Here is a 70,723-nt window from a genome sequence, read left to right on the forward strand (position 1 = left end):
TAAATTTTATGTTTATTGATCATATTGTTCATTTTCTTTGTGAGTGCCTCTTCACATCCTTGGCCTATATTTGTTGTTTGGGTGACATCTGTTTTCTTGTTAATCTGTAAGAGCTCTTTACATACTGGGGCGTGTGTCTTGTAAGGTGTTAGCCTTGGCTGCGAGTTCAAACCCCAGGCTAAAAGGTGGCCCTCAGGCTTCCTAAAGCCAGACCTAGGTTCTTCGCGCGTCCGTGAAAAACACGACGGAGCTGGAGTAGAGCGGGAGGTGTGCGAGATCCTTCGCGCAAAGCCCCACCGGGGCCCAGGAGGTCCACTCCTCAGGTCCCGGGCGTCGCCCGCTCGGCGCCAACTGACGGCCGTAGTGCGCAGGAACGGAAGCTGGGCCGCCCTTCCCCCACCTGCTTCCGGCCGCGGCTCAGTTCTCGCGCCTCCGCCTCCGCCGCTGCTCGTGGTCGTCCCGCCATGGCACTGTTGCGGGGACTGCCTCGGGAGCTGGCCGAGGCCGTGGCCGGGGGCCGGGTGCTGGTGGTGGGTGCGGGCGGCATCGGCTGCGAGCTCCTCAAGAACCTCGTGCTCACCGGCTTCTCCCACATCGACCTGGTGAGGGCCAGGCGTGCGCGCGGGCTGAATGGCGGGCCGTCTTGCCGGGGCCGGGGGCTCGGGCTCCGGAGGTCGGGACCAGAGTTGAGGGGGCGGGGGTGGCGGCAACAGGCCGGGAAGCCCTGGGGTCGTGGCTGCCTGCGGAGAGGGCGCTCCTCGGCGGGGCCTGAGCCGGCCTCGCTGCACGCCCGGTCCGCTCCGGACGCCAGAGAGGCCGCGGGGCTGGGGTCTTCCGGGCGTCGCGCCGCGCGGCCGCCCCCTGCCTCCCTGGCAGCGCCAATTTGTGGCGGCTCTGGGCTGTGGAAGCGGCCTCGTGTGTTTTCGCTTCAGAGCAGTTCCGCAGCTGTAGTAGAAGGCAGGACGTGATTGTTTGAGTCTCGTGGATGTTGTGACTTCATTTCGGCGGTCTGCCTTAACTCAGAAATACTGGTCCAGAGCAGAGGGTGGCGGTAATAGGAGCCAATACGTCGTGAGCGCTTGTCCCGAGCCCGGCGCAGTTCTGAGCGGTTAACTTGCGTTAACGCCGCTAATCTTCGCTACCTCTTTAAGGTTGCAAACGCCATTTTCATCCCACTTTTTTTTTAACAGACGAGAAGAAAAGTGAGGTTTAGAGGGGTTTTAGTAACTTATTTGGGTCACGAAGCAAGTGGCAGGACTCCTTTGAGACTCGAGCTCCTCTGTTGTGGGTACGATCTGCGTGACTGTCATTGTTATCTCCATAGACACCGTCACTCATGTCGTTAAAGATGTCGGTGAGGATTTTAACTTTTGCACTCACGTACAGTGGCTGTAATTTAAAATAATTTCTGTTAAACTTAGAGATTGGGGATGTTTGGAATTTGGATGTGAGTTTAAATTGTCTTAGAGCATAGTGGAAGCACCGAATGGAAGAAAGTGGAAGTGGCAGACTGAGCTAATAAATGAGTGACTGAGGAGGGGGGAGAATTCACACTTTTTTTTTTTTTTGGACTGTTAAAAGGTTAGTCTTCCCATCCAGGTCTGTACTGCAGATCAAGATGTGATTGTGCCTTAGCTGGTAACTACTGCCGCATGTTTAAAAGAACAGTTTTGTAATAGACAAGACAGTGGATTGGGCACCTGAAAAATAAATGCTGACTCTTTTTTATTTGATTCAAATCAGTTTTTGTAATACATGTGGAAAGTACAAATAGAAAATGTTTAGGTGGTTATATAATATTTTCCAGAATTATAATCAAAACTGTTAAGATGTTTCACAATTAGAATGTTCGATTACTCGTCATATAAATTTATTGAAATGGAATGAAAGTCATTATTATTTTCTTCCCTTATGTTTATTTTAAAGCAACAATTAGATAAAACTTAAAATGTGACACTTTTTAAACTTCATGTAGACATTTCCTTTAATAGCCCTTAGGTAATAATAATTGTAAATGGAGTTGTATGTAGATGAAGACTTGAACTAAAGCAGCAAAAATTCAATAACTCTGCCAGGTATCATTTAAGAAAAACAAGTCACAGTTGAATCTAATGTAACGGACTTGAAAGAATAATTAGATTGGTAGATAAATGAATTATGTATTTATTTTCAACAGACACATAATTTTATGCCATCTAAGGAATTTCCAGACATACTTCTCAGGATGATTAAACAACAACAAAAAATGGGTCCCTCCTTAAAAAAAATTTTTTTTAAGATTTTATTTATTTATTTGACAGAGAGATCATAAGTAGGCAGAGAGAGGGGGAAGTAGGCTCCCCGCGGAGCAGAGAACCCAATGCGGGGGCTCGATCCCAGGACCCTGAGATCATGACCTGAGCCGAAGGCAGAGGCTTAACCCACTGAGCCACCCAGGCGCCCCCTTTCTAAAATATTTTTGAGAAAGTAATCTCTGAAATTAAATCCCAAGTTTTTAAAAATATGTGTTAAATTATTTTTATCAGCTTAATAATTTTGGTATTACTGGTTGAAAATGAAAAACGTTTTTTTCTGCTAATGTAACAAATAGCAAAAGTTTTGGGTTATGGATACTGAGGATAGTGATATTGTCAAACATACCAGAAAACTTGTGGTTTATCTGGAGTTTATGCACTTGTAGATTGATCTGGATACTATCGATGTCAGCAACCTCAACAGGCAGTTTTTGTTTCAAAAGAAACATGTTGGAAGATCAAAGGCCCAGGTAACTTTATTTTTTTTTATGCTATTTCTGTTTATTCATTAATATTTCTGCACTTTGAGGGATCTTCTTTTTATGATATCAGACTAATTAGGACTCTTCAGTAAGCGGGAGAATATACTCTATACACACACACACACACATACTCTCACTCAATATACTCAGTAGAAGGAGAATATACTCAATACTATTGTGAAGAATAAAGATATAAAGGACTAAAGACTAAACCCTCCTATTTTGGTCTGCTGAGGAAATAAATAGATGTGCTTTACCCAATCCTGTAAATGGTGTCCCATTCATAATTAAGTTTCTGATTGTTTCTTCGGATGAGCATTGTTCCAGCGTTCCCTAGAGGTTGACTGCCCGATATATATGAGGGCGAGAGAAGCTACAGCCTATATATATGCTCTTGTTGCTCTTTTTCTAAAAGGGTGGCCTTTCCTGAGGTTGTAGCCACCTTGACCTTTCTTTAGTTCCTTGAATGTTCCATCTTGATTCAGGGTCTTAAACCATCTTTTCACTTTGCTTTTCTCCCAACCTTTTTGGCAAACTCCCACCCTTTTCTCCTTTTTAGTTTTCAAATTTTGGCTTTCTTCTCTAGGGATACAATCTGGGTTTTTTTTGTTTTGTTTTGTTTTTTTCTGTTTTCAATTTTTTTTTTTTTTTTAGATTTTTTTATTTATTTGACAGAGAGAGAGATCACAAGTAGGCAGAGAGGCAGGCAGAGAGAGAGGGGGAAGCAGGCTCCCTGCTGAGCAGAGAGCCTGATGCGGGGCTCGATCCCAGGACCCCGGGATCATGACCCGAGCTCAAGGCAGAGGCTTAACCCACTGAGCCACCCTGGTGCCCCTCTAGGGATACAATCTGAATAAACCTTGTAGACTAAGTCAGACCTTCCTCTTTTTTTTTTTTTTTTTTTTAAAGATTTCATTTATTTATTTGACAGAGATCACAGGTAGGCAGAGAGGCAGGCAGAGGGTGGGGATAAGCAGTCTCCCTGCTGAGCAGAGAGCCCGATGCGGGGCTCGATCCCAGGAACCTGAGATCATGACCTGAGCCGAAGGCAGAGGCTTAACCCACTGAGCCACCCAGGCGCCCCCAGACCTTCCTCTTAAAACAGCTTCTACTTTTTCTTGTCTTTAAATTTTTTTTTAAAACTTATTTGAAAGTAATCTCCACACCCAATGCAGGGCTCAAACTCACAACCACGAGGTGAGATCAAGAGTAGCATGCTCTTCTGACTGAGCCAGCCAGGCACCCTATAGCTTCTACTTTTTCTAGGTGTGATTTATCATAGTTTGTAGTTCTGTTTATCCTCATTGATTAGTGTCACCTTGGCTCACCAAGTGCTTCATGCAGATCCTGGCACATAGAAGATACTCAGTAAATGTTGAATGAATGAACGAATCACACTTAGTTACTGCATTTTATATTTTTGTTGAAGCTTGCCATTCATGTAGAAGTGTATAAAGGAAGGGGTCAGCTCTCCTGTTATTTTAAAATTATGTGTGTGTCTTAATCTTAATGAAGTTTTGTCACATTTTAATATTTCTTTAGTTTTTAATATAAATAGGATATGTAAGTAGGTGAAATGAAAATGTTACGTGTGATAAATAAACTTGAAATACAGAGAGAAATGTTGTAGCTATTTAGTAGATTAATAATTTAGTGTTGTTTGTTTTTCCAGGTTGCCAAAGAAAGTGTACTGCAGTTTTACCCAAAAGCTAATATCATAGCCTACCATGACAGCATCATGAAGTATGTTTAAATTATTATGTTGCAAAATTGTGTTTGTTGTGAATTAAACTTTGAGAACATTAGGTATTTTTATTAGCCAGATACAGGAGTTTGAAGTCATTCTGCTTTTTTCTTTTCTTTTCTTTTCTTTTTTTTAAGATTTTACTTATTTGAAAGAGAGACAGGGAGAGAGGAAACACAAGCAAAGGAAGTGGGAGAGGGAGAAGCAGGGGAGCCCAGTGCGGGGCTCTTTGCCCAGGACCCTGGGATCATGGCCTGAGCCAAAGGTAGACCCTTAACGACTGAGTCACCCAGGCACCCCATCATTCTGCTTTTTAAAAATGATTTTCCCCTCCTAACTGTGGAGAACAAACTGATGGTTATCAGAGGGGAGGTTCCTTGGGGGTGGGTGGGTAAAATATGTGATGGGGATTAAGGAGGGCACTTGTGATGAGCACCAGATGTTGTATGTAAGTGTTGAATCACTGCATAACTAATATTATACTGTATGTTAACTAACTGAAATTTAAATAAAAACTTAGAAAAATGATTTTTCTGGAAAAATTAAAATGTGGTAGTTGTGCCCACATAATAAGTTGAGTTTTATTAACAAGTTTATATATATGATTTAAATGAGTTAGGTAAGAGGTAAGATATTTTAATACTTTAAATAAATAAGTTACTTAGAAACTTATAAGGGCCTTATATTTTTGTTTTAAATAAAGATAAACTATGAAAAATCTTTATATGTGATGATTCAGACTTCTAAATATATTGGTCTCATTCTAATTGATTTCAGCTCTGGTCTTTTTCAGTTTAAAAGGTTCCTTCCCAAAATAATTTGTTTATTTGGACTTTGACTTCTGTAATATAACACTAGGAATTGTAACAGGGCCATAGTTTTCACTGTTCATAAATATGCTCTGATCTCAGTAAAGATAGAGTAAATATGTAATTTTGGAAGTGTTGAAACAAAGGAACCCTGGGTCTAAATTATCCTTTATAGTTGTCTAATTTATAAGTAAATGATATTAGAAATAATAACTTATTGTTTAAGGTGTGGAGTTAGAGAAAGTCTTAGACTTTTTCAGGAAATTTGTTATCTCCAGTTTTTTTTTTAAATTTCTGGATGTTTGCTCTGCAAACCTTCCTGTGGTTCTATAACCCCCTTACCCTGTGTTGCTTTCCCAGTGCTGCTAAAAGCGGGGACCCTAGAGGCCTGAACCCTGCCTGATCCTGACCATGTGAGGTGAAGCTAGAGGCCAGGCAGATCCTGGGAATGTGTTTTTTGTATGTTCCCAGGCTGCCCGGGGTAGGCCTGGTGGGACTGGTGAAGTCATGGCATCTTTCTGCCAGTGTGAGATCTTGGTCTTGGGCCCTAGGTTGCTGAGCAAAAAGCATGTCTAGTCACAGGGATTAAGGGGAAATGATTGCTTTGAAATCTGCTATGGAGTTTTGAAGTCAAACCTATTATATGGTACAGACCCCTAACATCAATTATTTTTGCACTGTTACTTTAATATACTTTTTAGGACCCTGTATTCTGCTGTGAAGATCAGGTGTAAGGCCAGTTGTTTTGGTGACACTTGTTTTGTTTTGTTTTGTAGCCCTGACTATAATGTGGAATTTTTTCGACAATTTATATTGGTTATGAATGCTTTAGATAACAGAGGTGAGATTATTTTAATACATTTAATTCCTAAGTATTCCCTTTCCCCCCGCAACAAGGCCATTTCCACTTTTAGTGTTTAAAGTATTGCTTATGAGTTACATCTAGAGGGAAGTAAGGTTAGGTTTAAAATTTGCCAGTTGATTGTAATTTTAACTAGAACTGGTTTCAGGCAGGAATTTAGCTATCATATACTCTGCTGTTCCATCAAAACGTGTGAACATAGAAGTTGTTAAAATCGCTAAAGAGGGTGACTACATATGGTATGTGGGTGTGTGCTTGTTTCAGAGTATCCCATCACTTAAGCACAGTGTGACTTCCTTCGTTTACATGGAGATCTAAGAAATATCAGTGCCTGTATCTCACATCTCATCTCATCTCATCTCAAGACCAGTTAAGTCAGACTCTCAGAATGGTGCCTGATCACATTTTTTCAGTTTCCCACGTGATATTAAAGTGCGATCAAGGCTGTAAAACCACTGTTTTAAGACTGGGGCAAGAGGATGTCAAAGTTAGTATAGATGCCATGGATCCTGAATTATTTTAGGTATAGGTGGTGCTGTAAGAGAACAGACTGGATTCTGTTTAGATGTACATATTTTAGACCATTTAAAGCTTTCCACAGTAGGAGGTAACATTTCTTCAGTCAAGTGTTGTATAGCCAGTCATTGTTCTACATGTAAAACAACATTTGTGGGGTGGTTTGTAACCATTTTGAGCCAGAAATACCAAAAAAAAGCACAAAGTAGCATGAGAAAGGGTCAGAATGACTTTTTTTGGGTAAGATCTTATTTATTTGAGAGAGTCCACGTGAGTGAGGGGGGAGGGCCAGAGAAAGAGAGAATCTCAGGCGGCCCTGCGCTGAGCATGGAGCCCAAAGAGCCTAATCGCACAACGCTGAGATCACCTGAGCCAAAGTCAAGAGTCGGGTACTCAACCAGCTGAGCTACCGAGGCGCCCCAGAATGACTTTTAACTAGACTCTTTATTTCCCTTGCCTTAAACTGCCTTAACGGTTCAAAGTTGATATTCCACATTCTCCATCCACTTCCATGGGTTACCTCATATTTTATTAGAATAATAGTAAGGACTCAGAACACATTGAAACAATGTTGTAACCAAGATTAATAGAGTAGCCACATCAATAGAGTAAATTTGTGATATAAATTCCTTATGTTTGGAATTTTGCTAGTGAATGTCTCTTTAGTATAACAGTTTTATTACTCTGGTCATAGCTATAAGAAAATTGCATAACAAATTTAAAAAAAATAGTTTGGGTAAATGTTATCCTAATTGAAGTAACTGATTTTTTTTTTTCCCTGTAAACCCCTGCTAACTAGTATTTTTCTTCCAGCTGCCCGCAACCATGTTAATAGGATGTGTCTGGCAGCTGATGTACCTCTTATTGAGAGTGGAACTGCTGGTTACCTTGGGCAAGTAACTACCATCAAAAAGGTAAAGTAAGTTTTTTTTTTTTTACTTCCCAGATATTTATTTGGGACCTTAAGGAGGGAAGACATAAACTTTGAATTTATATGATATGGGCTGGTCAGCATCCAAAATGTGGGGATTTTTGTGCTCTGGTAAAACTTAGATACTATAAAGGTGATACAAAGAATATAGTTTCTTTTGTTTTTAACTCTGTGCTACTTGGCTTCTATAGCTTATATATTAAAATTACTAGAATGGTAAGCATAATAACATTGCCTTTTAAAACTCTTTATAGCTATGAGATTACATGTCATGCTGTAGTTGATGGATGATAAAACAGCCTTTTGCAACTTTACTTATTATCTAAAGTATGGACTTAATAGACCTGAAGAATACTTTGAAAATTTTTGGTGTAGTTGTGAAATACTTCAAGCGTTTAGAAGAAACTAGAGAATAATAGAGCAAATAAGGACCTGTGGACTCACAACCCAGTTTCATAAAATTCAGCATTGTGATCTTTATTCTTTTGGTTCTTTAGGAAATTAAACCAGATACATTTGAAGAGTCATTTTGCAGGTTTTGAAACCAAAAGTCGAATTAAACTCCACTTAAAATTTGTGACTTTTGTCCATTATTTGGCATTTTACCCATGTTGGAAATTGTGGCTCTGCTGCTTTTGTTTTAGCTGATAAATACTACTCTTTGAAGATTATTTAGTATCCTTTTACAAAGACTGTTATAAATATCTGTGTATTAAATTTAGTTAGATCAGTGGAGTCCTTCAGAGTCTGTTCATAGGTCACAGCAGTAGTTCTCTTTTTCACTGTGATTTGAGGGATGGCTGCCCCCAAGAAGGTTTACTGAAAGGACACCAGAAGTGGTATTGTGGAGAAAATCCTGGATCTGCTGCCATTTATATTAAAACGATTGGCAGGTTTTGGTTCTTTAACCATTATTAGAAAGACATTGCTCGTTAACCTGATCCTAAGGCACTAGTATATATTAAGACTGAGGTTAAGAATTGCTGAAATGAGGAATGTTCATTTGATGATTTTGAAAAATTTTCTTAGGTACCTCAAGGATTTCTTGCATTGCAAATTAAAATGTAACCCTAGCTCAACAAAATGAAGAGTATTTTGTTTGGTAATATCTAGGATTTTTCTGTGTATCTAGGTGGTTCTTGAAATTACTACTTTTAGTTTTCTTAATTTTTAGGGGATTATAAGGTAAGACTATGAAAATTAAATAACGGGTCCACACCTTTGAGAGAATTGGTTAGAAAGCTGTTGTTTGTCTATCTAGTAGTTTTTCTTTTGTTTAGTGTGATTAAGGTAAACTTCTTGTATTTGATACTCAGGTGCAGTGTGGTTTTGTTTTGTTTTTTGTTTTTGGCTTGTTGTAAGTGTTGTTTACTGGGCCAGGAGTCAGGAATCCTGGCTTAGAATTAGCTGTCAGTGTGATCGATTCAATTCACTTTTGTTTATAATGTAAGGATTTTGGAGTCACTGATATTGTAAAATTTCCTTGACAGTTAGAATGGAGGTGAATGAATATTTATGATGATACTATTTTATAATGTTGAGAAACCACCATCATAGGATAAATACTTTTCTCATATTCTGACTTTGCAGGGTGTAACTGAGTGTTATGAATGTCATCCCAAACCTACCCAGAGAACTTTTCCTGGCTGTACAATTCGTAACACACCTTCTGAACCTATTCATTGCATCGTTTGGGCAAAGTATTTGTTCAAGTAAGAGTGTATATATTTCCTGGTGTATTTTCAGTACTGATGATGGGAAATGAGGTCATTTTTATTTATATATCTTAGAGTATACTTAGGAGGAATATTTTTTTATTTTGTTTATTTATTTTTTAAAAAGATTTTATTTATTTATTTGACAGAGAGATCACAAGTAGGCAGAGAGGCAGTCAGAGAGACGGGGGTAAGCAGGCTCCCCGAGGAGCAGAGAGCCCGATGTGGGGCTCGATCCCAGGACCCTGAGATCATGACCTGAGCTGAAGGCAGAGGCCCAACCCACTTAGCCACCAGGCGCCCTGAGGAATATTTTTTTAAATATGGCAAAGAGACTTTCCGTTAACTTTCTTGTAATATATTTTTTAAAGATTTATTTATTTGACAGAGAAATCATAAGTAGGGAGAGAGGCAGGCAGAGACACAGGGAAGCACGTTCCCTGCTGAGCAGAGAGCCCATTGCGGGCCATGATCCCAGGACCCTGAGACCATGACCTGAGACTAGGGCAGAGGCTTAACCCACTGAGCCACCCAGGCGCCCATCTTGTAATATTTCTTGGGCTCAATTCAGCCAGCATTGCATGCATGTCTGTTATATACCATGGACTATTTAGATTTAGGAAACCTGATACTGGAGACAGGCTATAACTAAATGAATTCAAATCTGTGTATTTGGAACTATAAAAACATACTTAGGAGTAATTCGTTGGTTAAAAAGTAAATCATGGAAGTTAAAAATACTTTGTAATGATAATGAAAATACTGCATGTGAAACTTGGATGCATGGAATGTGGCAGTTGGAAGAAAAGTTGTAGGCTTACACACATGAAGATAGATGGGCATTAATGAGCTAAGGACCCAACTTAAATAGAAAAAGGATAAACTCTGAGGAAGTAAGTGGGAAGGATGTAATTGAGGTTAGAGGGAAAAAATACTTCGTTGAGTTCAGTCATGAAGAGGAGAGAGAAATAACTAAATGGGGAATGTAACCTCAGCACAGATTTAAATGATAGTAAAGAACAAAAGGATGATAATCAAAAGATGGTGCCTATATACAGAAATTTTTAATGTTCTGGATAAATTCTTTTTATATTTACTTTTTTTTTTAATTTTAGAAAGATAATACAGGGAGAGGGAGAGAATCTCAAGCAGACTCTGGGCTGTAATGCAGAGCTAGATAAGGGGCTGATCTCATGACTCATGAAATCATAACCTGAATTGAAACTTAAGAGTTGGATCCTTAACTGACTGTGTCACCCAGGCGCTTCTGGATAAATTCATTTTGGGGGAAGAAAAAAAAACCTAACTTAGAAATAAGAAAGCCTGAACAGTGTTATATCTTAGGGGAATTTAATAAGTGGTTTAAATTCTGAATAATGTACCAAACCTATGTGAATTTACTGGTGATTTCCACTAAACTTGCAAGTACTGTATCATTATAATGTTAAGTAAATTGTCCTGGAGACATTTTTTAAAACTTGAATACTTCTTAGGTTGTATTATGGTGCTGTTGTGTCTCTTATCACGAACCACTTAAAGCTGTTATGGAATAAAAGGAGAATTTCAAGACCTTTTTTTAAAAATTTTTAAAATAATTTATTTATTTGAGAGAGCACACATGTGCATGCTTAGCCCTGTTAGAATGTGGGAAGGAGCAGAGGGGTGAAAGGAGAGAAACACATTCCCTGTGGTTTCTCAGAGCCCGAGTGGCTCGTCTCATAACTCTGAGATTATGACCCTGAGCGGAAATCAAGAGTCGGACATTTAACCGATTGAGCCACCCAAGCACCCCTCATGACAAAAATTCTTCTTCTTCTTTTTTTTTTTTTAATTGCTGGCGAGAGAGAGCACAAGCAGGGATAGTGACAAAGGGAGGGAAAAGGAGGCTCCCCACAGAGCAAGGAGCTGGATGTGGGACTTGATCCCAGGACGCTGAGATCATGACCCAAGCTAAAGGCAGAGGCTTAACCCACTGAGCCAGCCAGGCGCCCCAGTTGATACCTTATTTATTAACTGAAGTCCATAGTTTATTCAGAAAGTCCTTTGTTTTTACCCAGGGTCCCTTTTCTGTTCCATGAGACTGTGTTACCATTAATTGTCTGTCATGTATCTTTAGACCTCCTTTGGCTCTGATAGTTTCTTAGACTTTCCTCCTTTTTTATGACCTGATAATTTTGAGGAGTGCTAGTCAGGTGTTTTGTAGGATGCCCCACTAGGGAAATTTTTTTTATCATATTAACGTTGTTATTATGAGCTATTAGGAGGGAAGTCACAGAGATTGATAAATTGCCATTTTCATCACATCATATGAAGAGTAAATATGTTACTGACATGATTTCTAACTGTTAGTGTTGGCCTTGGTCACTTAACTAAGGTAGTGCTTGTCAGCTTTCTTTAGGATAGTTACTCTCCCCACCTTCCTGCATCTGTACTGTACCATGCACTTTGGAGGGAAGTCACTGTGCAGCTCACACCTAAGGAATGGGAGCTGTGTTCTATTTCCTTGAGGGCTGAGTATCTGCATAATTAGAGTTTTCTGCCCAGAAGGTTTGTCTCTTCTCACCCATCTGTTGACATATTCATCATTTATATCCGCATGCATTCATATTGAATATATTTTATACTTTGGGTTAAGTCCAATAGTATATTTTGTTGCTTAGATTGTTCTAGCTTTGGCCACCGGGAGCTCTTTCTGTTAGCTCTATGCTTTTAGACATGCTGCCATCAACGTGGGTGGAGGTGTTTGGGGAGCAGTTCCTTGCTTTCTGGTACTAGATGTTCCAGGCTCATTATGTTATTTCCTGCTGTAGAATCAGACCTTTCTCCAGGGAGCCCTGATACCTTTTATTGAAGGATGGCATTAGAAACCAAGATCTGAATGCTTGGCATGCTAGGTGTCATATCTTTTGGGCCCTCTTAGCCAACAGAGCAAAAATATATCTATACTACTCTGTATATATACACAAATTTGTGAACATATCTGTATATTAAGCTAAACATGAATTCATACTGGTTATGCTTATTCATACTGGTTATTCATGCTGGTCCAGCTCTAATCCATTACAATCATTCTCGCTTTCTCCCCTTGCTTTTCTGTATAGTCCCACACTTAGTCAGAAACTTCCACTATTTGCCATCCATATATAATACAAGCATTATTTTTAAATATTTGTGAAAGTTTCTTTTGTTTATTTGAGAGAGCATGCACACAAGTGGGGGGAGGGGCGGAGGGAGAAGAAGACCTCTGCTCAGCCTGATACAGGGCTCTATCCCAGGACCCTAGGATCACGACCCAAGCTGAAGGCAGATGCCCAACCGACTGAGCCACCCAGGTGCACCAATATAAGCATTATTTTTAATGATGAAAGTTACAAGTCATCCCCTTTGAAATGAGAGCTGGCATGAGGATGCCCATTATTGCTGCTGCTTGTAATGATGTTCCTAGCCCACACAATAAGACAAAATGGAAATAGAGGAGATGAGAAAAAAAGAAACATCACTCTTTACGTACAATATATTACTTGTATAAAAAGCTTCAAAGAACCTATAGACATTATTAGAAATGACAGTTTAGCAGCATGGCTGACTAAAAGATTACATTTCTGTATGCAGCTTCAGGCAGTTAGAAAGTATAAAAATAGATAACTCACTATAAAATCATATAATTAAACATTAAAGATAACTAAATATAAAGCATCTAAAAACATGAAGTACCTGATATTCTCAGGTACTTATAAATCTTGATTTATAAGACCCAATATGGAAAATTATAGTAACTATTGGAACATAAAAAGGAGGATAAAATAAGAGTAAAGAATGTATTTGTGGATTGGAAGTGTTAATATTGTGTATGTATCATTTGTCTTCAGGTTGATCTATAGATTCAAATGCAGTTCCAATTAAAATCTCATCGCAGGGCAGGGGGAGGGGCGCCTGGTTGGCTCAGTGGGTTAAAGCCTTTGCCTTCAGCTCAGATCATGATCCTTGGGTCTTAGGATCAAGCCCCGTTATTGGGCTCTCTGCTCAGCAGAGAGCCTGCTTCCCACCGACTGCCCCCCCCAACCCCCTGCCTGCCTCTCTGCCTACTTGTGATCTCTGTCAAATAAAAATAAAATTAAAAAAAAAAAATCTCATCAGGGTTTGTACTGGAACTTGTTCAGCTGATAATAAAATTTATATATATTCCTGGGAAGGAGTAGGTTGAGGTGACTTGTTCTGATAGATATCAAGGTTTGAAATAAGCTAAAAGGAACTTACAGTGTGTTGCTGGTAGAGATAGGAAAACAGACCATTAGGACAATGCAGAGCTCATGACCAAGGTTGGGTAAGAGATCCCAAATGAAAGAAGGGATTAAATAAAAGGTAGAACAATTCATTATCAATGTGGAAAAAACATTCTCTACTTTAAATAATATATAGGGCGCCTGGCTGGCTCAGTGGTTTAAGCCTCTGCCTTCGGCTCAGGTCATGATCTCGGGGTCCTGGGTTCAAGCCCCGCATCGGGCTCTCTGCTCGGCAGAGAGTCTGCTTCCTCCTCCTCTCTCCCTCTCTGCCTGCCTGTGCCTACTTGTGATCTCTGTCAAATAAATAAATAAAATCTTTTTTTATTTTTATTTTTATTTTTTTTTAATATTTTATTTATTTATTTGACAGAGAGAGATCACAGCAGACAAAGAGGCAGAGAGAGAAGGAGAGAGAGAAGCAGGCTCTCCGCTGAGCAGAGAGCCCGATGCGGGACTCGATCCCAGGACTCTGAGATCACGACCTGAACCGAAGGCAGAGGCTTAACCCACTGAGCCACCCAGGCACCCTCACCTATGTCTTGATCAAAGATTTTAACATAGGAATTTGCAGAGCCTAAATGATAGGAATGAATATAGGTGTACAGAAATTTAGCCTGCCAATTGTTTATTCCTCATTTCTCCTAAGGATTTGAAATATTCTAAATTAGTTGTTTTGAGGAGAAGTAGGAAAAGTAAGTATTTGTTCAGAATATTTTGTTGAACGTAAATATTTATTACTTTTATTATAGCCAGTTGTTTGGGGAAGAAGATGCTGATCAAGAAGTGTCCCCTGACAGAGCTGACCCTGAAGCTTCCTGTGAGTAGACTGGGATCTGTTCTCTTATTTAATGAGGACTGCCTTTATTTTGCTAACTTAATATAAGTAGCATAAGAGGAGAAAAAAACAATTGCTGTTTTGTGTTAGACAGTATATTATGTGTTTAAGATGGATTATTTCATCTTTCAAACAATGTTTTAAAAAAGTGAGTGGTTCCATTTACTGGTAAGGACAAGGTGCAGAAATTTCACAGATGTAGTAAATAGAGCAGAGAGTTGTTTCCAGATCTGATTATAGGTCCATATTTTGAACTGTTCTACACATGGCCTTCAGACTGAGGTAGAAAAGATGATGAGCATATTATTCTTTATTTTTGAACTCTGAATGTGTCTTGTGTAGGTGACTTCCACGAATGACTCTTTTTTCCCCCCGAAGGTAGATGAGAGCTTAGTTCTACATTTATTATAGCTGAGAATGAAACGGTGTTTGTTTTGTAGGGGAACCAATGGAAGCTGAAGCCAGAGCCAGAGCATCTAATGAAGATGGTGACATTAAACGTATTTCCACTAAGGAATGGGCTAGATCAACTGGATATGATCCAGTTAAACTTTTTACCAAGGTTATATTTACTTTCTTTATAATTATGGATAGATTGATTATTCTGTTTGTTTTAAAATAGTACATGAAACACATGCTTTTTATGCCTAATGCTGTCTTAATAAGTTGATTGATGTCATCAGGATAGGCAGGTTTTGGAATTTTAAAGATTTGAAAGAGAGAGTGAGCAGGAGACGGAGCATGAGCAGGGGGATGGAGAAGCAGACTTCCCTCTTAAGCAGGGAGCCCATGTGGGGCTTGATCCCAGGGCCCTGGGATCATGACCTCAGCCAAAGGCAGTGGCTTATTAACCAGCTGAGCAATGCAGGCGCCCCTAGGTTTTAGAATTCTAGCACTCAGGCTAAATCAATATAGCATCTTCATAGGAATTAAAATAGAGGGGCCCACTTATACACTCTTGGTTGGCTTTCCTTCCCTCATTTACACTGAACTTCTTGGTTTTCCTTTGATTCCTGCTGTTTCTCATCTTCTCTTATATCCCTTTCCTCCTCAGATCTCTTGGAGTTTGACATGTACTGAATTACTCTAGAATTCCTAATCCTCTCATTCTTGGTTAACTCCCTCTTCATTAATATGTATTCTCTAGGTATGTATTACTTGCCTGCTGAGTATTTCTAGAGAAATCTACAAGATTGTTTTAATAGGCTCTATCTAATTATAGTCCAGCTAGGTTTTCACTTCTATGTTTAAAAGTCTTTTTAACTTCTTTTGTCTTACTCCCTAATAAGTTTATCGTAATTAGACACTTGAAGATTTCTCGGCTTTACTTGAACTGCCTGATACATTCCTGCCATCCTTATTGAGCAGGTGACCTTAAGGATTTATTAAACAGGTATGAAGCCATTGGACAAAATGTACCCGTCAAGAGAAGGTGGCACTTCGTGCAGACTCCCCCCTGCTATTTGAGACAAAATCTTTTTAAGTAAAGGTCAATTCTACTTTTTCTTTCCCCTTATACCTTACTCTTTTTTAGTAGGCTCCATGCTGAATGTGGGGCTTGAACTCAAAACTAAAATTGAGAGTCACATGCTGTACTGACTGAGCCAGCCAGGTGCCCCCTGTACCTTTTAAAAATTTTTTCTTTATCACTCTGTTTTTCCAGTTTAATTTATAGTATGTTTTGGTGTTTGTCTGCTTTTGTTGATTTTTTTAAAATTTTATTTTTAACTTAATTTAATTTAATTTTTTTTGACAGAGATCACAAGTAGGCAGGGGGAGTGGGGAAGCAGGCTCCCCGCCAAGCAGAGAGCCTGATGCGGCGCTTGATCCCAGGACGCTGGGATCATGACCTGAGCTGAAGGCAGAGGCTTTGACCTACTGAGCCAGCCGCCCAGGGGCCCTGCTTTTGCTAATTTTGATGGGAGTTCTCTGTGCTCGCTGGATCCTGAATATTTGTTTCCTTCCCCAGATTAGAGAAGTTTTCAGCTATTACTTCACATCAGTTTTCTGTCCCCCTTTCTCTTCTCCTCCTGGTAATACAAATTTTAGTTATGTTTGGTAGGGTCACTAAGTTCCCTAAGTCTGTCCCATTTTGCATAATTCTTTTTTCTCTTTCGTTCAACTTGAATACTTTCCATTACCCTGTCTTTTAGGTCTCTAATTCATTCCTCTGCTTCTTCCATCCTGCCGCTCATTCCATCAAGTGTGTTTCTCATTTTTTGTGGTTCTTCCTGAAGATTTTCTCCGATCCGTTTTTGTCTTTCTCTCATTCATGGCTTGCTGATTTTCTTTAGTAATACATTTGGATTTCTTTCTCCTTATTCTTTGGATATTTACTAGTGGTTTTGGTATGTGCTTGCCATTAAGTTTGTATTATAACCTCTTCTCCATATAACAGTTTGTATTAAGTTGATGGTTGTTAGCGTTTGAACCCATTCTTTATGCCTCCACACCTCCAACAGTATAACCTGTTGTCATGCTTTACATCCTTTTATTTTGTGAGTTCCTTGACTGACTTTTTATAGAAATACTCATTTTTTACTGCTTTTGTGTTTACTACTTTCATACTGCCACTTTTGGTCCCTCCTTTCCACTCATGGAGTTACCTATAATATTTCTTGCAGGGCTGGTTTAATGGTCATGAACTTTTTTTTCATTTGGGAAAGTTTTTAATCTCCTATTCCGAATAATAGCTTTGCTGGATAAAGTATTCTTGGCCACAGGTTTCTCCCATTCAGCTCTTGGAATATATCATGTAATTGCCTTCTGGCTTGAAAAGTTTATCCTGAAAAATCTCCTGCTGGCTTTAAGGGGTTTCCTTTGTAAGCTAGTATCTTCTTTTTTTCTTGCTGCTTTTAAGTTTTTTTCTTTATCACCATATTTTACCAATTTAATTTTTTTGTGCCTTAGTTTTCAAACAGTATTTTCTGTCTGCTCTCTTGATTTTTTTCGTGGCTCCTGTCTGCTTTCCAACATGCATAGGTCCTACTGTCCTAACCAAATGGCCTACTACCCCCTCCAGTTTATGTTTCCTCTCTTTTCCTTAGTGAAAGAGATGTCACAGGTTGACTTATAAAACCTGTTGTATTTATTTCCTTGTTACAGTCTTTTCTTTAAAGATTTTTATTTATTTATTTGTCAGAGAGAGAGAGAGAGAGCGAGAGCGAGTACAGGCAGACAGAGTGGCAGAGGGAGAAGCAGGCTCCCTGCGGAGCAAGGAGCCCGATGTGGGACTCGATCCCAGGACGCTGGGATCATGACCTGAGCCGAAGGCAGCTGCTTAACCAACTGAGCCACCCAGGCGTCCCCAGTCTTTTCTTTAGAAAACAGATTTTGGTTATGCTTAAAATGCACTTAGTTCTGTTATGGATAGTAGAAGTATTTTCCAAACTTGTGTCCATATTCCTCTTCCCATTCTAATCTGAGCAACATTTGAATGCCAGCATTATCTGAAGCACATCTCCAGTCTGTTCAGTAGATAACTAAGCATCTGCTATGTGCTGGTCACCACTCTGACAGGAGATAACAGCAGTGAATAAGATAGAAAATTGGGTCCCAGCTCTTTGTAGGTGACTCAGTTTAGAAGAAAAGTCAAACATGGAACATGTAATATCAAATTCAGAGTGTTATGGCATTAAGATCAGATGTATTGGAACCCTTTTTAATACTAAGTAGATTTAACATTGTTATTAGACATTGTTATTGGATCTAGTATGAGGGTTCAAGAGAGGCATTCCAGAGGAAGTGACATTTTAACCGAAGACTTTAAAGAATTGGGGTGGGGATAAGAATGCTACATATAGGGGGTGCCTGGGTGGCTCAGTGGGTTAAAGCCGCTGCCTTTGGCTCAGGTCATGATCCCAGTGTCCTGGGATCGAGCCCCACATCGGGCTCTCTGCTCAGCAGGGAGCCTGCTTCCTCCCTTCTCTCTCTGCCTGCCTCTCTGCCTACTTGTGATCTGTCTGTCAAATAAATAAATAAAATTTTAAAAAAAAAAAAAAAAAAAAAAAAAAAAAAAAAAAGAATGCTACATATACAAAGAAGGTCTCAGGTTGGAAAACTGAAATAATTCCCATCAAAGGGGAGAGTGGAAAGACTAGAAACACAACCTGAGGCCACATCAGACAAGACTTTAGGTCATGACGAGGATGCTGTACCAAGGCAGTGGGAATCCATTAAAAGGTGGTCTGTAGGATCAAATATAGAGGGTATGCTGTGCACCATTCTAGGACCTGATATTCCTGTTGTAATCAGTATGCGATAGTGCCTTTTGAAGTTGTACAATGCTAGAATAATCTGAAATACAACCTGTCTGCATTCCCAGTGGAGGGTGGAGAAAAAAGTAGATTTGTTTAAGGCACTGGGTAGCTCAGTTGATTAAGTGTCCAACTCTTCTCTTTTTTTTTTTTCTTTTTTTTTTTTTTTTTTAAGAAAAAAAATTATTTATTTGTGAGAGAGCGCACAAGCAGGGGAAGCAGCAGTCAGAGGGAGAGGCAGGCTCCCCATTGAGTAGCGAGCCCGATGTAGGCTTGATCCCAGGATGCTGGGATCATGACCTGAGCTTGAGGCAGACACTTAACCAACTGAGCTACCCAGGCATCCCCCCCCCCTTCCCTTTTTCTTAAGATTTTTTTTTTTTTTTTTTTTTTTTTGACAGAACAGGCAGGGGTAGCTGCAGGCAGAGGGAGGGAGGGAGAGAGAGAGAAGCAGGCTCCTGCTGAGCAAGGAGCACAATGCAGGGCTCGATGCCAGGACTCAGGGATCACGACCTGGGCCAAAGGCAGCTGCTTAACTACCTAAGCCGCCCGGGAGCCCCAAGTGTCCAACTCTTGATTTTGGCTCAGGTCATGATCTCAGGGTTGTGAGATTGAGCCCCACGTTTGGCTCCATGCTCAGTGGGGAGTTTGTTTAAGATCTGATCTCCCCTGCCCCTCCATGTTCAGGCGTGCTCGCTCGCTCGCTCGCGCTCTCTCTCTCTCTCTCTCTCTGAAATAAGCAAATAAAATCTTTTTTAAAAAGAAAGACTGGACGCCTGGGTGCCTCAGTGGATTAAGCCTCTGCCTTCAGCTCAGGTCATGATCTCAGGGTCCTGGAATCGAGTTGCGCAGCGGGCTCTCTGCTCGGCAGGGAGCCTGCTTCCTTCTCTCTCTCTCTCTCTCTCTCTCTCTGCCTGCCTTTCTGCCTGTTTGTGATCTCTCTCTGTCAAATAAATAAATAAAATCTTTAAAAAAAAAAAAAAGAAAGAAAGACTTAGGATGTTTATGGTGAGGAACAGGAACGATATCTGGTTTCCTGCTGGGCAGGAAATGAACAAGGTGCCATTCTTTGAGGTAGGTAAGAGGAAGCAGGTGTGTTGTGTAGGGATTAGAGGATGGAATAAGGCAATAGAGTCAATTTGAGATTCCTGTAGAGTATTAGAGTAAGGACAGGTAATCCTAAAGGCAAGCAGAGAAGTTTAGGTGGATTTGTAGGCCTAAGAGAAAAGAGCATGAAGATGGTTTGTTTAGTACAGAACTCTGAGGGATTCCCAGTATTTAATAATTGGATAAAGGGCATGGAGCTTCTGCATTGAAAACCATACTAATTCTCCATTGCCTGGGAGGCTTTTTAGCCAAGCGCTTAAGGTCCTCTAAAATGTGTCTAACCGCATTTGTTGCCCAAATCATACTGAAGTCATTTCTTTACCTATGCACCCATTTCAGATGTTACCATCTCCTTGAACTCTTTCCTTATTCCTTCGAACAAAATTCCTGTTGGTACTCAAAGCTATGTGATATTCACACTAAACTTATATTCTGTTTGTATATTTGGCTGGTTTTCCAAATATTTAAGGATGCTTCATAAATATTGATTGAATATATTTTGATAGAAATAGTTTGAGGGGCGCCTGGGTGGCTCAGTGGGTTGAGCCTCTGCCTTCGGCTCGGGTCATGGTCCCGGGGGTCCTGGGATCGAGCCCCGCATCGGGCTTTCTGCTCGACGGGGAGCCTGCTTCCCTTCCTCTCTCTCTGCCTGCCTCTCTGCCTCCTTGTGATCTCTGTCTGTCAAATAAATGAATAAAATCTTAAAAAAAAAAAAAAGTTGGAATTTTGGGGACACCTGGGTGGCTCAGTCTATTAAGCAGCTGACTCTTGATTACAGCTCAGGTCATGATCTCTGGATCGTGGTATTGCCCTGCATTGGGCACTGGACTTCCTGGGGTATCTGCTTGAGATTTTCTCTCTCCTTCTGTGCCTCCCCCGCTCATCTCATTCTCACTCTCTTTTTAAAATAAATAAAATCTTTTAAAAAAAGAAATGGTCCAGAATTTTTTTATTAAGCCAAATTTAGGTTCATAGCTGATACATAAAATAAGTGTATTGACTAAACAAACTGACAGTAGAAAATACAGCTGAGGAAGAAGTAAATATACTAAAATCATCTGAAGTTCTATAATAGGATAGTGCACTTGATTTTCTCAGCTACATATAATAATGCTTATAACATGTTTTTATCTTGAGCAGGCTCCACTCCGGGACAGAGCTTGACTTGGGACTCGATCTCATGACCCTGAGATCATGACCTGAACTGAAATCAAAAGTTGGACATTTAATTGACTGAGCTGCCCAGGCACCCCATAACGCTTTTGAAAAAGAAATTGTTTTGGTTTGGGGCTTTTTGAGGGGGCAGACCACATTTCAAAGATGTTACAGGTGGTTAAATCCTGGTTTTGAGAGCAGTACTTTTAACGTGTGTATGCTTGTGGTGCCTGGATGGCTCAGTCGGTTAAGCATCTGCCTTCATGATTCCAGAGTCCTGGAATCACGTCCCGTGTCGGGCTCCCAGCTCAATGGGAAGCCTGCTTCTCCCTCTGCCCCTCTTCCCTGCTCGTGCTCGCTCTCTCATGCTCTCTCAGATAAATAAAATAAAATGTTTATGCTTTATTGCTATACCCGTGAACTTGACAGTATTGCTAACTGGTATCTCTAGGCTCTGATTTTACTCAATTCTTGTGGAACTGGTATATGTTTATTTACCTTCTTGATTGGCATGATTTTGGTCAGATTGATCTTTGGAACTTAGGTATGCTTTGGGGTGGTGACTTAGGAGGGCAGGGACCATAGCACTATTCAGGGTTCCTTTACTCCGTTTTTCTCAGCATTTCTGCTTTCACTGTTTCAGATACAGACATTCTATGTAAAGTTTCTTTTAATAAAAGGTTTACGTTTTGTGGGTTATTCTTTTGGAGATTGTTAGTCTACTGGTACAGGACATGTCTTTAAGTCAGAAGATTTTATGGTGTAGTATTTATAGTAAATCAGCAGTGAAATTTTATGTTTTATCAGCATAGGGACTGTAGGATTTGTGGGATTTTATCTTTTATTTATTTATTATTTTTTTGTTTTTACTTTGTTAAGCTTTTTAAAGATGATATCCGGTATCTGTTGACAATGGACAAACTGTGGCGGAAAAGGAAACCTCCAGTTCCGTTGGACTGGGCTGAAGTACAAAGTCAAGGTAAAGAAAACATTTTATGGGGTGCCTGGATGGATTTGTTAGAAGAGCGTATGGCTGTTGACCTCAGGGTCGTGAGTTCAAGGCCCACTTTAAGTGTAGAGATTGCTTAAATAAATAAACTTAAATACATTTTAGTCTTTTGGATACCTAAATTGGAAATTCTCTCACCTAAAATCTTTAAATAACCCTGAATTTCATGGTAAGAATTTCATAAACATGGAGAAGGAAGATGCTAGAAATCTTGTCACCTAGAGAAATAGCCACTATTAACATTTAGGGAATGTCTTGATAGTCAGCTCTATGCACAGAAAAAAAGGGCAGTTATTTATGCACTTTACATCAATGGAATCATACACATTTATATATTCTTACTTGCTCTTTCCAGTCAGTATTATTTAATTAGTCCCTTACTGGTTATCCTTTGTTTCATATTTTCCCTCAAATAGTGTTGTGATAAGAATACATGCACATACATCTTTGTACCTTTGTGTGTTTATCTCTTTAAGATTAAGTTAGGGACATACTTACAATTTTAAATGTGAGAAAAACTATTGTAGTAGTAACTTCTTCCTTATCCTTATCCTACTGCCCCTTCCACACATTATGTCTGAGTTACATTGTAATTAATATATGCACAACACATTCAATTCAGTGTGGTCAGCACATTGAAACTTAAAGGGTCCCAGGAGATTACAGGTTTCAGTTTGGAGCAGTTCTCTACAATAAAGAATATTTGACTTCATGGACTAAATTTAGGTATGGTTCTGATAGCTTCCACTTACTGAGTGCTATGTGCTGGGCATAATGCTTATCATGTTACTGACATTGTATCTTTGAATTCTCCAATGATTTTATGACCTTTGTCACTATTAGCAGTTTTCTTGCACAAATATTTGTAGTTTCCTGATAGTTATTTTAATGGAATTTGTTTCATTCTTATTTTATTATTAGTCAAGCATTGAGTTTTTAAGTAAAATAGAGAAATGATGTTTAATAGTGAAATTTCTAATATTTTTTTCTCTTAGGAGAAGAAACCAATGCATCAGATCAACAAAATGAACCTCAGTTAGGTCTGAAAGACCAGCAGGTTCTAGATGTAAAGAGCTATGCATGTCTTTTTTCCAAGAGCATTGAGACTTTGAGAGTTAATTTAGCAGAAAAAGGGGATGGAGCTGAGCTCATATGGGACAAGGTTTGTTTTGAAAATTTGTGGCAATTATATATCACATGCATATTTTTGTTGTTGAACTATAACCAGAAATTAGTAATTTTTTGGATATCATTTATTCTACCAGAATTTGAGGACATAAGGTTGATTTTGCTTGAATGTTCTCACTTGTAATTACTACACTGAACTATGAATTTTCTGTACGTGAATTCAAGTAATATCATAGAACTTCATTTTAGATTCTGGGTATGGATTTGTGGTTTATAATTATGTTTGGAGAATATAATTGGGCTAGAGAAATACTGTGAATTTATTGGAGGAAAATGTTTCACTGGCTTAAAAACTTTATTGTGTAATACAGATTTGTTAATAGAAGTCATAAAATCCTTTTGGAGACAACAGCTCATGGGCCTGATTTAACCTTGAAAGTAATAAAATTGCCCTTTTATTGAAATAGTGAAAGGTCTGAGACCTCTAAGTACAAAAATGTAATTATTCTTTCAAGTTAAAATATATTTAATAGTATTTTGTGGTTAGATGTCATATTTTGAAATTTAATGAATTAATCTTATTTTTAATTGTAATCAGTGTTTTCTATGTCTACAAGTGATTTAGCTGTGATAAAGTTTATATGTTTCTATGATGGTAGAGATTTGCCGTGAGATGTAGGGGAAGAGTTTGGTCAGTTTTACTAAGCTAAGATGATAATTTTGTGCAAATTTTGAAACTGTGATTGAATTAGACATCTAAAATAGAGTGAGTAAGTTTATATTTTGGGGTGGGGATTCTTGTAAACATCCTTTTGGGTTTATATTGTATAAAGATTACTTAATAAATACATATTTTCATTGTTGTTATAATAGTTATTTGGTACGTTTTCATCCATACACAGGGGCTAGATAATGAAACTGAAACTGGGGGTTTTTACCCTCTGATTAAAATCTACATCTAATGGATATGGTGAACCAGTTGCCTAGGGAAGTACCTGATGTACCCTGTTGGGTACTGTTAAGTATTCATATTTAGTCCTTGTCACAACATTGTAAAATATTTATATGGTTTTCCCTACTTAATAGTTAAGGAATTACGGATTTAAGGAATTTCAGTTGTCTCAGGCTAGCCACCCAGCCAATAAGTATATAGAGAACTCACATCCTGTCAGTGCTTTTTCTTCTGTACTTCGGTGCTTTTGAATTACAGGCTAGAATAGTATGTTCTTAGTGAAGCAGGAAACCTTGCTGAAATCTAAAGCAACCAAGATACAATCTCAGGAAGAATAGAAATGGTCAGGGAAGACTTCTGTTGTATTGCCACATGTGAGAAGAAACTGCAAGTACAGAAGCGTGGTGTATCTGAAGGGAATTTGGAGAAGGAAGACCAAAAGGTGTAGTCCAGATGTTTGAGTCTTTAATGAAGCCCTTTTCTCTAAAAAGCCTTTATTTTTGCTGTTACCAAACAACCTCCATTACAGACAGATGGGCCCAGGAGAGGGTTGCCACCGTCCGTGAATGGAATTGGTGTTCCGGTCTATACACTTAGTGTCCACTGCATTTGTTTAAGCAGGAGTGAGTTCCTAGAGGCCTGGTGGGTCTCGGCATTCTTGTCAGGCTACAGTCCTGGATCCAGGAAGTTGATAATGAGACCTTGGCTTCTTCCTCAAGGCCATTTCTTGTTCTGATTACTGTCTGCAGTGTTACAAAACATGTGAAAGTACTGTTCTGAAGGTGATACTAACTAAATTAGTAAGTTTGAGGGAAGACTTTTTAAATTGCTTAAATTGTTGGCAGGATGACCCGTCTGCAATGGACTTTGTCACCTCTGCTGCGAACCTCAGGATGCATATTTTCAGTATGAATATGAAGAGCAGATTTGATATAAAATGTGAGTCATTATATACTTTAGTTGTACTACCTAAAATTCTAAGTTACTCTTTTTTAACAGTTAAACATATTCATCTTTGTTTTTCAGCAATGGCAGGCAACATTATTCCTGCTATCGCTACCACTAATGCAGTGATTGCTGGCTTAATAGTGTTGGAAGGATTGAAGATTTTATCGGGAAAAATAGACCAATGTAGAACAGTGAGTATTCTATTTGCATTTTTTATGCAACCTCTTTTTTTTTTTTTTTTTAACTATTACTATTATTTAAGTAAGTTCTGTGCTCAGTGTGGGCCTTGAATTCTTGACCGTGAGGTCAAGAGTCACATGTTCTGCCAACTGAGCCAGCCAGGGGCCCCTGTCCGGCCTCTTTTTAATAGTAGTCTGGAGTGCCTGGGTGGCTTAGTAGGTTGAGCATCTGTCTTCAGCTCAGGTCATGATCCCAGGGTCCTGGGATCGAGTCCCACATCGGCTCCCTGCTCAGCAGGGAGCCTGCTTCTCCCTCTGCCTCTGCACCCCACCTGCCCCCCTCCCCCCCCCGCTTATACTCTCTGTCTCATGCTCTCTCTCAAATGAATAAATAAAATATTTTTAAAAAATAGTAGTCTATACTTCAGGGGGAAAAAAGTAACTTATAAAAAGCACATTAAACAGATCATTTAAGGGGAACCTGAGCGGCTCAGTTGGTTAAGCCTCTGCCTTCACCTCAGGTCATTGATCTTAGAGTCCTGGGATGGAGCCCCGTGGGACAGGCTCCTTGCTCAATGAGGAGCCTGCTTCTCCTCTTCCTCTGCCATTACTTCCTGCTTAAGCACTCAACTGCTCTCCATCTCTCTGTGTCAAATAAAATCTTTAAAAAACAAACATCATTTAAAAAGTTAAAACAATAAAATTGATTAAAGCAGTGAGAAAACCATTGTTCCAGTTACCTTGTGAGTTTATGTGTAAGTAAGCTTCCTGGAAATTACAGCAAAAAGGAAAACATTTGCTTCTCTTATTTTTGTCTGAGCTAGTCAAGCTAGTTTTGTCAAGCTAGTTTGCTTCTAACATTTGCAGTTTTACTGAATTCTTGCCAGCTTAGTGATTCAAAAAACTTTCTTAGAAAAATTGTAGCCAACACTTTTGCTCTTGTTTAGGTTCTCCTTTGTACTACAATGTTGAAATGACCAGTAACTACCTCCTCTGCAATGGTACTCCTACTTTTCAGTGCCATTATTGATAAACTCTGAAAATATCTTACATTGTTGGGGCAGCTGTGGGTGGCTCAGCTCAGGTCTTGATCTCAGGGTTGTGAGTTCAAGCCCCACGTTGGGCTTGATGCTGGGCTTGGAGCTACTTTAAACAACAAAAACCTTTTGTTTTCATGAAATTTTGGGGTGAAGGACTATAGAATCATTGCCAGTCTGTCATCTTCATTTGGTTTGCTATTTAAATTTTTTTTGGCTGTCATTTTTTTTTAAAGATTTTATTTATTTGACAGAGATCACAAGGAGGCAGAGAGAGAGAGAGAGAGAGAGAGAGAGGAAGCAGGCTCCCTGCTGAGCAGAGAGCCCAATGCGGGGCTCCATCATAGGACCCTGAGGTCATGACCTGAGCCAAAGGCAGAGGCTTTAACTCACTGAGGCACCCAGGCACCCCTGGCTGTCTTTTTTTTTTTTTTTTTTTTTTTTAACTTCATTTTGATTTCTGATTTATAGTAGCCTGAGTTGTCCTGTGGCTACAGTATGCATCCCTTTGAGCTCACAAACAGTATTGTTTGTAGAATTTATTAAAATGTCTGTTTCCTGTAGCATCCTTCTTGTTTCTTTGCTTACTTAGCTTTGTCCTTCTCTTGGGTTAATGACGTTTATGTCTGGTTTTTTTGGTTCCCACTTAACGTAGTGGATTTTAGGATGGAGTAACAATTTAGCCTGCATGTTAATGGTGTTAGCATTTGTTTTCCTGACTGTTGATTTCCCTTAGCACAGTTACCTTCCCAGTGAAGCCTCAGATCAAATCTGTTCTCCCATTGAACCCTGCCTCTGGCTCTGCTACCAGTGACTGACTACTCGCAGTACTGGACTGCCTTGCACAGAATTTACTTCATTAAAATTGGGGACTCCATAGGGTGCCTCTTTAGAATTAAGTCATCTTAGCAGGACCACACTTAACAAGGTCATCAAGAAATGAGAATTTGTGTATTTGCTTTCAGCATTCATCTGACATTTCTTTGTATTAATCTTGCTAGTGTTTGCCAAACTTTGTAGTAATATGAGGCTGGTTCCTTTTTAAAAATTTCTTTTTTTTTTTTTTTTTTTTAGTGCTGTTTTTAAAAATTTACATTGGCTTTTAGTTTTTGTGTGGGTACCAGGGAAATGGTAAATAGGTGCTAATACTGCCTGAAGTACATTATTTTTTCTCATAATTAATAAAGGTTTATGTCGTAATCATAGACAACTTGAAAAGAAAGGCAGCATGTTGGTTCCGTACATCTGTGAAAGCATTATCCTTAATTGGAGAAATAAGTGTATTGCTTTTGAGAAGTTGGCTTCATATTGATAAGAACAACCACTAGGAAGACAACCAAAAACTGTTTTAGTGCTACCAGGGATGAGTACAGCTAGGCCCTTACTTTTGCTAAATTAGTTTGCAGAATAGTTTAATTGTTAGTACAAGATTTCTTTTCAGTAAGCACAGCCTTTCACATGGTAGCCAATTAGAAAAGACAGTTGAAAGATCAGGCTCTTATTAAAAAGGCCATGATTTGGGGTGCCTGGGTAGGTTAAAGCCTCTGCCTTTGGTTCAGGTCATGATCTCAGGGTCCTGGGATTGAGTCCCCGCATCAGGCTCTCTGCTCAGCAGGGGGCCTGCTTCCCCCCCTCCCACCCCCACCTGCCTCTCTGCCTACTTGTGATCTCTCTCTCTGTCAAATAAATAAAATCTTTTTTTTTTTTTAAGGCCATGATTTTTCTTCCGTTTTTTCCAATCTAAAAGGGAATATTTAAGTCATTTTTTTATTGGCTATACAGTAAAGAAGATGGTAGACGTTAGGCTGTATGGTATATAAAATTGTAACTCAGATTTGTGGATTCTGCGTGTGTTTTTTCTCCTCCAAAGATTTTTTTGAATAAACAACCAAACCCAAGAAAGAAGCTTCTTGTGCCTTGTGCACTGGATCGTCCTAACCCTAATTGTTACGTATGTGCCAGCAAGCCAGAGGTGACTGTTCGGCTGAACGTCCACAAAGTGACTGTTCTCACATTACAGGATAAGGTAAGTGCAGGGGCTGGTTCTCTTCCACAAGGTTTGTCTGTTTTCCTTTTCTAAAAACAGGAAGCCTAGGTTCCCTTCTGCTTGATAGTGTTAGTGTGCTAACAAACTAAAAGCCACGTAATGATTCTGAAAGATTCTGACTACTAAAGTGCGTTGCTCTGATATTCTAGGTTGCTTTACTATCTGGGTTCCTACTGGTTTTTCGGTCTGTGGTTCCAGAGTATGTGCCTCACATCCCAGAAAGGAATAGATGAATTTGGATGGAATATGCACCACAGGTGGTACAGAGGTGATACAGTTTGTTGGCAAGCGAGAGACTCTTTGTTCCCAGATAGTGTGTAATTTCTGTGTTTCCTGACAGGCAGTATCCTTAAACGGTCTGGTGATGGTCCTGATAGTGTGTTAAGTTGGCCTCTTACGACATGCTGCATTTGTGGATCTGGATTCACCAGTAATAGATCTCTGGAGTGAAGGAAATGGAAGTTTAGGGTGTGGTCTGGTCCTTAGGTTCCTTCTAAATTAGTTTAGATTAGTTTCTCTATAAATGGCCCACATGGGTTCCACTTCCCACTTTTGGGGTCACTTCAGATTGCTCTCTGTTAATCCTCATCGTCATGTTTCATATTTATATGACATGGGGGTGATAGATTCTTGTGGCCCAGACTGCTTAAGAGGGAGAAATAGCTTTTCTCCCAGAACTGATTGCATAAGGCGGATTGATTTGAGCTTATGTTTCGATGGAGAAGCAGCAGGATTTGGTATACTGGCCAGCAGAGGGTGATTGCCCCCCCTGCTTTCTTAGGAAATAATTATAGTTGGTATGTAGTCATTCTTGAGCTTAAAGGCAAGCCCACTATTTGTGGGATAATGAGACTTTAAAAGAATTCCTCTGTTATTTTTAAGAGCAGCTAGTATTTGACAGATTACCATCACTCCTGATCCATCTTGGAATTTAAAGAAAGATGGAACTTGGGAAGAGGAAAACTATCCGAGAATCAGTTTTATGAGAAGTTTTCCATCTATAAAACATCTGCAAATACAGGATTGGCGTAGAGACTAAGATGAAATATGCCAAGTGTCTAGCTCAGTCTAATCTGTAGGGAAGGACAAAGTACTAAGAGCCAATCAAGAGTTGTCAGTCTCCCGTTTGGAGGAAGTTTTATCTGAACTTTATCAGTGGTTATACGTGGGGGTGGAAGGTGGGCAACATGGGTATGGAGTAATTTGGTGAATTTCCAGTGCTTTCCTGCATACCCTGACATTTCTTAAAGAACAGCCTTGCCCCTTTCCAATGGAAGGGAAAGTAAGAGCCTTTATGGAAAAATGTCTGGTTTTTTTTTATGGTCTTTAGCTATATATATTAATATTTTGAACCTTTTTTTCTTATAGATAGTGAAAGAAAAATTTGCTATGGTAGCACCAGATGTCCAAATTGAAGATGGGAAAGGAACAATCCTAATATCTTCAGAAGAAGGAGAGACAGAAGGTATCATACATCGTGTTTATTCACTCCCCTCGTTTGGGTGGAAACTGTATCCATGAAGACATAATATTAGTTTGTCCATTTACTGTACCTGTTATTCAGTATCACAGCTGAAGGGGCAATATTTGGTCATGGAAGTGTGCTCCCTAGGTGGCACTGCCTTGCTGGGATCACCACAGTTCCAGGTTTGGGGCTCCCATGTTGTCAGTGTATCTCGGGCTATTTCTCAAGAACCCAGTGCATAGTTAGGTTTACAGTGACGCTGATGCTCTTGTCTGCTAACAAGGAACCACGTTTCCTGTATCATGGATCCTGGGAGTTAAAGTAGTAATGAGAAGATTGCCCTGACTGTTAGGGTAGGAAGGGTAATTTAAGGCTATGAAGTGTTTCATCCAAGAGTAGAGAAAGAAGCCTAGATAGCCTGCTGTAGAGCAGAAAGTAGTGCTGAAAAAATCAGGGCCCACTTTTGGCTTTCTAGGCTTTCCTTTTCAAAAGTTCAAGCAGGTCAGGGCGCTTGGGTGGTACAGTTGGTTAACCATCCAACCATTGGTTTGGGCTTGGGTCATGATCGCGGGTTTGTGGGTTTGAGCTCCGCATCAGCCTGTGCTCAGCACAGAGTCCACTGGGATTTTCTCTCCCTCTGCCCCTCCCACTTGTACTCTCTCTCTCTAAAATAAATGAAATGAATCTTTTTTAAGAAGTTCAAGCATATCATCCTTTTTGTTAATGTATTTGTTATACAAAGTACAATGCATTTGATTTTTTTTTTTAAAGATTTTATTTATTTATTTGACGGAGAGAGACACAGCGAGAAAGGGAACACAAACGGGGAGTGGGAGAGGGAGAAGCAGGCTTCCTGCCAAGCAGGGAGCCCAGTGTGGAGCTTGATTCCAGGATCTTGGGATCATGACCTGAACTGAAGGCAGACGCTTAACGACTGAGCCACCCAGGCGCCCCGCATATGATTCTTTTTAAGCTTTCTTAGAATTGGTTATGGTTACATTCCCTTCAGACTGCACTAGTCAGTCTGGTTAGACTTAGATGTTCCCATACCTCTTTGGTCACTTTGGCAGCTCATCTCTTTGGGCTTCCATTTTAGTTGATTTTGCCACATCCCTAATTTTGTCAGTGTACCATTACTTTCAAAATCTGGAGGCACTCTTTTCACCAAATACTTGATGTATTTATTCACACATTTTTTTCATTGGCCACTTACTTATTTAGGACACTTTGCCAGATCCTGATGAGGTTATTCAGATGTCAAGCTCTGGGGCACCTGGGTGGCTCAGTGGGTTAAAGCCTCTGCCTTCAGCTCAGGTCATGATCCCAGGGTCCTGGGATTGACCCCCCGCATTGGGCTCCCTGCTCAGCAGGGAGCCTGATTTCTCCTCTCTCTCTGCCTGCCTCTCTGCCTACTTGTGATCTCTGTCTGTCAAATAAATAAATAAAATCTTAAAAAAAAAAAGTCAAGCTCTCTTTTTTTTTTTTTAAGATTTTATTTATTCATTTGACAGAAGAGAGTGAGAGAGCACAAGCAGGGGGAGCAGCAGAGGGAGAGGGTGAAGCAGGCTCTCTGCCGAGCAGGGAGCCCAATGCGGGGCTTGATCCCCGAACCCTGGGATCATGACCTGAGCTGAAGGCAGACGTCCAACCATCTGAGCCACCCAGGCGCCCCAGATGTCAAGCCTTTACATTAAAACCTAGTGTCGGGATTCTTGATTGTTGTTTTTTGTCAAGAAAACGTTTGCGCTACTAAGTCATGAGTAATTCGAGGCTATGTTTTGGATAGGTAGTTGTCTATTTTAAGAATCTAGTTGAATATTTAAGCCCCATTTTAGCCAGCTATCTTCATAACACACAAAGTGTGTTTGTGTGTTATCTGTGACTATACATTCTCTCCTTGGTTCTGTGGTTCTGGCCAGCTCTTTCAAATGCTAGGAGTTTAAAAATGGAAACTGGTCCAGAATCTCTGTGGCTTAAATCTCTGGCCCTTTTCTGCAAAATACATGTGCTGCGGAGGGTGTGAGCATTTGTTCAGAGTCCTGTGTTATAGGTATAGTCTTAGGTATTTATAATTCAAGAGTGAATAAGGCAGCGGTCCCCGTTTTGCAGTACTTGACAGCCTGGAAGGAGAGGAGAGGTAAATCAACAAGTGGATTTACTACAACCTGAGAAATAACGATAGGAACAGAGTGTGTAAAGTAGGAGTTACAGCCTTGTGAAGAGAGAAGGGTCACAGGAGAGAGGACTTCTGGGCCGGTTCTTAAAGATGGAAAGGTCCTCTGGGCAGAGAAGGCAGTATCTGTCCTTGGGCAGAATCAGCAGCCTTTACAAACATAAAAGGCTTTTGGCACAGCCAGTTACTTGTTTCATTGGAATGTGGTATTCTGCTGGGTTGCCAATCCTGGCACAGCAAGAGGGATTTCTGTGGCATACATGCGACGTGTGTTTGTCATCCTCTTCTTCCAGAGCCCTGCTCTCACCAGGGCTTATAACCAGGGAAGTAATATATTACCTTCTGGCATAGTCTGCAGAGGGGGAGTTAAGCATGTGAAAGAGGAAGCAGGGAGCTCTTTAGGAAGAAAAAAATGAAGGTAGTGAGGGATGTTTACTGAGGCTTTAGCGATGACGTAGTTGAGGTTGGGAGTCAGAGCTCACAGGCCAGGTGAGGAAAAGTAGCATTGTTGCAGTGTCCCCAGGAGTCTGAATTAGAGATGATGCTAATTGACCAGGATAGAATGAATGCACGGTAACTATTTCTCTTTCAAACATGTTGGGTCTGAGGAGTTTGTAGTGACTGGACAATATGTGAAAGGGCTTAAGGATGGAAGTCTGGGTAAGAGCTATCATTCTCTAAAGGTATTCCAGGTAGATTAAGAAGTTAAAATAAGAAATCTGTAGGGGCATCCCGGTGGCTCGGTCAGTAGAGCATGCAGCTCTCAATTTCCGGGTTGTGAGTTTGAGCCCCACATAGGGCATAGAGTTTACTTAAAGAAAGAAAGGAAGAAATCTGTAAGAGAATTAGAAACTAGTTTTTGGGTTTCAGGGTCAAGAATGGAGGATCCTTTCTTTTTTTTTTTTTTTTTTTTTTAAGATTTTATTTATTTATTTGAGAGAGAGCATGAGAGGAAAGAGGTCAGCAGGAGAAGCAGACTCCCTGCTGAGCAAAGAGCCCGATGTGGGACTCGATCCCAGGACTCCAGGACCGTGACCAGAGCTGAAGGCAGTTGCTTAACTAACTGAACCATCCAGGTGCCCTGGGAGGATCCTTTCTAACCATTTTCCTTATAAGCAACAAAAGAAATCATAAAAATCCAACAAAGAAAAAGAGATAATTAGATTATATAGAAAAGTCACATAAATTTAATGATAATTAGAATTTATTTATTTATTTTAGTTTTTATTCATTTATTTGAGAGAGAGAGAGCATGAGAGGAGAAAGGTCAGTGGGAGAAGCAGACTCCCTGCTGAGCAGGGAGCCTGGTGTGGGACTTGATCCCGGAACTCCAGGATCATGACCCAAGCCAAAGACAGTCGCCCAACCAACTGAGCCACCCAGGCGCCCAATAACTAGAATTTAAAATGGAATCTACTGGGGCGCCTGGGTGGCTTAGTGGGTTAAGTCTCTGCCGTCGGCTTGGGTCCTGGGATCGAGCCCCGAATCGGGCTCCCTACTCATTGGGGAGCCTGCTTCCCACCCTCTCTCTGCCTGCCTCTCTGCCTACTTGTGACCCCTCTGTCAAATAAATAAATAAATAATCTTAAATAAATAAATAAATAAAATGGAATTTACTTAGTATATGCCAGGCACTACATAGGTCAACAGGTTTTATGCATTCTGTGCCCCTCGCGGAGCAAATACTCAATAAAGCGCAGTCTGTCATGAAGACGGGGTGAAACTGGGAGCCATGTGAGAAAGCACTTCGTTTTGTAAGTGATACTTGAGTGCTTTTACGGGTCAAGAGAAGAGCATTTGAATGTGCAGGAGAGAAAGGATAATTAAGGCAGAAAGACTCAGAAATAGGGAGGAGGAGGTGGTGACATCAGAAGTTTGGTTGGAGGAATTTACAATCCATGTGGCAAAGGCTTACTGAGTGCCAGTGGGTGTTAGCCACTGTGCTGCATGAAGCAGAAGTGACACATGGAAGCTAAAGCTAGATTGGAGGGATTATTTCTGGGAGGTCCCAGAGGCTTGCCATTGAGAAGTGTTGAAAAATGGAAAATCCTTTCAAATCAACAAAGTTTTCTCATTTTCTGAATTATAGGATGTGCTGAAAAGTAGTTTGTTGAAGTTGGCCTGGATAACCTCTTTGCAAGTAAAACATATTTTGAACAACTCTAATTTGTTCTTCAGTTCCTCCGGGATTCCAAATTAATTTGGTGTGAATGGGAGAATGTTGCCAGAACTTCTCATAGTTTGGTTCTTTTTAACCAGTTTTAGTAGTTGAATATTCTTCATTCAGAGTTGAATTTCTAAGTGCCTAATATTTTAGTGGATTAGTTTGGTAGAGCCACCATTCCAGAATACACAGGGTGACTTAAATAACAGAAATTTATTTTCTTGGGGTGCCTGGGTGGTTCAGTGAGTTAAGCCTTCGCTTTCAGCTCTGGTCATGGTCTCAGGGTCCTGGGATCGAGCCCCGCATCGGGCTCTCTGCTCAGTGAGGGACCTGCTTCCCCTTTCTCTGCCTGCCTCTCTGTCTACTTGTGATCTCCCTCTTTGTCAAATAAATAAAATCTTAAAGAAAAACATTTGTTTTCTCATAATTCTGGCGGCTGTGAGTCATTCAAAATGCCCACAGGTTTGCTTTCTCTTGAGGGGCTTCTTAGAAGAATTCTGGTTAGGTTGATTTGGGGCCTACCCTAACAGCCTCAGTATAACTTAATCACCTCTTTAAAAAGCACTGTCTTCAAATACAGTGACGTGTGCTGGGGTTAGGGCTCCAGCATATGACTTTGAGGGAGTGACCCGATTCAGCTTATAGTTGGGGTTTAATCTCTTTTAAACTACTATGACTGCTCTGTGGAATATATAACTGAAGTATCTAAATTCCTTTCCAATTTCTTAGCTAATAATCACAAAAAGCTGTCAGAATTTGGAATTAGAAATGGGAGCCGGCTTCAAGCAGACGACTTCCTTCAGGACTACACTTTATTGATCAACATCCTTCATAGGTAGGAACTATTAATATTTTAAGTCTAAGATATTATTTGAATATAAAAACTTAAATTGGAGAAAAAATATTTTCTTACCTTAAGCCCTACTGTTCATTTGAAGCCATGAAGTATATTTACTTGAGTTGGCTACTAAGTTCCCTGAGGCTTCACCTACAGAAGAATTTGGGAATTCAGAAACAAAAGGGATAGGCAAAAAATATTTAAGGGTAACTCACCATAGTGTCTGATCAGAAAGATCTAGAAAAGGTAGAAATCCAGGCATTTAAAGAGTTAGAAATGGGGGTGAATTCTTTTTGATAATTGAACTAAAATAAAAACTTCAATGTTTAAAAGATTCATTATAAGAAAGGAAGAAATCTTTCTCCCAGTAGACAAATATTTCATTTAGATGTATAACAATACCAAGATATTTAAAAATTATCCTGTAGAGATTTTTAAATCATGTATTTTTTTCTTTTTATTTGATTTAATGTCCTGCCCATTTTTATAAAAAGCATTCTTGTGCTTGCGTTATGGAGTATTTGCACATATATAACAGAGGACAGATGGCCCTCCTCCACCTGGGTATGATTAGCTGTTGAGTCAGGTGCATTTTGGTGCACTGCTCCCACTGATACACCTCAACTACACCCTGACTTGGGACTTTCGGGTACCATCGCAGCAAACAAATGTGAAGGGAGTTGCCATCAGCATCCATTTGTTTTGCCAATATTGCCATCTCTGTGAACTTGAAGTTTATGTTGTTGTTTGGAGAATATCACATTGTAGTACTTGGTTGGTTTATAAAAAGCATAGAATGATAGGAAAGACTGAATGTGACTTAGTAATAAGTATGAGTTTCCCAGAGTTAGACAATGGAGTCAAAGATAGGAATTGCTAGGGAGTCATCTCTGGCTTCAGACACCATTGGATGCCAGTGGTATGCTTGTGTTCAGTTATACAAGAGAAGACAATGGAAGGACATGTACAATAAAATGGAAATATATCAGATGGTGTCTAAAGAGGAGGCATAATTAGGGTTTTTTTATCATATTTTTTAGCTCTCTGGGAACAGAAACCCCCTTATAACATGTAAGTCTTTTGCTTGACTTTCATGCATTAAACTTTCATACATGTTTTTGGGACCTTATTACAAAAGCAGGGTGCTGCCGGTAAAGACGGGGGGAAACCCAGAGTCCGTGGAACCTTCCTATTCCTAAAACACCAGATGGCTCTGGTCAAGAGCGGAGTGTGTAGAATCTTTAAACATGGTAGCTGAAGAAATAATGCCTAAGCTAGATTGGGTCACAGAGTTTTGAAGTTCATTTTCTGCTCTAGCAGTAAAAGTTGTGTAATATTTTTTTTTTGTAATATTTTTTAAAGACCTTTTTCTTGATTTGAAGGGGCAGTGGTATTGACCATTTGAATTATCACAAAAATTTGTTATGTGCAGTCTTATTTTTAATTTTATCAGCTCTTTGAAAATCAGGATCTATTTGCTGGGTACATAGTACATGCACTTAGAGCTTTGAGGAGCAGTGTCTCTCTGGTGTGCCTTTGCTATTGTAAGTAGTTGCGTGGTCCAGTTTTACAGTGTGTTGTTCTTTTACAGTGAGGACCTAGGGAAGGATGTTGAATTTGAAGTTGTTGGTGATGCCCCAGAAAAAGTGGGGCCCAAACAAGCCGAAGATGCTGCCAAGAGCATAACCAATGGCAGTGATGATGGAGCTCAGCCTTCCACGTCCACTGGTGAGTCATGGCCCCAGTCAGCCAGTGCTTTGTTAATTACCCACCGAGCAAGCTGCTACATAGAAATGAACTGTGGTTATCTGATGAATTTGACCATAAAACAGAAATCCATAGGACTCTTGGAGGTGTGTATTGATTTGGCATTGTTGTAATGGAGCTCTGAATATAGGAACCCTGAAGACATTTAAGAATGGGAAATTCTATGGAAAATAGGAACTGTTCTTTTTTGTTAGTGGGTTTTTACAACTGGAAATGTCAGTGAATTTGCTAGTGCATGAGGACGCTTCATTCTTTGTAGCAGTAGTTTTGGATTTGGGGTGCCTGTTGTATTTAGGGGAAACAAATCAATGCACCTATTTGGAGTGAACAGATGCTGTAAGTATAGGATTTTTCGGGCACCTGGGTGGCTCACTGGATTAGGCCTCTGCCTTTGGTTCAGGTTATGATCTCAGGGTCCTGGGATTGAGCCCCGCATCGGGCTCTCTGCTGAGCAGGGAGCCTGCTTCCCCCCCCCCCCACCCCCGCCTGCCTCTCTGCCTACTTGTGATCTCTCTCTCTGTGTCAAATAAATAAATAAAATCTTTTTTAAAAAAAAGTATAGGATTTTAGCATTTCACAGTTTTCTCGGAACCATTATAACTTTGGAAAAGTGCATCAGAGGCTCTGTTTCCCTGGGTTTTCTGTGCTAGTGCTTGATGCTTTACTGTGTGCTCAGATTCGGATGTTTCCTGCCTACCCATGTCCCACAACAGCCCCCCTTCCTTCATTCTTTACTTAGGAAACTAAAAGTTACCAACTTTTTTACTACTGTGTTTCCATTTCTTTAGCCATGTGTCTTTGGTATTCTTTGGAATATGATTGTTCTTGGTTCTTATATTCTCAGAGAATTTTAAAGATGGACTTTGAGACTAGCTAGAGTGTGGTCCACTTATGAGCCATGGGTTCATGACCTTCCCCCCCCCCTCCAAAAATAGAAAAGAGAAAGGAACTGTGGTTTTTAAAAAGTCATAATTCAAAATGTGCATTGTTTGATCCCTTACTGTGAGTCGGTTTGGGAGGCTTTAGCAACAAGTAAGATAGGTAGGTACTCTGCCTTTGCTTTGGTGTGGGCATGGTGGGTACGTTGGGGGTGGTACATGAAACCAGCTGTGGTGTAAGGTTATGAGCATGTATGGTAGAGCCCACTGCGTGGATTTGAATCCCGGCGGTATCCTCTGCTATTGTGTGACCTTGGGCAAGTCAATTTCTGTAGGTCAGTTTCCTTTTCTGGAAAACGGATAATAATGTTATCTTCTTTATAGGGTTGTTGTGATGATTAAATGAGTTGTTATATGCAAAATGCTCAGAACAGTTCCTGGCACATTGTAAGTGCTATATATGTTGTTGTTGTCGTTGTTTTATTATTATTACCATCACTACCAGTATTAGGATATGCACCCTCCCCTTTTCTGTTGGAGAAATAGAAACAAAGAGCTATAAGAATTTGAGTTCTATAACGCTTGTTACAATTTTTTGTTTAAACTAGAAAACACATTGGTGCTTGTTACAGAAAACATTAAAACTACAGTAATGTGGGGCACCTGGGTGGCTCAGTGAGTTAAGCCTCTGCCTTCAGCTCAGGTCGTGATCCCAGGGTCCTGGGATTAAGTCCCACATCGGGCTCCCTGCTCAGCAGGGAGCCTGCTTCCCCCTCTCTCTCTGCCTGCCTCTCTGCCTACTTGTGGCCTCTCTGCCTACTTGTGATCTCTCTCTGTGTCAAATAAATAAATAAAATCTTTTTAAAAACCCACAAAACTACAGAAATGTGTAATGTATAAAGTGAAGGTTCCATGAGGGTAGCCTACCATTCTTAAGTTTGGTATATATTAGAAATGCCAGCTCTTCACTTTCATAAAATATTAGTGAATCACTAGTAACTCCCACACTTTTAACCATTTTTTCCCTTTTTTTCTGAAATAAGCACAAGAGCAAGATGATGTGCTCATAGTTGATTCAGATGAAGAAGGTCCTTCAAATAATGCTGACATCAGTGAAGAAGAGAGAAGTCGCAAGAGGAAATTAGATGAAAAGGAGAATATCAGTGCAAAGAGGTCCCGCACAGAACAGACGGAAGAGCTCGATGATGTTATAGCATTAGATTGAACAGAAATGCCTCTAAACAGAACCCTCTTACTGCAGTAGGTCATCTGGGCAGAACCAGGTTATTTGTTATGTCCTTTGTTCCAAAGGGAAAAATTGACACCAGTGACTTGAAGATGATTCTTCTCCCTTTGAAAGCATTCATTTTGCTAGAACAATTAGAAACATTGCAGTATGCTGTATTGAAAGTAGGAATATAGTTTTAAAGCCCTTTGAACAAAGTGTGTGCATAACCAGTCATCAGATGAAACAACACAATGCATGTTGCCTTTTTAATGTAAATACCCTTAGGTATCATTTAACAGTTTTAAAATATTGTGGTTTAGTAAAGTTGATACCTGGTTATAAATATTACGCCTTTATTTTTGGTTAGAAGAAGAATTATTTTTAGCCTAGATCTAACCATTTTCATACTCTTAACTGACTGAAACAGATTCAAAGAAGTATCAAGTGCTATGCATTGAAATGTGTTTTTAAATGTTAACTGGCACTATGTATATTAATGTAAAACAATGTTAATTTACTCAAGTTTTCAGCTTGTACTGCCTGGTATGTCTGTGTAAGAAGACAATTTTTGTGTATTGTTGCAGTTTCAGGTTATTTATATTTGATGTTTTGTAGAACTCAAATACGACTATACTGTACTTATGGACCAAATAAATGGCATCTGCATACTTGTTACACATGCCTGCAAAGTTCACGTTTCTGCGGCCTTATCGGGTTTATATATTACTGCAGGCATGCTAAACTCTTTACTTCTAAAGAGTTAACTCATAGTGGATGTGAAGGTTAAATGATCTCCACTGTTTGCCACAGATAAGTACTTTCTAAAATAAAACTTTCAATGGCATTGTTACTTTTTAAGTTTGGTTGTAAACAACTGGCCTTCTGTTGAGAACAGTAAGTGATCTTTGCGCAGCCCCAGGAACTTAGAACCTTGGATTTGAGATTCCGGAGCAGGGGGGAGTCTTCATTCTGCAGTCTTCTCTGGGTTGCCCCTCCCCACCCCCACCCCCGATTCATCAGAGTCCCTTCTCGAGTGTACCATTTAGGGCCCAACTCCAGCCTACAGAAGTGGCCAGAACAGTCCTGAATGGATCAGCACCCATGTCTCTGCCTTGGACCTCAGAGGGCCTTGGCCCTTAGGGTACTCTCCTCACACAGATGTGCCTTGAGTTTTCAGATAACAGAAACCCCTGAAGCTGTTTAACCCCCATTCGGTACCCTCAGCCTTTGGTGGTTTGGGCTATAGTTAAATTCCAAATTGTCAACTCATTAAATTTTGCTCCATTCTGTTTCATTCTTACTCTGCCACCTAGCTTATTAACTTTTGCTCCTTGTTTTGTATCATTTGTAAATTCAGCATGTAAGCAAAGCCTTCAGAAAAATCATGTTGAACAAGACTCAGCCCTCAGGAACATGCTGCCTGATGTCTGCAGGATGGACTGACTTCTAGCCTCCAATACAGCACTGAGCGAGCTGAATCCCCACCTACAACTATACGAGCCTATGAGGTTCACTTTGCCTTTAGATTTTTAGATGTTCCCATTTTCTTCCAGAAAAAAGATCTCAAAATTACAAAACCATGTAACAGACAATAATGAATTATTCTGGAATTCCACCTCAGAAATGTTTCAGTCAATTGGTTGGTCACTGGTGATCATGTTCAATTTTGAAATTCCATTCCTAAAACCTCACTCACCCTGCCCTTTTAGACTCAATTGTCAGTCGTTTCCAGCATTTTGTATGTTTATTTTTTTCCATTGGCAGTAAGTGCCAATTTGATCTGCAGAGATAGATTTCTGTTTTGGCAGACCAGTGGTTTTTATCTCTGCAACAACTCTATGACTACCTTTTCCAGCTGGTTCTGTCCATTTTCTACCTGTTTTTATAAAATCTGGGTTTATCAGCAAGGCAGGTCTGATACATGGGTCTTGCCCAAGTAGACTAAGCAGATCCAAGCGGCCTGCATGCTCCTGGAGCATGGACACACTCTAAATGTGGGCTGGTATTTGCGATTTTCCAGTGTGAGTTGTCTTCTCAGTTGGGGAGCCACATGCAGAGCTCATCAGGGGCCTTTGCCCAGCAGCTCTACCCTGAAATACTGTCTGACAAACTGTTTTCCAGCCTTAATGGGAACAGTCTGCTGACTCAAGTTTACCTATCTGTTGTCCCAAAGACGAGTCTGCATACTTGGCATGTACGAGAGGATTCAGTGTTTTAATATAAAGCCTGACCACTTAAGTCATCAATCAGGCAGGCATCAGTGGATGCCAGAACCTTCAGAAAAAGGCTGTTGAGAAACAGAATCTTGACAGTGCTCAAATGTTGCTGTACAGATAACTCGCAGAAGGAAAAAAAAAATTAACCTTTGATAATGGACTGATCTGTCACCACTGTAATCACGCACTCAAACCTGGCATCAGCGACAACCTGACGTGTGTTTCCGAATGAGAGGAGATGAAGACTAGAACAGCACCAAGGAAAAAACATGTACACCACAACCTAATGTAGCAGCTAGACCCAGTCTCCAGCTAACAGGAAGGGAGGGGGATGCGTAAAGGAACAAGCTAAGCAACATTAGGAGGAAACAGACAAGTACAGAATGTGGGACGTTCTCAAACTCAAGTGTAAAACATGACTGGCAGTTCTTGAGGTAATTGGAAACTGGGAAATGGGATAAAGTGATAATGGAAGTATTTTCTTAGGTATGATAATGTCCTTGTACTTAGGTAGGCCAGTGTCTTTACTCTTCGAATATTAGGGATGAAGCTTCATAACAATTTTTAAATGACTCAGCAAAATACATAATACGGGAAGAAAAAGATAAAATTAACATTAATTGAATCTAGGTGGAACCCATATATGTTGTTCATTGTACTATCCAACTTTTCTCTGAAAACTTTCATAATAAAAGTGGATATATATATATATATGTATATATATATATATATAGTCTTGTATTTTCCTTCTGTGCCTATGTGACTTTCAAGTTTTGTAATGAATATATCCTATGATTTAAATCAGAAAGGCAATAAAGATTATTAAAAATATAAGTTGGCATGATAAAGTGTTGCAGTGATTCCTGGGTCTAACATGGATGAAGTCGGCGTTGTTCATCCTTGTTGCTAGGCTGTGACTTAGGAAGAATTCTCTTTCATTTGGGCCTCCAGAGAACTAAGAAGAGAGCCAAGTTGCTCCCAGTAGATTAATGGTTCACTTAGAAGTTCCAGAAAACATTTGGTTCATAATAGATGTTCCTCTTCCTGGAAATTGCCGATGGGTGGCACACATGTCTAAGTGGACTTGCTCTGTGGCCAAGGGACATGGGCAAATTTAAGCTTCCTACTAGCCTTTTGTAATGTACAGAAAATAGAAACTTACAAAGTAAATAAAAACCCAAAGAAGTCAGGGAAGAAAAAATGACAGATGTTTCTAGTCACTGTGACTTGGGGAGGGGGTGAAGGCCTCCTGGAATCTCCATTTGACCATTTGCAGGAGGATATATTTAGAGAAGTATTTTTATAGACCCTTTCATACTGGGAATACATTATTTGCATTCTGCACACAGGGAACTTCCCCCCCCCCCGCATCTAATTTAAAATAAATTCCAGTCAAAAGTTTATTTGAGAAATTTTTGTACTGTTCTCAATAAAAAGATCATCTGAGTTGAACTAGAGGACTATGGTGATGCTCTGGAGTTTGACTATATCCCAAAGATATGTTCCCTGGTAAAATAACATTTTGAGGGTTTTGCTAACTGATTTCAGCTTTAAAAATTTTAAATCTTCACAAGGGATGACTTATATAAGCAAAGACTGAGAAAATTTTTACTAGAATGTTCAGATGCTCCAAGAAGTTCCTCAGGCTTTTTAGAAATTTACCCAGGCGGGACACCTAGGTAGCTTAGTCGGTTAAGCTCCTGCCTTTGGCTCAGGTCATGATCTCCAGTATCCTGGGATCTAGTCCTGCATTGGGCTCCTTGCTCAGCGGGCAGCCTGCTTTTCCCTCTGCTTCTGCCTGCTTGTGCTTTCTCTCTCATCAATCAATCAATCGATCAATCTTAAAAAGAAATCCACCTGGGCACCTGGCACCTGGGTGGCTCAGAATGTTGAGTGTCTGCCTTCAGCTCAGGTCATGATCTCCAGGTCCTGGGATCGGGTCCCACATTGGGCTCCCAGCTCAGTGGGGAGTCTGCTTCTCCCTCGCCCTGTGCCTCTCCCCCTGCTTGTGCTGTTTCTCAAATGAATAGTTAAATCTTTTTTGAAAATCCACCAGCAATTCACATTGATTCTCAGGTCAATATCAAAAAATGTAGGCATTGTGCACACTGCCATTCGCTTGTTCTGTAGACGTGTGTTGCATCCCTACTCTGCACCATGCTACTACACTTCTTAACCGTGCCAACCTTGTCAGCCTGGGAAGAAACCTTTGAAAGCAATAAGACACTAAGGGCTGGTGTTCACAGAAACTTCTTACCTACGGCAGCAAGAGGTGGTGGGATAGGTATCCTGTGTGTTGCCCAGCTTCCCAGCTGGTCCTAGTGTCAGCTTCCGGCAGCACTAAAAGTCATGAACACCAACCTCCTGCTCAAAAACGTGGTAACAAAATTGTAGAAATCAGCATTCCCAAACATCCCTCCCCATGGAACTGCTGGGGGGTTTGCCACAGACAAAGGTTGTGTATAAATTCCCTTTCCTGGGTGCAGGATAAGGTTTCAGGGGAAGAAAGTGAAGGTCCTTCCAAGGTGCCCATCCTTATGAGGGAAGCAAGCTGTAATTATCTGATCTTAACCCTAATTCTTAGATTGGGGAACCAAGCCTGTCTATGGCTTTAGCTGTCGATGCTTTGACCCTTCTGTGCCCTTGAAGAGGCCAAAGTGGGGTACCAGGACCAGGGGAGATTGGTAGACTCAATCTGGTTGAAAGAGTTGGGCCTCAAAGGAGAAGCTGGAAAAATCCCTTTGGGCACAGCTCCCAGATGTCCTGCCAGTAGAGGAGCATCAGAGAGAACACACCTTGGGTCTGGTGCTGGGTGTGGGGAGACTGGCCCTTAGGAGCTGGGCTGGGAGATGTACCAGTGGGCTTCAGGTGAAAGACTTCCCGCTGCTCTCCCCAGGAAGAACTATTTTATAGGGGTAAAGATCGCTGCAGGTTGAGGGAGAGAAAGAAGAGTGGGTCCCAGAAACTCCCCGACATGGCATTTGGCTGATTGCCATCCCTCTTCCCTAGGAACGCAAGTTAAACAGCCACACTTGATTGGCATGAGTGTGTCCCAAGACTAGGAAAACCCTTGACTCCTATCAGTAATTGGGGTCCAGACAATACAGAAACTACAGACAGGTAAGAGGGTCTAACGGAAGCCAGATCACAAGGAGAGAGAGGAGGGGGAATCTTTCAATCACCATTAATGTAGACAGTCTGGGTAGGATTGGCCTCTAGAGAATTAGAAGGAAAAGACTATGACTTAGGACTTGGTGTGAGACTAGACTAGACTGACCCTGTCCCTTTCCAGCCTCCTGAGTGTGTCCCTCTCCCCAGGCAATGGGAAGATTGTGGTTGAAAGGATGATAGCACTAGAGTCCCCACAATTCCATTGTGAAACTTCAACAGCATAACCCACAGAAGCCAGAGCCAGCTCACACTGGCTTCCGAGAGTCTCTTCCGCACTCTCTGCAGTAATCCATGTTGGTGGTTTGAAACCCACCATGGTGGGATTGCTAAATGCTATAAATCAGGACTCCTGCTTGGTAGTGTTCTCCCGCCACGAGCACTGGTTGTTAAACACCAATCTGCACCCCACTGGATGGAGGAAGAAAAAAGCCAGAGAGAGAGGTGAACACAGAGAACATCCCTCCACCAGTGGAGGAGGGAGAAGGCGTCAGCAGAGGTTGGGGAGTGAGAAAGCAAATCTTTTGGGTTGTTTCTGTTGGTGGATCTTTGTGAGTAACTAGTTAATTACCACTAGGGTAAGCAATGTGTTTTAGCTGACCCTATATAATGTTACTTAGCTGACTCCAATAGACCCTTCAAATCTTGTTCAAGGTTCTAATTGGGCAGGTGGGGATGAGACAGTTATTTAAGAACTACCTTGGGGGCGCCTGGGTGGCTCAGTGCGTTAAAGCCTCTGCCTTCAGCTCAGGTCATGATCCCAGGGTCCTGGGATCGAGCCCCACATCGGGCTCTCTGCTAGGCAGGGAGCCTGCTTCCTCCTCTCTCTCTGCCTGCCTGTCTGCCTACTTGTGATCTCTGTCTGTCAAATAAATAAATAAAATTAAAAAAAAAAAAAAGAACTACCTTGGAGGGCAGAGAGGTCCTCTTCAGGAGGCTAGACATCCTAGGACTGTAGAGATTACAGAAATAATACGATAAACACGTTCGTACTCGCATCATTATCTGCAGTTTGGATTACTTCTCCGGAACAGAAGCACTGCTGTGTAGTAAGAGTGTTTTTGTCTGTTTCTGATGCTGTCAATACCTCCAAACTGCTCTTCCTGACAGGACGTACCCACTTACACTCAAACCAGCAAAACGTGCCAGTTTCACCACAGTCTTGCCAATATTTCCATTTTAAAATATTAGATAATGTGGTCAGTGAAATGTGATATTTCATTGTTGATCTTCATTTGCTTTTCTTCTCTCCCAGCGGAGATCATTTCTCAGGGGATGGCTCCTCTGGGTATTTGCTCCCCCCAAACGCTTGCATCCACCTGTGCCTGCCCCTCACACCCTGAGCTTGGCTGGGTGGTGGGTTGGAATTCTGCAAGATCTGAGAGGCGCTGGGAAGGAGTTTCCTGGTGAGACACCGCTCCAAGGCTAGCTGAGGGGAATGGGCCACTGCGGGCTCCTCAGCAATGTTGAGGCCACAGATCCTCCCGCCATTCAGGATCCCTGCGCCCTGAGACACTGTCAAAGTGTCCTGAAATTCTTTGAGCAGAAAGGAGGTGCCTGCAAAAGAGGAAACTCTTCCACTCAAGTCGTTTTCCTGAATCCGCCAGGTCATGACAGATAATGGTTTGCTTTTCCCAACAGGCCGTGTGAAATACGCACGGACTTTATTGCTTGCGTTTTGGGGGGGACAAAGCCCTAGTTACCTCCCCGCTGCCCCTCTCTCCCAGTGTGGTCCCCAAGGCCCCACCGTGGTGTCCCAATACCTGGGGGAGGGTAAGTGCTTTCTGGAGCCTCCTTGGTGCCTCACCCAAGCCGCTGAAGGCAGGTGCTGGAAAAAGGGGGTGTCCTCGCAGCTCTTCCTGACTGCCTGTCGGGGCGGCCACATCTGGGGCTCACCGGTCCGTTGGCTTAGCCTGAGGCCTGCTTCCGGCCCGGCCTGGCCTTGAGGGCCTGCGCACAGCGACCAGGCGGGAGGACCAGTCGCCAACCTACCCCAGCTTCCAGCCCCTCGGCGCCTTCCCCACCAGGCAGTCGGGGCACCACCACCACCACCCCTGCCGACCGATGCGCACCCACATGGCTCCCAGACGGGCTGGGGCGGGGGGAGATGGTGGTGGTCGAGGAGTCACTCGAGGTCCTGGGGGGCGCATCTGCACGAGATCCGCCGTGTCCTTCTGGGTCCTGAAGCGGGAGCAGCACTTCTGGCCCGGGCTGGACTAGGCCGGCCCTGCGCCCGAAACGCTGGCGGCGCTGGTTAGTGAGATGGGAGGATGTGGGAACCGTTTGTCGACCGCTCGTATTTCTTACTCCGGCCGGGGGCTGGGGGAGCCGCCTCCAGCTCAGCCCGTGGGAATCCCGGGCCTTTCCAGAGGCCCGACGGCCCCGGCGCCGGCCGCGCCCGCCTCTGTCCGCGGCGCCACAGCCGCCGCTCCGGCCCCCGCGGCCAGCTCCCGGCTGCACGCCCCGGCGTCCCGGCCCGGCCTCCGCGCCCCTCCAAGCTCCGGGCAAGAGCGGCCCCCGCCTCTCCGCCGCCGCCGCCGCCACTCCCCCCGCATTCCAAAGGCCGCAGCGCCGTCTCCTTCCTCGCATTCCTGCCCCCACAAAGGAGTCCCTCCGCCCCCCGCGCGCCCGCCGGGAGGAGGGGGCGCGGCCCGGCGCCTCGGAGCGCGCATTCCTCCGCCGCGCGCGCCACTCAGCGGAGCGCCGCGGCCCCCGGACCGCGCGTGGCCGGCCGAGCGACCCCGGCCCGGCGCCGGCCCCGCCCCGCCCCGCGCCCAGGGGTCCCGGGGCGGGCTCCGGGCTTGGGGCGGACGATGCGGCGGCGCGGCCGGAGCGGCGGCGGGAAGCGGAGGCGGAGGTGACGCGCCAGGGCCGGCGGGCCGGGCCATGCAGCGCTCCCGGGCGGCCGCGGACGAGGCGGCCCTGCTCCTGGCCGGGCTGGCCCTGCGGGAGCTGGAGCCGGGCGGCGACTCTCCAGGCCGGGGTCGGCGGGGGCCGCGGCCCGGGCCGGGAGACGAGGCGGCGCAGGCGCTGGGCCGCAGAGGGAAGGGCGGCGGCGGCGGCCCCGAGGTCGGGGCGGACGGACTGAGCCGTGGGGAGCGAGGCCCGCGGCGCGCGGCGGCGCCCGAGCTCAGCGCGCAGCCCGCGGGCAGCCCGCGGGCCAGCCTGGCGGGCTCCGACGGCGGCGGCGGCGGCAGCGCCCGCTCCAGCGGCATCAGCCTGGGCTACGACCAGCGCCACGGTAGCCCGCGCTCCGGCCGCTCGGACCCGCGCCCCGGCCCCGGGCCGCCGTCGGTGGGCAGCGCCCGCTCCAGCGTGTCCAGTCTCGGCTCCCGCGGCTCGGCCGGCGCCTACGCCGACCTGCTGTTGCCCGCCGCCGGCCCCGCGCCGGCTCGCTCCCCGGAGCCCGCGGGGCCGGCCCCCTTCCCTCTGCCTTCTCTGCCGCTGCCCGCGGCCCGAGAGGGCGGCCCGAGCGCGGCGGAGCGGCGGCTGGAGGCGCTGACCCGCGAGCTGGAGCGGGCGCTGGAGGCGCGCACGGCGCGGGACTACTTCGGTGAGCGAGTTCGGCCGCGCGGTCCTGAGCCCCCCGCGGTCGTCTGGGTGCGCCGCGCCGGGAGAAGCGTGGCTCCCGGGGGGGGGGAGGGGCTGGGCAACAGGGAGTGTGAGTGCGCCCCGCGGGGTCCGAGGTTTACTTAGAGCAGCGACTTCGCCCGTGGATCTCCGGCCGGGGAAGGGGTTCTGGCAAAGTGAGTTGATGCCCTCACTGCTCTTCACTTGGAGAGTAAGTCAGGTCAGTAGGCGGAATAAGCCGTTTTCGGATCATTTCTTCATCCTCAGCGCTTGCCTCTGCTCGCAGTGCTTTGTGACCGGCCGGGCAGCCCTGGCCGTGTAGGAGCCCGCCGTACTGGTGTTCCTGTAGATCCCAGCAGTGTGGGGAGTGGACAGGAGCAGGGAGGTGGGCTGAGCCAGGTACCACCGGACCCTCCTGACCCGAAGCTTTGGTAATGGCAGTGACTGGGGGCAGAGTGTGTGAGGGAGGGGAAGCCCACCCCGAGGTGTAAGGGGACCAAGCCGGTCACACTGGGCTGTCCTCGCTCTGGGCTGTGCTGCGTGTATGGGCTGTTTCCAAAGGGAATCCTGCTGCGCTGCGTTTGCAAACCCCACCAGTCTCTGACAGTCTGCATTTCCCAGTCTGACCCTGGCCGCTCCCTGCCTACCTAGTTCTTTGGATAACTCGTAGGTCTCTTCTTTAGGTTCGAGATCCCTCCCCCCCTTACTGATAAGTAAGCGGGAAGGCGGAGGCACCTGGCTCCCACCTCCCGGGGGTGGGAGTGGTTATCACGCGGAGCAGGACGGAGGCTGTCCGTGGGTTTGTATCTTTCGTGCATTCATTCCAGCCAGCAGCTCAGGACCGCCCGGAACTGGATCTTGAGGGAGGAGGAAGCTGTATGTGACAGGCTAGATGGGGGGGGGGGGGCATTCCAGGCAGACAGAAGAATGCGGGCCAAGGGAGGCGAGTGAGAATGGGCATTGTTCCACTCTGCGCCCGGGACTGCAGCCGGGGAGGGCTCAGGTGTTCAGGGGAGTGTCTGCGCCACAGGGTCTGTCTGCCTTTGCGAGGGGGCTCCCGCAGGAGGGTTGCAGGCTCATCTGGGAGCGTTGGGGTGAGAAATGTGTGGTTTGGTAGGTAGGTCTTGCGGCTGCCGTCTGGTGGCCAGGGAGAGCAGAGATGGGTTAGGAAGCTGTTGCCTCTTCCGCCAGGCAGATGCCAGGAGCCAAAGGTGCGGTGGTGGTCTAAAGAGGACCACTCCAGTGCTCTCTGCCGGCTGGACTGCTTGTCTCCTGTCCCCCGGCACTACAGGGCCCAGGGCGGCTGCTGGCGGGGTCTTTGTGTGAAGCTGAGGTGGCCGGCCCCAAGCTTAGTGGGAGAGGGAAGGAAGGGCTGAAGCTGGTGGGTCATCCTTTCTAAAGGGGCCACCGAGCCACCGAGGAGTGGGAGGTGAGGGATGGTAGATCTTTTTTCTCCCCCAAGAGAAGGCAGATCCAGGTAACATTTTCCTAATTTATAAGAATATGGGCAGCTACTGCATACTACTGCATAGATATTGCTGATAACTTAGTGCTAACAAATTTGAGTTCTTGGAACTATAAAAAGTATCAGTTTCATACAACTGAGCTCGAATAATGCGAAGTTCTGCAAAAGGAAGTCCTGCAAAAGGAAGTCGGCAGGTAGCATGAGCTCCAAGGGACGTCCCATATTCCACAGCCTCAGTGTGCTTGTTCCTTTCTGTGCCACCCGCCCCCCACTTGGCCCTGACACTTGCTGACCTCCTGGTCCCTCTCTCCGTTTATTGACATCTTTGGAACGCTCCCAACTCTCCTCACCAAGTTCCTCTGCCCTTAGCCAGCCAAAAGCCTCAGGCTTCCGGAACCTTTTTTTTCCTCCCCCAGAACTTCTAACTTTGGTGACCTCTCTCCCCTTCTCTTGAGCCCCCTCCTCCCAGGGCCACACCCTGTTTTTGCTTCGTTCTGGCGGTCTTCAGTGCTCACTGCCACCTGGTCTCACTAGCACCTCGGGTTCCTCTGGACCCCCTCTGCCCTGCAGAACCCTGACTCCGAGTCCACGCCACAGCACCCTTTTTTGCTGCTGTAAGGGGTGGGGTGGGGTGATGGTCTTCAACCCCTGTGATCTTCTGGGCACCACCCGTCTTCCTAAGCCTTGGTCTGTTCCCTCTTTGATTCCCTCAGCAACCTTCCTGTCCCTCCGGTTCCTGGACTCGCTTTCGACTTTGCTGCGAAAATTGAGGTCAGCAGTTGGAGGGTGCCTGTTACCCTCAGGGTGTCAAGTCCACGTCCAGATCTGAGGACCATGGTCATTTCACCTTCAACCCCCACCTCCTCCATCTTTGGCTTTTCCTCTTTCCACTGGCCCTTTTGCTTTGGTTAATAAGTATATACAAGGGTCTTCCTTGAAAAAGAAAAAAAGGAAAATGAGAGAAAAGAAAAGAGGCAAGGAAGAAGCCCATCCACCCCAGTTTGGTCGCAGACTCTCTGGCACTCCCAGCTCTTGCCATCCCAGCGTCTGCTCAGCATCGCCTTTGCTTACCGGCCTGCTGTCGCCCCTCCGCTGTCTGTCCCCCCTTCATGAGACTGAGCCGACTCTCACACAGGAGGACCCTGTGACGCCCCAGCCCAGCCGCTGTTCGCCAGGCCTTGGCCTCTCCCTGTTCCATCCCAGAGGTGGAGTCCACTCTCCGAAATGCTGTACCCCCTGAATTTTGTGTGGACTCCGTGCTCCTGGTTCTCTTTCTTCAGTGTCTTTTTTTTTTTTTTTAAGATTTTATTTATTTATTTGACAGAGATCACAAGTAGGCAGAGAGGCAGGCAGAGAGAGGAGGAAGCAGGCTTCCCGCTGAGCAGAGAGCCCGATGTGGGGCTCGATCCCAGGACCCTGGGATCATGACCTGAGCTGAAGGCAGAGGCTTAACCCACTGAGCCACCCAGGCGCCCCTCTTCAGTGTCTTTTTATTAAAGTGATGCAAGCACATATTTAGAAAACAAAGCAAACAGAAGTAAAAATGAAGTCATTAGCCTCCCCTCTTGCCCCGCCTCCTGTCCTGCTTCCCACGGGCAGCTGACTTTCACTCTTCACTGTGGATTCTGGTCACTTAGGAGAGGGACAAGGTCAGGTGTTTGAGCTTGCTGGACAAGAGTAAGGGGGAGTGGTGGGTCATTTTCACTTTAGAAAGAGGAGTCTAGCAGCGGTTTGCGGGAGGGACTGTTGGGGGCCAGGTCTTGAGGACGCTTTTGAAATGGCCTTTGGGATGAGAATTGGTGTTGAATCAGGCTAGTGGCAGTGAGAGGAGGGAATGAAGTGGGAATTAGGCAGCAGAGGAGCTGAGATTCAGGGTTAGGGAATGACAAAGGGAGGGGCACCTGGATGCCACCCTGAAACCCAGCCACGCGCCAGTGCTGTTTCCCCAGCGGGGACCCAGAGGCGAGACCGGTTTTACGGGAAATCCACCGGCTCCGTGGTGGTCTGGGGCCAGCTGGGAGGTGAATCCATGACTCAGGAGAGAGGTCTGGGCTGGTGCAGAGCACCCGGAGCCTTTGGGAGGGGTGAGGCCTTGCGGTGGGTAGGACCCCGGGGAGCCCAGGAACGGCTGTGTGCAGAAACCTGAGGGCCTAGTGTGTTTGACATCTGCATTTGACATCTGTAAGTTAGTAATTCACTTTAGTGTGGAAAGATGTCACATACAAATGCAGATTTCTAGCTTCTTTTGAAAATTTGGCCCCTTTAGCAGCTCTGGGCCTGCGTTCCCACCCGGTAGCCGTTCACAGCCCAGGCTCTGTTCTCCATTCACCTGGGTCCCCATCCGCTGCCTTGGCGTGCCTGCCTGGTTTTGAGGGCATCAGAGCTGGTCTTCCCTCCCCTGGGGAGGCTGAGGCATGGGAGGCCCAGCGCCGTGCAGGGCGCTCCCACTAGGGCTGGGACAGGAGATGTGGGTGTGGGTCAGATCCTGGAAACAGAAAAGGAGGAGCTGGCCCACCTCGATAGCAGGATCAGGACGGGAAGCCTGGAGGTATGCACAGTCAGGAGCCGGCGGAGTGTGGACTGAGCTTTCTTGACGTGTGGTGGTGCTGATGGGGGAGAGGCTCCACCACGGCTAAATCCTGATGAGAGAGATCTGGGAGAAGGCAGGAGAGAGAGGGGGAGGGCAGCATGTCCTGGAGCAGCCAGCAGACATAGGGTCCAGAAGGCCAGTGGAGCCCATCTTCCTGCCCTGAGGGGTATGGGAGACCCTGGGTAACTGAAGGGGGCTTCTGGGCTGCCCCCCCACCCCGCGTTCTGGGTCCCTGGCATTGCTGGTCACCCTTTTCCTTACCTCCCCTTCCCCGCCTGCTGGGCGCTGTCCTGCTGGGGGTGGTCCCCGATTCCACCCAGTGATCCCAGATGCCTGCACGTCACCTTCCTCCCCACTTTCTTCTAGACTTAGCTCAGATGTCACCCTGTCACTGGGGCCTTCTCTGTCATCATCCTATTTAAGACTCACACACACTGATAGATACTTAGCCAGCCATATTTTCCTCCATAGCACTTATTTGCCTGTTGTCGTCTGACCCCCTCTGTGGGCTCAGAGGCTCCTCGAGGCGGGGGACTTCCTTGGTGTGAGGCAGAATCTCTAGGACCTCAGCGGTGGGGCACGTGACAGCCTAGCAGTGTCCACGTGCTGGTTGAACAAGGGAACAGACGCCCCTTCTGCTCCGGAGGAGGAAAGCGTGGCTGGGGAGGCTCAGCGACCCTGCCCTGGGTGTGCTCATGTGCGCTTTATTCTTTCTGGCCTGAGATGGCAGAAAGGATTTTCTGTGAGTCCACGAACCGGTCCCTGGTGAGGGGGCTCAGAATGACTTTCTGGCATAAACATGTCATTAACAGGGGCGCCTGGGTGGCTCAGTCGGTGAAGCGTTTGCCTTCAGATCCCCCGTGATCCCAGGGTCCTGGGATCGAGCCTGCCCAGCGTCGGGCTCCCTGTTCAGCGGGGAGCCTGCTTCTCCCTCTCCCTCTGCTGCTCCCCTCCCCGCTGCTAGTGCTCCCTCTCTCTCTCCCAAATAAATAAATAAAGTCTGTTTATAAAAAAACATGTCTCATATATATATATATATATAGTCATTAATATTTTTTAAAGATTGTTTCTTGAGAGAGCGGGAGCGCATGCGCGCTTGCGAGTTGGGGGGAGGGGCAGAGGCAGAGGGAGAATCTCCGGCAGACTCTGCACCGAGCCTGGAGCCCAAGGTGGGGCTCGATATCGCCACCCTGAGATCTCGACCTGAACCAAAACCAGGAGTCAGACGCTGAAGCGACTGGGCCGCCCCAGCGTCCGGCGTGTCATTAACATCTTACTGGCAAGGACGGTGTTGGGGAGCCCTGACTTGGTGTCAGTTTCTCTGCTTGCCTCTTTGAATCCTCAGACAAGCCCAGGCGCAAACCCCAGGATGCTCCGTATGGTTCCCACGTCAGCCATTAGTAACTGAGTGACGGAGGCCTTGGGAAGTTCATTCACCCGAGGTCGGGCAGCATCAGGACGGTCCCGGTGCTAACCTCGGCTCTCTCCTGCCTCTCTTCCCACAGGCATTTGCATCAAGTGTGGGCTGGGCATCTACGGAGCAAGGCAGGCTTGCCAGGCAATGGGCAGCTTGTATCACACGGACTGCTTCACCTGCGACTCCTGTGGTAGGTGACCTCTCCCTCGGCCCTCCTGTGCCGCGGGCCCCCTGGCGCCTGAGTCCCCTGCACGTGGACCGTCCAGCCCTGGCCCCAGTGGGGTGTGGAGGAGGCTGAGTTGTAGCCCCTTTACCTCGGGGCCTGGCCTGTTGGGGAGGCCCAGGCCCCTGGGAGATCTCCTGGGCGGGGTCGGGGGGTGAGGTGTGGAACCAGGGAGGAGAGCCTTTTGCTGACCGCAGGGAAAGCTGCAGCCCCCCGCCCCCCACCTTGGCCTTGGGGCCTCCGTCCCATGCCAGGCTATTGATGTCTCCTGGCTGCCTGGGTGTGGGGCTGAAGTTTCTTTTCCTGCCATATATTTTTTTCTCCCAATTTGACACACAGTATAAACTATAAATGTTAAAATTTAACCAAGACAAAGTTCAAAAAGGAAAAAAAAATGGCTATCATCCAACCAACCTAATAAAGCTGCCCTCTGAATTCTCCTACCGTTCCTTCAGGCTTAGCCCCCAAGCAAATGTCTCTCGTTTATTTACTTTACACGAAGCATTTTAATGTTTTATTTTATAGAGGTGTAATACATGCACAGTGTTAAGTAGCTAGTCCTGAGAAGCTATTTTTGCAAGAACAAAAAACCAGTCACTTTTCCACTCCTGGCCCCATTCCCCATGGTGTTTGTTTTAGCAATTTTTAGAATCTAGTAGACACCTTCGCATCTGTAACAAGCATACACTGTCCTTTTTTTTTTTTTTAATTTTAAAGATTTTATTTATTTATTTATTTATTATTATTTTTTTAATGCAAGCAGGGATGTGTTCTTTTTAGCCTTACTTTTGCTATGACAGATGAGGAACACTGTCCGTTTTTCTTCCTTCCGTTTTCTCAGTGTACTCCCATCAGACACTGCGGTTAAGTCAGTAAACCAGGTTTATGTTACTTTGACTGTTTAAAAATTCACTGCAGTGGGGTGCCTGGGTGGCTCAGTGGGTTAAAGCCTCTGCCTTCAGCTCAGGTCATAGTCTCAGGGTCCTGGGATCGAGCCCCACATCCGGCTCTCTGCTCGGCGGGGAGCCTGCTTTCCCCTCTCTCTCTGCCTCCCTCTCTGCCTACTTATGATCTCTCTCTGTCAAATAAATAAAAAAATAAAATCTTTAAAAAAAAATTCACTGCAGAGCCTAGAATTATACGGTGATTACATCCCTTTTTTTCCCCCTGTAGTCTTTTACTTTTCCTGGAGTTTTTTTTCTTTTTAACCTTTTCCCCCCCTTGTATTGGTTTGTTTCATCATATCTTCACTTTCTGCCCCTCTCCCCTGGAGGCTCCATTATATAAGGCATCCTACTGAATTTCCATGGGGAGGCTTGTCAGTCTGAGTTGGTTGCCCTCTGGACCCCTGTAGATTCCTCATTCCGTGTCTTCCCATGTATACTCTGCATTGAATGTACTATTTTTTGGAAGCTTTTAGCTGGGGATGACAGAGAAGCTGCTGAGGAGGCTTAAACTCAAAGAATATTTTTTGGCTCAATAGGGCTAGCTTCAGGTTGGGATTGATCTGGTGGCTCAAGCCCTGTGAGTAGCTTCACTGGGTTTCCCTTGGGTTTGGCTTTTTCCTTGGGGCAACTTCTCTTATGGTGGTGAAATGTCTTAGGCAGCTTGAGACCTCCATTGGCACCCCACTAATCTGGAGGAAGAGGGGGCATCTCTTCTGGTCATAGTTTTAGAAACTTCTTTTCCAGAAAGCACATAACAGGGATGCCTGAGTGGCTCAGTTGGTTAAGCATCTGCCTTCAGCTCAGCTCATGATCCTGGGGTCCTGGGATTGAGTCTCACATCAGGCTCCTTGCTCAGCAGGGAGCCTGCTTCTCCCTCTGCGTGACTCTCCCCTTGCTTTGCGTGTGTGCTCGCTCTCGCTGACAAATAAATAAAATCTTAAAAAAAGCAAGCAAGCAAGCAAGCCCATAGCAAATATCTCCTTGTATGTCATTGGCCAGAGCATCTCACACATCCATTCCTGAACCAAGTTCTTGGGTTGTGGGGAGGGCCATGATTGATGACCGACATGCCGACATGTCTCTGAATAAGACCGTAATAAGGGAAGAGGAGTTGTCTTTAGACTAATCAAGCCCATGCATGGATAATGAGAGTGGATTCAGGTTTCCCTTAAGTGAACCAGGTTGTCCGAGGCAAGGTTGGAGATGGAAAAACTTGGAGGAGAAGCAAGAAATCAAAGCTGTGAAACATTGCCTACCAAGATTTTCTATCATTACCTAAGAAAAGGCACCTGGGAAGACCGTTCTGAATTCTGCTGTGTCTAATGCCTTTATTCTACCCTCATACTTTCTAGATTGGCAATAGATTTCCAAATTTGAAACGATTTTCACTCAGCATTTTTTTTTAAAGATTTTATTTTTAAGTAATTTCTACATCCAACATGGGGCTTGAGCCTACAACCCTGAGATCAAGAGTCCTACTCCCGGAGGACAGAGCCAGCCAGGCAACCCTCACTCAGCATTTTGAAGTCATGGTTTTATCTTCCAGCAGCTGCTGTTGCTGCTACATTCTGATGCCATCCGGATTCACGTGTGTGTGTGTGTGTGTGTGATTCAGGTTTTCCTTTGAGGAGCTCTGGGGAGGAAGAATGTCGTGTTGCATCAATCCCGGCTATAATGGTGTCTGGAAATGGCCATGTACTGCACGGTTCCAGGGGGCACCATTTACGGAGATGCAATGCAGCAGTGCTTCTGAACTTGTACAAGACAGCAGCAGCCTGATTTGGGACATTTTATTTATGTTTGTTATAGGGTTTTAACCATTGTGGTTGCGCTGGGCACACACAGAGCCCTCTTGGACTGGACGTTTGCCCCCTCAGTTCTGGGAATTTCTTTCTTTCTTTCTTTTTTTTTTTTTTGGTACTATTTATTTTGTTCCCCTCTTATTTCCTCCAGAACTGAATTCACCAGTGTATAATCAAGATAATACATTATGTCCAAGGTGAGTTTATTTGAAGAATACTAGGGCGGATTCACATTAAAAAATTCATTAAGGTAGGGGCGCCTGGTTGGTTCAGTCAATAGAGCATGCAACTCTTTTTTTTTTTTTTTTTTAAGATTTTATTTATTTGAGAAAGAGAGAGCAAGAAGAGAGACCATGAGCAGGGGGAGGAAGAGGGAGAAGCAGACTCCCTATTGAGCAGGGAGCCCGATGCAGGGCTTAATCCTGGAATCATTACCTGAGCTGAAGGTGGATGCCTAATTGACTGAGCCACCCAGGCACCTGGAGGATGTGATTCTTGATCTCAGGGTCATGAGTTTAAGCCCCACACTGGGTGTAGAGCCTACTTAAAAAAAATCATTAATGTAATTCACCTTATTAATTAATTAAAGGAGAAAAGCTGTACTTTCATCTCACTAGGTATAGAAAAAGCAATTGGTAAAATTCAACATTGATTCATGATGCAAATCCTTAGCAAACTAGGAATAAAAGGGAACTTTCTAAACCCGACAAAAGTTGTTTACTAAAAATCTATGCAGGGGCGCCTGAGTGGCTCAGTGGGTTAAGCCTCTGCCTTTGGCTCAGGTCATGATCTCAGGGTCCTGGGATCGAGCCCCGCATCGGGTTCTCTGCTCAGCCAGGAGCCTGCTTCCCCCTCTTTCTCTGCCTGTCTCTCTGCCTACTTGTGATCTCTGTCTGTGAAATAAATAAATAAAATCTTAAAAAAAAAATCTATGCAAACATCATACTCATTGGTGAAATTAGAGAAAAATGGACCTTTAAATGAGGAAAAGACAAAGCTACCTGCAGTCATGTCTTCAATTCAGCATTGTACTAGAGGTCCTGGTCATTGCAGTAAGACAAGAAGAATAAAATATACCATATTCATGGATGGGTATATTCAATAGTGTAGAGATGTTGCTTTTTTCCAAATTGATCTATAATGCATTGCAGTTACGGTTAATCAGGTTTTCATGAATTTGACAAGCTAATTCTAAAATTCAAATGGAAGTGCAAAAAGGCTAAGAATAGTCAAGATGATTTTGAAAAAGAGCAAGTCGGGGAAACTTCCACTGTCAGGTCTCAGTATGTATTGTCATTGATTAATTTCTTTCTTTTTTTAAGATTTTATTTATTTATTTGAGAGAGAGAGAGAGTAATCAAGAGAGGGAGAGCATGAGAAGGGGGAGGGTCAGAGGGAGAAGCAGACTCCCCACCAATTAGGGAGCCTGACGTGGGACTCGATCCTTGGACTCCAGGATCATATCTTGAGTCGAAGGCAGTTGCTTAACCAACTGAGCTATCCAGGCACCGGTATTGATTAATTTCATGTGGTATTGGTGCAGGAATAGACAGACCAGTGGAACCAAATGGAGAGTCCAGAAACAGACCCATATCTGTGTGAACAATTGATAGGTGATATAGATGGCATTGTAGATGGTTTTGGGAAAGTTGGTGATCCATCTGAAAAAATCAAATCAAATCCAGCTGGATCAGAGACTTAAATGTATAAAGAAAAACTTGAAAGTTTTAAGAAAAGATAGCTTATCTTTACTAGTCTTCTGGTAAAGAAGTTTTTGTTCTTTTTTTTTTTTCATAGAAAAGAGCCAAATGTAAAGGGAGGGATTGACAAATTTGACTACATCAGAATTTAAAAACCTGTTCATTGAAAGATACCATGAAGCGGGGCGCCTGGGTCGCTCAGTGGGGTAAAGCCTCTGCCTTCAGCTCAGGTCATGATCCCAGGGTCCTGGGATCGAGCCCCAAATCGGGCTCTCTGCTCAGCAGGGAGCCTGCTTCCTCTTCTCTCTGCCTGCTTCTCTGCCTACTTGTGATCTCTGTCAAATAAATAAATAAAATCTTAAAAAAAAAAGAAGATACCCTTAAAAAAAGGGGGGGGGTGCCTGGGTGGCTCAGTGGGTTAAAGCCTCTGCCTTCGGCTCGGGGTCATGATCTCAGCGTCCTGGGATCGAGCCCCTCATCGGCTCTCTGCTTAGCAGGGAGCCTGCTTCCTTCTCTCTCTCTCTGCCTACTTGTGATCTCTATCCATCAAATAAATAAATAAAATCTTAAAAAAAACAAACAAGAAGATACCATGAAGCATGTATTAAAACATGCATACCTTCCAAGGATTATTTTTCTAGGATATTTAAAATACTTTCACATATCAATTAGAAAAAAAGTACTGATAATTTAAAGCGTTCTTTTATAGTTTAACTCTGGTGTGTGTAAGTGTGGATTTTCTTTTATTTGTCCTGTTTGGGATTCATTTTGACTTCTAGATCTGAAGATTCAGGTAGGTATGTATGTATGTATTTGGCGGGGGGGCATGAGTGGGGGAGATGGATAGAGGGAGAGAGGCAGAGGAAGAGGGAGAAGCAGACTCCCCACTGAGCAGGGCGCCTGACTTGGGGCTCGATCCCAGGACCCTGAGATCATGACCTGAGCCAAAGGCAGACGCTTAACTGTCTGAGCCACCCAGGTGTCCCTGAAGATTCAGGTCTTTTATCAATTTGGGGGGAAATTTCAGCTATTTCATTTTCAAAAATTGCTTCTCTCCCATTCTCTCTATTATTTACTTCTAGAATTCGAATGAGGAATATTAGACTTTCTCATTCTATGGTGTCTTTTTTATTTTTAAGGATTTTATTTAATTATTTGTCAGAGAGAGAGAGAGAGCGGGCACAGGCAGAGGGAGAATCAGACACTCTGCTGAGCAAAGAGCCTGATGTGGGACTTGATCCCAGGATCCTGGGATCATGACCTGAGCTGAAGGCAGATGCTTAACCAACTGAGCCACCCAAGTGTCCCATTTTTAAAGATTTTGTGTATTTATTTGAGAGAGAGCCAGCTTGAGGAGTGAGGGTGGGGGGGTGCGGAGGGAAAGCAGGGAACCCAGTGCTGGGAGCTGAAGGCAGATGCTTAACCGACTGAGCCACCCAGGCGCCCTCTATTTTGTCTCTTAATTTCTTCCTCTCATATCATCCATTTCTCTGTCCCCCATTCTGTTTAATTTCCTCAGATCCGTCTTTTGGAAGCTAGAATCCAGATCACTCATTTTTTTCTCTTCAGCTGTGTTAATTCTCCTGTTGAACTCCTTGTTTGGGTTTTTCATTTCATTGATTGGATTTTTTTTTTTTTAATTTCTAGAAATCTTCTTTGGTCCTTTTTTCAAATCTGCCTCAACTTTGATAGTGTCTTGCTTTTTATCAAGATTGAAAATACATGAAGAGTGTAAAACATATTAATCTTGAGTGCATTACAGCTTGATACATTTGTACCTGTCTGTGTGCCCATGTAATCACCATTAGGGTCAAGTGTAGAACATTTCCATCACTCCAGAAGATTACCTTATGCCCCTTCCAGGCATCAACACGTGACTTTTAAGCTGTTCCCATAATTTGGTGATTATAAATAAAACTGTTGTATTGTGTCTATGTCCATTGATGGATCTTTATATTTTCCTTCCTTCCTTCCTTTCTTTTTTTTTTGTTAAAGATTTTATTTATTTATTTGACAGACAGAGATCACAAGTAGGCAGAGAGGCAGGCAGAGAGAGAGGAGGAAGCAGGCTTCCCGCCGAGCAGAGAGCCCGATGCGGGGCTCGATCCCAGGACCCTGGGACCATGACCCGAGCTGAAGGCAGAGGCTTTAACCCACGGAGCCACCCAGGCACCCTCTTTCTTTCTTTCTTTCTTCCTTTCTTTCTTTCTTTCTTTCTATTTCTTTCAAACATTTTATTTTTAAGCTATCTGTACACCCAACATGGGGCTCGCACTCACAACCCTGAGATCAAGAGCCACATGCTCTACCGACTGAGTCTGCCAACCGGTCCTATACTTATTTTTCTAGCAATGGAGTTTCTGGGTCCTGGAGTTACGTTAATATATGCTGCTAAGCAGTTTACCATAGTAGACGAAGCAATTTTTTATCCCATTGGCAATGTATTAGAATTCCAGTTTTTCTTTATTCCTGCCAGCATGTAGCGTCACCAGTCTTCAGCCATTCTAGTGAGGGTGGTGTGACATTTTATTTTATTTATTTTATTTAGTTTTTTTATTTGACAGAGAGTGATCACAAACAGGCAGAAAGGCAGGCAGAGAGAGAGGGGGAGGGGAAGCAGGCTCCCGGCTGAGCAGAGAGCCCGATGCGGGGCTTGATGCCAGGACCCTGGGACCTCGACCTGAGCTGAAGGCAGAGGTCCCAACCCACTGAGCCACCCAGGTGCCCCTGGCGTGGTATTTTAATGAGATTTTAATGTGAATTTTCTCTGATGAGTAGTGAAGACTCATATACCTTTTCATGTCTGTTGGCCATTTGAATGCCTTTGTTTGTAAAATGACTGTTGAAGTCTTCTGCCCATTTCTAAATTGGGTTGTTTGACTCTTATTGATTTGTAGGAGTTCTGTACGCGTATTGGATCCTGAGTTCTGTGTTGGATATGTGTTGTAAATTCTTTTCCTAACCTATTCTTTTTTTTCTTTTTAAAAGATTTTATTTATTTATTTGACAGAGAAAGATCACAAGTAGGCAGAGAGGCAGGCAGAGAGAGAGGGGGAAGCAGGCTTCCTGCTGAGCAGAGAGTCCAATTCGGGGCTCGATCCCAGGACCCTGAGATCATGACCTGAGCCGAAGGCAGAGGCTTAACCCACTGAGCCACCCAGGCGCCCCTTCCTAACCTATTCTTGCTTTATTACCTTCTTAATGACGTCTTCTGCTGAAGAGCGATTCTTAGGGAAGTCAAATTTATCTTTGTTTGTTTTCAGTTATTGCTTTTAACATCCTGTCCAAGAAGTCTTTGTAGTCTCGGGTTTTGGACATCTGTTTTTATTTTGCAAGCATGTTAAATACGCATATTCTGTATCTAATAATCCCAATATCTGATGCCTTTGAAGTCCTACTTCAATTATTTATTGTTTCTCCTCACTCTTGGTCGTGATACCTTGTCTCTTCCCATGTTCACATCATTTTTGATTGTGGAAGTGTGTCTGTGGGAATCGAGTGGGGGCTGTGTGGAGGGGGATTACCCCAAGGAGCATTTTATTTTATTTATTTATTTTTTAAGATTTTATTTATTTCTTGGACAGAGAGAGAGATCACAAGTAGGCAGGGAAGCAGGCTCCCCGCTGAGCAGAGAGCCCGATGCGGGACTCGATCCCAGGACCCTGAGATCATGACCTGAGCCAAAGGCAGAGGCTTAACCCACTGAGCCACCCAGGCGCCCCTCCAAGGAGTATTTTAAAACTTTAGTAAGGGAAGTTTTAAACTTGAAGAGGAGGAAAATTGTTTTTCTTTTACGAGCATATTTTTACTCACGGACTTTGATTCACACACACCATGTTTTGCAATACAGCCCTTACTCTCTCTGATGCTCAAATTTGGCCAGAAGAGGTTCCTTCGAGTTGGTCCGTGTACCCTTTTGGCAAGCCTCCATCGGTCTTGGAGCACTTCTTTACTCTGGCACGAGATGTTTCCGGTTTATCTTTGTGTGTGTATGTAACTGGGTTCCATTTACAGATCTAAAGTGTGTAGTTCAAAGACTTTGGATTCATGTGTACTGTTACGTATCTCACACCCCTAACAAGGATACAGAGAAATTTGAACACCCTGGAAACTCCAATCTTGCCCTTTTTTAGCTGATGCCCAGTGTTTCCCATCACACCTGCCCGATCAGTGTTACGATTTCTACCACCACAGATTAGCTTTGTCTCTTCTAGAACTTCATATAAATGAAGTCATATATTATATACTATTTTATGGCTGATTTTTTAAATTTTTTGCTAAACATTGAATTATTTTTTAAAAATCCCCCCTTTTTTTTCCTAAAGATTTTATTTATTTGACAGAGAGGTAGAGCACAAGTAGGCAGAGTGGCAGGCAGAGGGAGAGGGAGGAGCAGGCTCTCCATTGAGCAGGGAGCCCGATGCGGGGCTTGATCCCAGGAGCCTAGGATCATGACCTGAGCTGAAGGCAGACGCTTAACCGATTGAGCCACCCAGGTGCCCCCCACCTCTGTGTTATTTTTCAAAGATTTTATCTTATTTGTTTATTTTATTTTATTTATTTTTTATTTTTTTTTAAGATTTTATTTATTTTTTGACAGACAGAGATCACAAGTAGGCAGAGAGGCAGGCAGAGAGAGAGGAGGAAGCAGGCTCCCTGCTGAGCAGAGAGCCCGATGTGGGACTCGATCCCAGGACCCTGGGATCATGACCCGAGCTGAAAGCAGAGGCCTCAACCCACTGAGCCACCCAGGTTCCCTATTTGTTTATTTTAAAGATTTTGTTTATTTATTGGACAGATAGAGAGCACAATTAGGGGGAGCAGCAGGCAGAGGGAGAGGGAGAAGGACCCTGGAATCAGGACCTGAGCCGAAGGCAGATGGTTAACGACTGAGCCACCCAGGCGGCCCTCCAGATTTTATTTTAAGTAATCTCTACACCCAACGTGGGGCTCAAACTTACAACCCCAAGATCAAAAGTCGCCAGCCAGGCGCCCCTAACCCACATATTAGTAGCTCACTCCTTTCTGCTGCTGAGTAGGATTTTCTTGCATGTGTAACTTGTGGTACATTCATACACTGATAGATTGTGCTGTGAACATTCCCGTACAGGTCATTTGTGGACAAATGTTTTCATTTCTCTCTCGGGTAAATTCCAAGGAGTGGAATTTCTGGGTCAGAGGCTAAGTGTATGTTTAACTTCATAAGAGACCGCCAGTGTTTTCCAGAGGGGTTGTGCCATTTTCATACTCCCACTAGAAATGTTAGAGACTTGGTTATTCTACATGTTTGCCAACAATTGGTATTTTTGTCTTTTTAATTTTAGCCATTCTGATGGATGTGAAGTGATATCTTGTGGTTTTAATCTGCGTTTCCCTGATGACTAATAAGGTTGAGGAACTCTTTGTCTGCTTCTTGGCCATTTATATCTTCTTTGATGAAGTCTGTTCAGGTCTTTGGCTCAGCTTTTGAATTGAAAGTTACTTTAAGTCTTTTATTACTTAGTTGTAAGAATATGTTTATCCTGGGTACAAGTTCTTTTCAGATGTATGTTTTGTGAATATTTTCTCATAGTTTTTTTTTTTTTTTTTTTTTAAGTAGGCTCCGACCCAACATGGAGCCCGGTGTGGGGGTTGAACTCACAACCCTGAAAGAAAGACGTGAGCTGAGATTCAGAGTCGGACACAACTGACTGAGCCACCCAGGCGTGCCCCTATTTTCTTTTTTTTTATTTATTTATTTTAAAAAGATTTTACTTACTCATTTGTGAGAGAGAGCGCACAAATAAGTGGAGTGGCAGGCAGAGGGAGGAGCAGGCTCCCCACTGAACAAGGAGCCTGATGTGGGGCTCGAACCCAGGACCCTGGAATCATGACCTGAGCTGAAGGCAGATGCTTAACCAACTGAACCACCCAGGCGCCCCTATAGTTTTTTTATTTTTAAGATTTTGTTTATTCATTTGAGAGCAAGAGCGTGTGTGAGAGAGAGATTGCTGGGGAGGAGGATGTGGCAGAGGGAGAGGGAGAAGCAGACTCCGCTGAGCAGGGAGCCTGGCGTGGGGCTCGTTCTCAAGACTCCAAGATCATGGGGCGCCTGGGTGGCTCAGTGGGTTAAGCCATTGCCTTCGGCTCAGGTCATGATCCAGGGTCCTGGGATCGAGCCTCGATTCGGGCTTTCTGCTCAGCAGGGAGCCTGCTTCCCCCTCTCTCTCTGCCTGCCTCTCTGCCTACTTGTGATTTCCCTGTCAAATAAATAAATAAAATCTTTAATTAAAAAAAAAAAAGACCCTGAGATCATGACCTGAGCTGAAGTCAGACGCTTACCTGACTAAGCCACCCAGGCGCCCCCCCTCATACTATACTTTTGTGTATAGTGTGAGGTTAGGAATTGTGTTTCATTTTTGTTCCGTATTTCATTTTTCTCCTCCAGTTGTCACAGCACTATGTGTTGAGAAGACTTTGCTTTCCCACGTGTGTGTTTACTGAAATATTTATGGGACTATTTTTGCACTCTGTTCTGTTTCGCTGATTTTTCTGTCTTTCCTAACCCCCGCGTTACGCTGTCCTGATGACTTGAAGTCTTAAGACAGGTAGTGTCAGTCTTCCAGCCCTGTTGATCTTTTGAACGATTATTGGGCTATTAGCCTAGGTTCTTTGTGTCTTTATATAAATTTTAGAATTGGAAGTCAGCCCTCAGCACAAGGGTTTGAAAGGAGAAAAACACACGGAATAGAATTGGCATGTCAGTTTCCACAAAACAAGTAACAGTGCTGGGATCTTGATTGAGGGGCATTGCATGTCTAGGTCAGCTGGGGGAGAATGATAGCAGAACATCCGAAGCCATGAAGATTGTCAGGGACTGAGATTTTTCTCCCCACTTGCAAGCTGACACGTTCATCGGCCGCTGTTGGGCTGATGCTGACTGAAGACAGAGCCTCCCAGGGCAGAGGCTCGCAGCCCCGAAGATGGGATGAGCTTCATGTTTGAATCCTTCTGCGTATGCCGTCAAGGCCCGCAGGGGTGATGTAGAGGGGCCCACGTGGGTGCTGCACAGGGAGTGGGTCTACATCAAGTCTAGGGAACCCTGAACTGAGGGAACCCGATGTTTTATAATGGGCTTTCAGCAAAGCTCTCAGACCCTTGCTTCTGAGGAACACATTATGGGTATTGCACTGGACTGCAGACACACCTGCTTTCTACTGTAGAGGGCAAGAAGCTGTCTGGCTTCCAAGCAGTGTGTTTCACAAATGTCCTCTGGGAGGTAATTCAGAATGAACGCTGCTGGTCCCCTGTAAGGTGGGCAGAAATGCAAGAGCCCCAGTGGGGAATGGCCCTCCTGCAGTGGTACAGCACGCTCTTTACGGAGATCTTCCGAGATTTCTCCCAGCCAAGTCTGGTGTGGCATGGTGAGGGTCACAGCCGTCTTTTATTAAATGTACCCCCTCAGTATTTTGCGGGGTTTGGGGGGTGCTATTACGAACGCAGTTTTAAAAATTGTGAGTTCATTTTCCAGTCATTTGTTAGCGGAATATACAAAGATAGTTGGTTTTCACCTTCTGACCACCTGTCTTAGAACCCTGATAAACTCATTTATTTGTTCTAGTAGGGTTTTTTGTTTTTTAAGATTTTATTTTTTTGTCAGAGGGAGAGAGGGAGAGTGAGCACAAGCAGGGGGAGAAGCAGGCTCTGTGCTGAACAAGGAGCCCAGTGCGGGGACTTGATCCCAGAATCCCAGGATCATGACCTGAGCTGAAGGCAGACAGACACTTAATCAACTGGGCCACCCAGGTGTCCTCTAGTAGGGTTTTTTTGGGTTGATTCCTTACAATTTTCTACGTAACATAATCATATCATCCTGATTAAAGATAGTTTCACTTTTTCCTTTCCAATTCTTATTTTTTTAATTTTAATTTTATTACTTATTTATTTATTTCTTTATTTATTTGACAAGCAGAGATCACAAGTAGGCAGAGAGGCAGGCAGAGAGAGGGGGAAGCAGGCTCCCTGCTGGGCAGAGAGCCCGATGCAGGGCTCGATCCCAGGACCCTGAGATCATGACCCAAGCCAAAGGCAGAGGCTGTAACCCACGGAGCAACCCAGGCGCTCCTAATTTTTAAAAAATTTTTTCCCTTGCCTTCTTGCACTGCTTGGGCCTCTAGTCCAGTGCTGAATCCCCAGGGGAAGAGCATGTCATGTTCGAACCTGATGTCTGGTGTCTGTTGACGGTTTCTCACAGGTGCCCTTTATCAGGGGAGGAGGCTCGCTTCTGTTCCTGGTCAGGCACTGTGGTCTTTCTTCCGACTCTGATGGGATGCCTCTAACGGCATTGCCAGGTCTGCTGGGGCCCCTGCTTTGACAGGACCCCTTTTCACCAGGGCTTTCTTACCTGGTGGGAGTTGTCCTGACGTTCACAGATGATGGCAGTGCATTCTGGAACATCTGCTCTCAGTCCCACTGAAGTCAATCTATTTTTTTTTTTTAACATTTTTTACAAGATCTATTTATTTATTTTAGAGAGGGAGAGAGAGGCGGAGACAAAGACAGAGACCTAGGGGGAAGGGCAGAGAGAATCTCAAGCAGAATCTGCTAAACATGGAGCCTGACACGGGGCTTGATCTCACGACCTGAGCCGAACCCAGGAGGCCACAACTGCACCGCCCAGGCATCCCTGAAACAAATGTATTTTTAAAAATTAACCAGAACAGTTGACATTTGAAAAACACTCCCTTCATGTATTTGCTCAGACACCCTCTTATAATAATCTTGTCAATATGATCTGTTTAATTTTTTTAAAAATATTTATTATCAGCACAGTAGTAACCTAATATTAAAGGGAAATGTTAAAATTTGCCCATAATCCGCTTCTCATCGGTCGGAGAAGAGTCCTGAGAAATGGAAGCAGGGGCCCCCTCCGCGGGTTCCAGCGGCCCACGGACCCCCTTCCTGATCCTCGTTCTTGCAGGCAGACGACTTCGAGGGAAGGCGTTCTACAACGTGGGTGAGAAAGTCTACTGCCAGGAGGACTTCCTGGTGAGTCAGAGCCGGGTCCCGGCCACCGAGGGTGAGAGCAGGGGAGGTGACCCTCCTGCTCCATGTGGAGACCTGGGGCCAGGAGGCAGGTGCCGGCTGGGCAGCGAGGGCCCCTTTGTCACGGGACATTCTGGATCCTCTGTCCCCTGTCAGTACTCCGGGTTCCAGCAAACAGCTGACAAGTGTAGCGTGTGCGGACACCTCATCATGGAGATGGTGAGAACCTCCCCCAGTCTCCTGGAGCCCCTCTGCCACGGGTGGTCTTAGGACCCACCCATGCCCCTGCCACGGGCTCAGAGCCAGAGCCTCTTCCGGGGGCTGTGCTGAGCCTTCCGTCTGCACTGACCCTTCAGTGCCTCCCACCCCCAGATCCTGCAGGCCCTGGGGAAGTCCTACCACCCAGGCTGTTTCCGGTGCTCGGTGTGCAACGAGTGCCTGGACGGGGTGCCCTTCACCGTGGACGTGGAGAACAACATCTACTGTGTCAGAGACTATCACACGTGAGTAGCCAGTGCTGGGGGGCAGGTGGGACTCCCGCTGTGTCTCCTGCCGCCCCAGGAGCAGTTTTCCACCTGGCCTGTCCGTATGCCCTCCATTCTTGGCTGTGCCACTTCCAGCTTCCCTTTGTGCACGCAGCAGCTGGGGCAAGGCTTGGATCTCTGCCTCGAGCCCTCTCTGGGATGATCCCGCTACCAGCCTTCTCTTTCCCGTCTCTCTCCCCTCCCTGCCTTTGCCTGCATGCTCCCTCTCCTCCTAGTGGGGGCGGGACTCCTCGGTTGCCTGGTCCACATCTGTCCCTCCTTTCTAAGGGGCAGGCGAGGCCCCTTCTGCCCGGGGTGGGGGCTTGGAGTCTCTGTGGCTGTCCTTTCCCTGCCTGTCGGGTATCCACATGAGCAGCCAATCCGTTGTCCCCTGCTGGGGCTCCAGGCCCGGCCCTCTGAACTCTGGTCCCGAGCTACTGCCTTGTGCTGGGTGGGTGTCCTGTGCAGATCCCTGGGACTCAGTATGGAGCCAGGCTTCACAGGGGTCCTAGCGAGGGGAGGCCCAAACCTGGACATTAGGGGACAGGGAACTCACAGCGTGAAGGAGAGGGTAGGGAGAACCAACCTGAAGCCATCCTGGAGGAGGTGATGGGGCAGACGTGAATTGAGCCAGATAAAAGGCCAAGAAGGTACCGAAGAGGCCGCGCCCAGCCCAGTGTGTCCACACAAGGAAAGGGGTCCTGATGCTGTGGGTGGGTCTGCCTCGGTGCCCTTAGACTCTGGCCACTCAGCTGGTCCCTTCTGGTTTCCTTTATCCCTCCAGGGTTTTTGCGCCAAAATGTGCCTCCTGTGCCCGTCCTATCCTTCCTGCACAGGTAGGAGCCACTCATCGGGTGATGACCAGGTGTCTGGCCCAGCCCGGCCTTGGCTTTGTTCCGCTCGTGTTGGCCCCCGATCTTGGGAGGGATGAGCGGATGCCCCTGCCCCACATCCCTCAGGGCCGAGGGTTGTGCTGTGCCCACAAGTGCCCAGGTGTCCCTACACGAGTCAGAGAGGAATGGTGGCCTTGGGCTCCGTGGCTGTGAGGGAAGGCTGGCCCCCGGGCTGAGGCGGTGGGCAGAGCAGGCAAGAGAAAGATGCCGCCCGGGGTGGGGCAGCGCTCTCTTGGTTCGTGGCTCCCACGCCTGCTGGTTCTGCCCCACACTGTTGTGCCGGGAGCAGTAGGCTGGGCCAGGGTCCTCCCTGACCGCAAAGAACGGGGAAGGACGCGCGTGTGCACCCTGACGCCCCTGTGACTGCCCCTGTGACCGCCCTCGTGGACACATGTGCATGCTGTGGGCACAGCTGCACCAGGATGTCTGGACGTGTGTCCCTGCTGTCTCTGTCCTGCCCACGGAAACAGCAGTCAGGGCTCACGTGGTCGCGGACACACGTCTGCTGGGCTGGCCCGTGTTGTGTAGGCGGGCGCCCCTCAAACCCCGGGGCGCTGATCGCGTGCAAACCCTGTCTCATCCTCCAGGGCTGTGAGACCACCATCCGGGTGGTGTCCATGGACAGAGACTACCACGTGGAGTGTTACCACTGTGAGGTGAGCACAGCCCACCCCGCCCCTGGGAGTGCTGGTGGCTGGGGCGGCCCTCCTCTCCACCTGGAGCTCCTTTTCTCTCGGGTTCTGTGGGCTGGCCTCCTCCTCTATGGTTCCGCCCCCTTCGCCCCGCCCTCCCCAGGGAGCCCTCTCCCTTCTCCCCAATATGTTTTCAGCCCCTGTTTCCCATCCAGTCACATATTTACTGAAGATTTACAGTGTGGGGTATGCTGGAGGTGTGCAGAGAGTAAAAATCAGGTGTCTCCACTCTTAGGGTGGCGGAGAGGGCTCGGGCAGTATCTGGATAGGGTCAGTATTGCCATCGAGGTGACTTGTCCGAGGGCGTAGGAGGCCTTGGAGAATCAGGGAAGGCATTCTGGAGAAAGTGAGGCCCGAGCTAAGGTTTGCAGAATGAATGAGTATCCAAGGAGGCCGCGAGGCTTCCAGCAGTGGAAGCAGAACGGCTTACGGGTGAAGGTGACTGTGTTGTTTTGAGTCACGAGAAGCTGGCAGGAGCGGGGGACATAAGGCTATGCCAGCTGAGGCGTGTGGACTTATCCCGGGGTGGAGAATGCTCGAGAAGGATGACACAATGGCATGAGCACTTTGAAAAGGGTTCTCTATGCCAGGCAGAGAATGAATAGAGGAAGAGGGCGTGGGGCTGGGGTTCTGTGGGGAGGACGGAGGCTGGTGGTGTCAAGGCTGTGGTCCTGGGTTCAGGGTACAGCACTGAGTTGTGTGATGGTCAGGCTTTAGAAGGGACTGGACTTGGCCCATGACTGGGCGTGCTAGTCTAGGGGTTCGGAGGTGTCGTTTAGGACCCCAGGAGAGAGCGAGGGTGGGAGGTGGAAGGGAGAGTTGCTCTCTTCGTATGTTGGGGACACCTGAGTGGAGATGTCCTTTGGGGCAGCTAGACGTGCTGGAGTTAAAGACTCTGGCTGCAGGCGCAGGAATTTGGGAGTCGTGGGCACACCTCGCGCTCTCTCCTCGCTGATACTCTGCCCTGTGGTTTCTCATTGCCTTGGCATCCCCAGATTCCCAGGGCAAGGAGACCAGTGGACCCTCTTTGGGCAGCATGGACAGTTTCTTCAGGTAGTAACTTGGGGCAGTTGTAGGGTTCACCTCACGAATCTGCCTTCTCTCAGAGATCACTGACCTCCCTTGTCTGTCATCCTAGCTCTGACCATCAGTGTTCCTTATCTTTGACCTGGTTTTTCATTGTTAAAGGTAGGATGGGAGAGTCAGGCCTTGTTACTGTCATGGCTGGACGCCTGAGTCCCATCATGAACTTGAAGCTGAAGCCCGGGGAGTGAACGAAGTTTTCTAGGGAGAGCTGTGGGGGCAGGAGTGGGGGTTCAGGATAGCCTAAGGAACACCAACATTTAGGGGGTGCATGGAGGCAAAGCAGCCGTATGGGGAGGCCGAGAATGAGTGAATGGAGGTAGGAGAAAAACCGAGAAAAGCATGTTGGGTTTAGGGCCCCAGTTCAAAGCAGGAGGGTGTGTCTGTGAGAAATCTTCAGTAGCTGTCAAGGGTCTGCTTGGACCCCAGTGGCCTTGGTTGGGGCAGGTGGCCCAGCGGGAACTAGAATCCTGCTGGGGGACCAGGGAAGGAGGAGCAGGAGCAGGCATGGCCTACAGAAGGGCCGCCGTGTCCTCTCTGACAGTACCGGGGGATCTGGTCTGCCTCCTGGGGACCATGGGGTCCCGTTGGGACCACCAAGCACAAG

General features: G+C 44.7%; 2 protein-coding genes across 2 annotated transcripts in view; both read left to right on the plus strand.

Annotated features, from left to right (window-relative positions):
- Positions 1-408: 408 nt before the first annotated feature.
- Positions 409-39,658, plus strand: UBA2 (ubiquitin like modifier activating enzyme 2). The gene is made up of 17 exons (XM_080827738.1): positions 409-602; positions 2,681-2,764; positions 4,449-4,519; positions 6,106-6,170; positions 7,521-7,621; positions 9,229-9,350; positions 14,386-14,453; positions 14,912-15,033; positions 21,869-21,968; positions 22,994-23,160; positions 24,924-25,017; positions 25,105-25,217; positions 28,113-28,268; positions 29,658-29,754; positions 34,821-34,926; positions 36,521-36,657; positions 38,618-39,658. Exons 1-17 carry the CDS (start codon positions 465-467, stop codon positions 38,797-38,799), a joined length of 1,923 nt encoding a protein of 640 aa, XP_080683864.1. The 5' UTR covers positions 409-464; the 3' UTR covers positions 38,800-39,658.
- Positions 39,659-47,072: 7,414 nt separating this feature from the next.
- Positions 47,073-70,723, plus strand: part of WTIP (WT1 interacting protein) — a gene marked incomplete at its 5' end in the record, with an annotated part of 26,067 nt that continues 2,416 nt past the window's right edge. Inside the window, 7 exons of the mRNA XM_080828666.1 lie at positions 47,073-47,739; positions 53,317-53,422; positions 66,864-66,927; positions 67,081-67,143; positions 67,297-67,427; positions 68,233-68,284; positions 68,929-68,997. Coding sequence (XP_080684792.1) covers positions 47,073-47,739; positions 53,317-53,422; positions 66,864-66,927; positions 67,081-67,143; positions 67,297-67,427; positions 68,233-68,284; positions 68,929-68,997 — 1,152 coding nt within the window. The remainder of the gene's footprint in view (positions 47,740-53,316; positions 53,423-66,863; positions 66,928-67,080; positions 67,144-67,296; positions 67,428-68,232; positions 68,285-68,928; positions 68,998-70,723) is intronic.

Source organism: Martes martes, assembly GCF_963455335.1.
Source record: "Martes martes genome assembly, chromosome: 17".
NCBI lineage: Eukaryota > Metazoa > Chordata > Mammalia > Carnivora > Mustelidae > Martes > Martes martes.

Excerpts from the sequence above, each read along its gene's own strand:
- UBA2 (XM_080827738.1), top strand. The coding sequence starts at position 465 with ATGGCACTGTTGCGGGGACTGCCTCGGGAGCTGGCCGAGGCCGTGGCC. Across the intron at positions 15,034-21,868 it reads CAGTTAAACTTTTTACCAAG|CTTTTTAAAGATGATATCCG; the intron begins GTTATATTTACT and ends TACTTTGTTAAG. Across the intron at positions 36,658-38,617 it reads TCAGCCTTCCACGTCCACTG|CACAAGAGCAAGATGATGTG; the intron begins GTGAGTCATGGC and ends TTCTGAAATAAG.